General features: G+C 37.3%; 3 protein-coding genes and 1 long non-coding RNA gene across 7 annotated transcripts in view; 3 read left to right on the top strand and 1 right to left on the bottom strand.

The window, feature by feature from the left end:
* Nucleotides 1-9,152, top strand: part of dazap1 (DAZ associated protein 1) — a 41,605-nt gene extending 32,453 nt beyond the window's left edge. For 2 of the 4 annotated variants that reach the window (XM_038285516.1, XM_038285511.1), the window contains exons 12-14: nt 2,525-2,617; nt 3,054-3,095; nt 8,884-9,152. In XM_038285516.1, the coding sequence (XP_038141444.1) occupies nt 2,525-2,617; nt 3,054-3,095; nt 8,884-9,056 (308 nt within the window). In that variant the 3' untranslated portion in view covers nt 9,057-9,152. The remainder of the gene's footprint in view (nt 1-2,524; nt 2,618-3,053; nt 3,096-8,883) is intronic. The other 2 variants (XM_038285523.1, XM_038285530.1) reach the window with 2 other exon arrangements.
* Nucleotides 9,153-12,642: 3,490 nt separating this feature from the next.
* LOC119783808 (dipeptidyl peptidase 9-like) lies at nt 12,643-31,160 on the top strand. Its single transcript, XM_038285500.1, has 21 exons — nt 12,643-12,808; nt 14,009-14,099; nt 14,208-14,452; nt 15,870-15,982; nt 16,917-17,090; nt 20,959-21,127; nt 21,243-21,353; nt 22,246-22,374; nt 22,703-22,764; nt 22,856-22,956; nt 23,093-23,270; nt 24,708-24,867; nt 25,031-25,110; nt 25,397-25,567; nt 25,882-26,011; nt 26,137-26,282; nt 27,225-27,371; nt 27,510-27,662; nt 27,818-27,960; nt 28,339-28,450; nt 29,958-31,160. The coding sequence occupies exons 2-21, from the start codon at nt 14,044-14,046 to the stop codon at nt 30,048-30,050; spliced, it is 2,673 nt and encodes an 890-aa protein (XP_038141428.1). The 5' UTR covers nt 12,643-12,808; nt 14,009-14,043; the 3' UTR covers nt 30,051-31,160.
* Nucleotides 31,161-31,610: 450 nt separating this feature from the next.
* On the bottom strand, nt 31,611-34,119 carry LOC119783794 (angiopoietin-related protein 4-like). Its single transcript, XM_038285481.1, has 7 exons — nt 33,602-34,119; nt 33,377-33,487; nt 33,195-33,282; nt 32,771-32,884; nt 32,579-32,674; nt 32,205-32,486; nt 31,611-32,113 (listed from the first exon to the last, which is right to left on the bottom strand). Exons 1-7 carry the CDS (start codon nt 34,064-34,066, stop codon nt 31,941-31,943), a joined length of 1,329 nt encoding a protein of 442 aa, XP_038141409.1. The 5' UTR covers nt 34,067-34,119; the 3' UTR covers nt 31,611-31,940.
* Nucleotides 34,120-34,672: 553 nt separating this feature from the next.
* LOC119783805 lies at nt 34,673-38,216 on the top strand. The gene is made up of 3 exons (XR_005280862.1): nt 34,673-35,041; nt 36,112-36,169; nt 37,812-38,216. It is a non-coding gene; the product is annotated as an uncharacterized LOC119783805 (long non-coding RNA).
* The last annotated feature ends 33,873 nt before the right edge of the window (nt 38,217-72,089 follow it).

Here is a 72,089-nt window from a genome sequence, read left to right as displayed (position 1 = left end):
AAAGGACTTAACAAAAATATGTCAGTGGGGAATAAATATTTTGATACTTTTGTTATTGATTTTTTGAAATGCCTTGAGTTAGAAAAATTTTTTTAAGTACACGTCAGAGCCAAAAATGCTACGGTTCTAATATTTGATCTACTTTTTTTGGTTTTCGTTTTTTCAGCCTTGGTTTTTCAGATTTTTGTTTTCGGTTTCAGCCAAGAGTTTTCATTTTGGTGCAGCTCTAATGATTTTGGCTTACAAATAACGAAAATCCAAAATTTTTCTACAAATGAGGATTTTCCGATGAGCATTATACATTTTTATTGCATACATTTTGTATGTTATGTAATATTCATGAGTTACACAGGTTATACACTCATACATGTTTGGATTTCCTTTTGCATAAACAACTTCATCAATGGAGCTTTTAGGAAAATTGGCCTGTAGTCCTGCTGAGATGTTCATGGAGATCATGGAGGCCACCGGCTCAGCTGCTTTGATTGCTCTGTCTGAACGATACTCCAGAGTCTTTAGGGATTTCGGTCAGGTCAGTTTGTTAGCAAATCTAGAACAGTAATACAGATATGAGTAAAGCAACTATCAGTACATTGGGAGTTTGGGAAGGTGTGCTTTCCTGAAGCCTGGCTGCAGAGGGAAGCATGGAGGTTCTCCGAGGTTCCTTGGTAGAGTCCTGTGCTAACCTTGATCTACATAAACCTCTTAAGACCAACAACAACAGATCATATGCCTCCCTAAAGTATCACTCACTATGAAAACCTTCCACTGAACACAATGGACCTTGGATTCTCTGCCTCTCCACTCATGCTAGAGTTTGGAACCTTGATTATTCAAATTATATTAGTTTAATATTGAAAAAAAAAAATCCTTTTGTTTGTTTAGATCAAGGGTGGGCAATTCCAGTTCCTTGGGGCCGGTATCCTTCAACTTTTAGATGTGCCTTTTGTATAACACACCTGAATCGAGTAATTAGTTGATTGAGAGGACTTGTGAGAAACTGACTCCATACTGAGGAGGTAACTCAGCCATTTGCTTCAGGTGTGTTTGATAAAGGAAGGATGTAAAACTTTCAGGATACCGGCCCTTTAGGAACTGGAATTGCCCACCCCTGGTTTAGATACTTTGTGTACCTTCTCTAGTTCAGGAGTAGCTTCACACAAAGAACTGTGACCCATTTCCTAGATGTTTTTGTTTAATGTTGCTCCTGAGGCATTGGTCCCAGCTCCATGCCTCACCAGTCCCCCCTAAACCCTTGAATAGGCTTTGGATGCACTCCCCTGTGTTGCATGCACATTATAGCACACATTTTCCTTCCTCTCAGCTGTCTGTTATTATGCTTTAATTCTACCTCACATATTTTACTCCATGACTGTTTTAGCCACAACAAAATCATTTAAAATCCCCTCTTATTGGTCTATATGTGAAGTAAAAACACAGAAAACAAGAATAACATTTTTTTTATTAGATGTGAGCCATAATCATACAAATTAGAGTTAAAGCTCGCTAAATACCCTCTGTGCTCTTTTTATATAATCTTTATAATGTGTGACTTTAAATTAACTTACTGAAATAAACAAGCTTTTAAATTAGATTACAATATACGGATTTACACTCTTCCATTTAGGCATTATAAAGCCTTTTTGGGAATTTGTTAAACATTAATCTGATTAAATGCTATAAAGGATTCATATTTTTATTTGTGTTTATGCATTTCCTTTTGAAAATATTAAAATTAGATATGACTGGACAAAGGTATCTATTTGCATTGAATGGTACCTTGGGAACCAATGCGTTTATCTAGTCTTTGCAAGATTTAATGGAGGAAATGGATGTTGATAGAAACCGAAAACTTATACAGCTGTAGTGGACAGTTAGATATTTTATCATTGAAATGTTATTTAAACTATACCCTAATCTTTTATTATCTTGGTTTTCTATAACAGGGGAAAACTGAAAAACAACAACAGCACCACAAAAAAGCTCACATATTTAAATAGTTTGATTTGCTTTAGCCTGCCTCCAAGTGGCGACGACGCATCCTTATATGCAGGAAGCATTTGCATTTTAGACTGCATTTCTTTCTAATAAGCAAAGCAGATAAAGCTCAATTTGAAAAAAAAAAAAAACAGAATGAAACCTAAGAAAGACTGGTTTACCTTCAACTCTCCTAAAACATTTAGAGAATAACATTAGCGTAAAAATGCTGCATTTATTACTGCTTTAGAAAATCACTCTCATTAGCTCTGCTAGCTCTGATTCTTGTTTATATTGGGAAAACATGTTTCTATCCCTTAGTTACTTTCTGGGCGGTAATGTACATTTCAGAGACCAGGCTGGCATGATTTTCACTTTCATTTCTAACCAGCAGACAATGCAGAAAAGAAGGGCCTAGTAGAGTAAGATGTGAACCCAATGATGACTTTAGATGTGCACATCTGTCAGTTAGTGTGGGGACTATAATAAAGTAGTCAGCCAGCACAATCTGGGTTCAGTCAACCTGGTCTCCTCATCTTCCTGATAGGCTTGGGTAACTACCCTCAGGACCCCTCTGCCTACGGACCAACGCGTCCTTCTCACAGTTATGGTCAGGATGAGCAGGGAGGATGTAGTGCAGGTAGGTGCCAGCATTGTCTTCTCCAACCACAAAAAGAAGCATTTGTTCACTAGAGTTTTTTTTTTTACAGAGCTGCAGCTTAATTGTTTGCCTCTTTCTCTCTCTGTAGTATTTTGCATGTACATTTTGCATGTACATACAAATTACTGTGTTTGCTCTTGTATAGTTAAGCACGGCTATCGTGCAGATCACAGCTGACTGAATTTGAAAGAAATTTACATTGAATTGGGCCGTCTAGCTCAAAGCAGTGGCTGGGGTTTGACTATACCAAGACTAACATGTCCTCCTTTTTGTTGACTGTCTGCATTGCTTTGCTGATTTCTAAAAGGATGATCTAATTGTCAGAGAATTTGTTCATGGTTCAGTTGTCTCTATGCGTCAGCAGTCCGTTCACCCATCGTTTTTTTCCCCCTCCATCTACTGTCTCTAATTATAGCTAAAGGGGTGAGAAAGGAAAGAAGATTTAAAGGAGACCACGGTACCAGTAAATTAGAGTTTCTGACAGATTCTTCTCTCTGGTCCTGTTGGGATCCCTCACTCTTACAAAAAAATGTTTTTTTTTTTTTTTCTAGCTGTGCATTTTTGATTCTCTTTTCTCTCTTGTCTTTCCACTCCAGTTGTGTAGCTCTCTTTAGGTGGCTTATTTTTGGAAATGTATTATTACCTTCAATCTTGTTTGTCACTGGATGCTGCCAGTACAGGAAAATATCCAACCATCAACTAAAGTCTTTCAGATCAGGCCACCAATTGGGGAACAAAACCTGACATTCATGCAGTGATCTGAATCGTCTCCTCAGGGAGATTGGTTTCCTTTCTTAGTTGTTCCTGTGTTTCCCTCATGTTTTTGCAGGGAAATGGTGCCATCCAGTGCCTAAATCAATTATAGTGTGTTATGCTTATAATGCAGGATCCGCAAAATATTTTAGATCCACTTTAAAGTTCAGAAGTTTTGACATTAATTAGTTTGTTAAATAATTACAGTTTTTGAAACTGGGGAAAAATCCACCTGAAACTCTACAAACGACTATCAAAAAAAAGTTTGAGATTTTTTTTGTTTTTTCAATAAAAAAATAAATGGCTTTTATATATTACACAAATAAAAAAAAGTATACAATAGAAAAACAAATGATTTTTAAATGACAAAGATAGAAAAAGTCCCAATAATGATAATACCTACAGCACTGGAAAAAAGGTATTAACTTCTTTTAGATTTCTTCTTTTTTTTTTTACAGGTTTTTTTTTGTATTTTACATTAAAAGGCTCCAAATCCTCAAACGTGTTTGCCATAAGTTAGACATAAATAATGTAAAGACCTTAAAACTGGCTGGACCATTCTAAGGAGCAACAACTGTTATTAAAGGGGAACGCCGTTTTTTTTTTTTTTTACTTTGGGCCCTTGATTTTATGTAATTACATCATGTTCTACTCACCTATATGAGTTTTGTGTTATTTGGAGCTGTTCTGATGATATTTGGTTAGGTTATATCCAAGTAACGTCTTCCTATGGGCAAACAACTTGAAGGCACAAACTAAACTGTTCATAATTTATCATTTATGGTACACCAGCATTTATAACATCACTGTACCCCAGACATCCGCGGTTATATTTTTTTATATTTCTATTTTTTTTCTATGTTATAAATTCTGGTGTACCATAAATGATAAATTATGAACAGTTTAGTTTGTGCCTTCAAGTCGTTTGCCCATAGGAAGACGTTACTTGGATATAACCTAACAGAATATCTTCAGAACAGCTCCAAATTACACAAAACTCATATGGGTGAGTAGAACACGATGTAATAACGTCAAATCAAGGGCCCAATGTAAAAAAAGAAAAAAAAAGAAATTCCCCTTAAAGCTTCAGAGGGTAACGTCTGTTTTTGTTTTTTTTCCCTTCAATCATTTTTGTTCTCTTTTCAGGCTTGTTTTCATTCATCTGAGTTCAATTATTTTGAGGGCAAACAACCTTGTTTAAGAAAACACCTGATGTGCAGACATTATTTGTTTGACTCCAGAATTATTTTCTTCTGCTTAATAAGCCACATATTAGTTCATTGATTAAGAAATTCTGTTAGATTCCCATCAGATACAACTTTTTTACCTCCTTCCACTTTTCTCCCGTTAACTTAATCTTTAGTTATTGGCATACTTTTTAACAAATGGCATTTGGGTTTGGAGAAAATGCTTGGGAAGGCATAGCTCCAAGTTTCTCTGGTTAACTTTTTCCTTCAAAAAGTGAAATTGTCATTTGAGGACTTTTTTGGCATCTCCTGACATAACAGTTGTCTAAATGGCCAGTATTTGTAAGGGGAGAGCCTAAACGTAAAACTTGCTGATATGTTTCATTTTGTGATTGAGTGGTCAACGGGTTTCTGTGGGTCAATAAAAGTCATTAAATTATTATTTTTTAAACTAAGGCCTTAATTGGCTAGCCTGGGTGCCAGTCAGAACTTAGTCCCGCCCACAAGGTTTGAGTTCGGGGAAGTTCGGTCTGGCTCTGCTCCATAGTAGCGCGAGTATTATCGCCCACTGTCAGGCGATCCAATCAAATTGTCAGGGCGGACTTTATACGAAGATGGACAGATGATCAAGAGTAGCGTAATCAACCACGTGACCAAAGCGCGCTAGGGTGACAACAATAATGGCTGCCGCTGGAGAGTTTGGGTGAGTAGATTCTGCTATTAGGTCTGTTCTAGAAGATATCGACAGCAAATTAATTTTAAAAGAGGAACAGAGAAACGCGATCAAGTCTCATCTTCTTATTCTAGGCGTGAAACTGCACGCTTTGATTTTTGTGGACAACAACTATGCCTCGCTTAACATACGTCACGCACTCCGTTGCTCTTATTGGTTGTAGATCTATCCAATTGAGTGCAGAGGCATTTTTTTACCTGGTTCGTTCGAAACACGCCCCATAATCACAGCTCTATGGAGCAGTATCAGACTCATATTCTGACTAGAATTGAGTCGGACTACGTCAGGCTATTAATTGGCATCAAAATCCATTAAATGTGATCCATTAAATAGTGGCATTTAAAATTCTTTATTAAAAAAAGAAAAGTTTATATAAACAATTTTATCAGATATATTGTAATATATTTGCGCGTAACTGCTTCCGGTTGATCGTAGAACCTTTTGTTGGGAAAAGAAGCTCGAGTCAGAGAAAAAGCTAGGGAATGGGAAAAATGCAAATTTCAACAAAAACGTTTGGGAAACGAGGAATTCGGGACATGGCTGCAGCCTTTCAACGTGTACTTGTTGATGGCATTAAAATTATTTCTAAGAGCATTAAAAAGCATTAAATTAGAGTTACTCATTCCTGTAATAAACCCTAGGTCAGAAAGTTAGTCAATCTCAGAAGCAGTGTGTGGGAAAACAATTATAACCACCTTTAGGTTCCATTTGTTACTTTTCTCCTCTGCAACATAAAGGTCATTGTCAACAAAACTAAAATATAGAAATAAAACCTTGTTGACCGTATGTCCTGGAGGGGTTATAGAGTATTTTTTAGATTTACTCTTACTCTGTGCTAAAGTGGGTTTATTTGACTTTAAGGCAGATGAAAAAGGTAAGGTAAAAATGACTCGTGGCATATCAACATTAAAGATGTATGGTAGCTGTCAAACAGGGTGGCAGAGGAGTGATACATTTGGCTAGATTTGCTGTCAGAAAATCCTCTGCATTTTCCAGTTGTTCTGTTGAACATAGGTTTCTCTGATGCAAGATCATTCTCTTCTATAGCTTGACCCAAATAGAGTTACACAGCAGAACCTTTATCACAAGCATTTCTGTAAATCTACAGCTTTGATAAACTCTTTGATAAAGACTAAGCAAAAGGCAATTGCTCAAAGTCCAGATCTCAACATGCTTGCGCTTCAGTAATTTTATTTAAATATTTCTTATTTAAAGCTGTAATCTGTAACTTTTTGTTATTTAGAGTAATAAAAAAATGCCAACAAATTACTTTCTGACCATATTCCATGATGTAAAGTAGGTAATCCATAATCTTTTACTGCATTCTGGTTTTACAGCGAAACAGTTCTGAGATAGCCTAAAACTTGGAGGTTGTAGCAGTGGCTGTCAATCAACCCATATGCACCGCAGCGTGCAAGCAGGGGGTCACCTGCCTCACTCAGCTGATTCCTTCGCTTTGAGCCAAACATGAAGAGTCTTTGTTATAAATGGATTGTAATATAATCTAGTTTGAAGCTTAATGCTAATGTCACTGCTGAGTCCAGTGTGGTGCTAGCTTAAATAGTGACTACAGTTACATTAGCTGTAATTGTAACATCTGTGAAAGATTAGGGACTGAATAAAGGGGGATTAATCACACAGTATATTTAATATAGGCTAATTTAGTAATATAGTGTTAAATCTAAATTGATCTTTGCATGAATGCTAGTATAGAATTCAAAGCTTTCAGCTCCCTCAGAAATAGGTTGGGGGGGCTAAAGTGGTTAGTGTTTAAAATCTTCTCTCTCTCTACTAAAAAAGTTTAATAATCACAGAACCATTCTGCAGTGGAGAGCTGGCTGCAATTTCCTTTCCTGTCCTTTAACTTCTGGAAGCACCTCTTATGAAATGTCAATTAGAGAAAATTGTCTAGGAAAGAATTTTATCGTAAGTGACTTTTTTATATAAACACATCTTATTTACACATTTCTGAATAAATGTGCACATATGTTTGTGTACAAATGTGGGAAAGAGCAGTTTATATTGGTGTAGAACAGATACTAATGGGTCAGGAACCATCCGTTGGTCATTCATCTCCTGTGATTTACAACAAGAGCTTAAAAGGAGCATTATTCCAATTTCCATTTATGTATAAAGAAAAACAAGACTTTTGTGATTAAATCCCAATTAGAGGGCCAGTTTTTATGTAGTGAATATCATGTTTATAAAACATTGTAATTAATTAAAAATTCTAAATATTTAAAAGATGAGATCCACTTATCATAAAGTGCCTTGAGATGACATGTGTTGTGTATTTGGCGCTATATAAATAAACTGAATTGAATTGAATTGAACTTAGACCATAAGGCATATAAAGAGATAGTTCATTAAGCTGATGTAGTGTTATTCGAAGTTGGCCACATTTCCTTAACACTAACAAACACCTTCTAGTTAGTGCTAAGGATGTAAATTCTCCTAAGTGTTGAGTTAGATGTTTTCTTCACACCATGTTTATGCATTTTGGCCCAATTCTGTTAAATTGGTTGTACTGTTAATAATATGGAATGTTCAACTAAAGTAATATTGAACTGCTAACCAATCGCCCAGACTAAGCTTGTAAAAAGTGCTTTTACAGGAGTTAAAATTGGATATAAACATGCAAAAATCAACAAACATCTGAAGGTGCAAAACCATTGTGTAGTTTGGTTAGAAATGGTATTTGCGTAATGTTAAAAACATATTTCCTAGAATTACGAAATTGAAACACTTAAAACCATAATTAGGATATATAATGAAATCCAAATGCTAAAATTGAGGTTAATAGTTATAAACATTTAAGGCATCCTGATTAGACCTTTCAGAATTAATAAAATAATGAATTACATGATAAAAAATCGATTACATTATAAATATAAATAATCGTAATAAATTATGTTTAGATGCTGGTTTATTTTCCTTTAGTTTGGATGACAAAATGTTTCAACGTAGTTCATTGGTCTCAACCCCTCATTGTTCGTTTCCTTAGCATAGCCAGTGTAGCATGAGACTCGTTGCTGAGGAGTAGCAAGACATAGAAAGGCTCGCTGAGATTCATAAAAATCAATGGAAACTGAATCTGACAGCTGTAGTTTGGCAGAACTTTGGATTCACACCAAATGAAAATATGATAATTTATCCAAATAATTAATGGGACAATTTATCGTCCAGCAAAAGTTTATAGTAACAGTCCTGATTATAATCTTAGAAAACTTTGCCAGGCCATAGATTTTAATTTTAAATCGGAGCAGTAGAAGGCCTGAGGCTTTAAAGGGTTTATAAAGGGACTCTGATAAAACTGGGACTAAAATCATTCATCTTTTAGAGGAGGCTGAAAAACATTATGTTCTAAATTAAACAGTGGAATTAAAACAGTTTTTGTTTCCTTTTTTAAACATATTTTTTTACTTCCAACAGAACCAGGGATCAAAATAACTGTAAGAGGGGAGTGGTGGATTTTTCCTTAATGTTTCTTTATTTCTATAAGAGTTTTAGAGGAGTTCTAACATCCTCCAGGATCTCACATGTTGACGTCCCTCTTCCTGCTGTGTCTTTAGGCTACGGTCAGGACCTGACGGCCTTTGGCCACAACTTTGCAGATCCTAGCCAGACGGCCGCCACGTATGGAGCTCCTACAGCACAGCCTGCTGCTGCCCCTCAACCCACGGCGAGCGCTTTCGGCAGAGGGCAGAACCACAACGTACAGGGCTTCCACCCCTATCGACGCTGACCACCGTCCAATTGTGGTCCATGGTGTAAAGTTCAGAAACTACAAAAAAAAAAAAAAAAAAAAGTCAGGGAAATAAGTGTTCTTGCTCAAATGAAATACTGGATTGTTTGTTAGGAATGTTGAATTACCACAGTTTGAAAAAGAAATCTTTTATGAAAACAGGGATTCCAGAAAATTTTAAAGGTAAAAAAAAGTTTTTCTTTTATGTTTTGCATAATTTAAAAAAATATTGAGCATAAAGAAACTTTTGCTTTTTTCTCCCTCACCTTCCCCCACACTCGTTTTATAGTAGACCTAAACTACGCAATAATTTTGATTGTCTGGTGAAACACTAGCACAGAGACTTATATGTAAAGAGACTCGCATTTGAATATGTATATTTATGGTGGACGCAAATGGAAAAAAAAAAAAAAAAAAACAGGGTTTAAATTTTTCTCAGCTTTAAATTTTAGGGGAAAAAATGTTTTTATTTTTCATTTGGTGAATTTTTTTGTTTACTTTCTGAGCCTTTAAAGTTTGTTTAAAGATGAGAGTATGAATATATATATAATATATATATATATATATATATTATACACAAACTGTGCAATTTTTAAAAAAAAAAGAGTTTTGTACTTTAAATGTACACTTTGCTTGTTTTTTTATTTAAAGATGTAGACTTCCCTCAGGTGGCTGTTTTGGGTGCATTTTTTGCACTTATGCAAAAAGGAGAAATTATTACAAAAATAAATGTTTTAAGATTATAGTGAGTGTTCTCATTTGTCTGGATGAAATAACTTCATGTTATTTGAGGACTAATGTAAATGATGATTGAAAACCGCGGCTTTGTGCTGCCCCTCGGGCTGCTGGGGGGGGGTGGTTGCGCCGGCTGCGGTCTGCTCCTCTTGCGGTTTTGCGCCGGGCGGCTTTTCTGCTCTCGGGCTGATTCTGTGCGCGGTGTGTTTCGTTGCGCGCTGTTGGCATCGGTCTTGGTGGGGTGGGGCTGCGCTTTTGGCCGGGGGGGCGTTTTGGGGGGGGTCCCGCGGCGCTCGTGGCCGGTTCGCGGCGGATGCGCATGGGCCCCGGCCGGGGGCGGGGCCGTCTTAGTGTTTTCCTGGGTGTTGCGGCCGGTCGCCGGGGCTTGGTGCTGGGGGGCGGGGCGTGTTTCGGTGCTCTGTGGGGCTGGGGCGTTTCGGTCGGCGCCGTGGGGGGGCTGGTGTTCGGCGCCCGGCCCTACTTCGGGGTGGCCGGCTGCCGGCGGGGCCCGCGGACTCGTCCCCGCGGCTCCCCGGGGCGCCGGCATGGCGGTGGCTGGGGGGCTTCCTCGTGGCTGTCTCTCCTCCTGCCTTGGTGGGGTCTGATTTCCGGGGCTGGCCCCGCCTTGGTGCCTTCGCTTCTGGGGTCCCCTTGGGCGCCTGGGGCTTTGGGTCTCCCGGCGCTGGACTCAGTGCTCTGGGGGGTGTGCCTCTCCGGCTCTCCACAACCACTATTGAGCATTTTTTTCTATGGTTAAAACTTTACATGCACAAGTTCACCCTCACAAACAACTACAGGTGCTAGGCTTCAGGTACTTAGAGATTCACTTCCAAACAGAAACCCCACATTCATATCTTCAGGTAACACAGAGTACATGTCAGACTTAATAATATTACTTTAGTGATAGTTTCAAGGTGTTTGCTTTATTGTATATCTCGTACCATGTTTTTTGGTTGTGCTGTTCTTTTTTCTTTTTTTTTTTTTTTTTTTTCTCCATCTCATTACAGGTGTTGAAGCAGACTGAAAATGTTTTGTCATTGTCTCCTTCCTATCTCCTCTTTCTTTCATCTTCTGTCCTGTTTTCTTTTTCCTTCTTCTGTTTTTCTGCTCTACTTACATTGCAGTGTCCATATGAACTGTAAAACTCCCTGCATAATTATAATAAAGCAATTTATATACATGAAACAAGTGGAGCGGTATGGCAATTGCGATACCGCTACACTTGTGAAAGTAAAATCTGTTGGGCTCCTTTTGGCATCAAGACAATTATTCTTATTGCCACCTTGCCAGACAGGACACTGTAAAAAAAAAAAGAAAAAAAAAAAGAAAAAAAAAAAAAAAAGAAAACCGCTTTTAATGATCAACTGACATTTAGCTGCAGTTTTTGTTTTTTAATTCAATTTTTAAATCGTTTTTGTAGTTACTTCCTTATTGGTGATTTATGAAACATAGCTCAGGGGTTCTGACATGGAAATGCCTCCAGCTGAGAATCTGCACACGTTTAGGGAAGGAAAATATGTAAAAAATACTTTGAATTTTAAACTTTTCAATATATATTTTAGCACAACTATTGGTACCCTTAATATCTTTACAGCAAAATTACCTGAAGATTCTGCATGTTGTGGAGCCGGCCGTAACAGTGGATGCCTTAACAAATATTGCGTGGTTGACTGAAAAGATATTGGTGCCGTGGAAAACCAGCAGTAACCCAAATGATTTGGAAGTGTGCTCGGACTGCTGAGGTATCATCGTTGAGACAAAAGTCAACAAATTAAATTTGATGACTTTTGCCTCCAAGTTTGGGAACTACATTTCTCTTGCAGCAAGTTACATCTAGTATTAATTGAAAATTTTAATTATTTCTATCATTGGATTAAAGTCTAACTCTGATTGCATAGAGTTTCTGGGATGTAATGGAAATGGTACAAGATCAGTGAAGGATGTTAAAAAAATATATATATTTATGTTAGTGAGTCCTCCATTATGGCATTGCAACAGGCAGCTCTTAAGTCGTCACAAATGTTCTTAAAAGTTCAGCCCCCAAAATGATGATGCGCTGTGCTTTCATTACAGAAGGTGTAAAAATGAGTTTTTCTCATGTTCCATAAAGTTATTTTTAAAGTGTTTTTTCTAACCATAAACCAAGATTAGTTATGTTTAATTTAGCATTCAAACCATTATTTTTTCTACAGTAGGTATTTATAACTTTTTTTCTTCATGCATTAAAGCAGGCATCCCCAACCTCGGTCCTCGAGGACCGCTGTCCTGCAGGTTTTAGAGGTTTCCTTACTCCAGCACAGCTGATTTTAAATGAAAGCTGATTAACAGGCTTTTGGTCTACTGCAATCATTATAATGAGCTGTGCTAAACTAGACTCTAGGGTCTGTTTAGGGCCATCATGCCTCATCCTGACGAGCTTTAAGGCCACGCTGCCTGCTTTCCCCTAACTTTAAGAAATCACTGTACTCAATTGGTCGCCATCTGCCCAAAAACTAAAAGATAAGGGCAGGATGAGAGATGCCAGAACAAACATTAGGACTCTCTGGATTGATGTCAGCTTAAAGGAGTGTTTGAGTTTATAAGTAAACAGCAAAAACTGAACTGAATTAGAATTACCTTTGATTTGGTCTTTGTCTGTTTTGATCATTTTCAGACTGATGTCCTAGTTTTAATTTGTGTTTAAATATGTGTACAGATCAACACCACGTAATAAAAAAAATATAGGTGTTAAAAAATAAGTATTTTTAACATAATTTAAGCAGGCCTGTGGTAGCTGTATTTTTTCTTTCTTTATGGAAAAAGTTTATGTATTTCTTAAAGGCTGGCATTGGGCAAACATTTCCGGGTTAAAGGTCACAGCGTCTCTTTCCGCGTTGCTCACATACTAGCATTAAATGCTACCTGCTCCTCGGAAAGTTCCCCACCTCATCGGTTTATTCAGATTCAGACCATCGATTGGACCGCAACACTCAAACCGAGAGGAGGAGGTAGACTTTCCTGGTCTCTAGGCTGAAAGTGTAAGCTGCAACAAACCTTTTAAATAATTTTTCTTTAGCTGCTGTTTAGTGTTGCGCTAGCTAGCTTGAAGTCAACGGCTGGCAACAGTGACTGGTCGAAACCGAAAATTACAGTAAAAACAGCGGGTTTAATCAAAGTTCATCGTGTTTTATTGACAGAAAACCTTCAAACAGATGTTATCTGTCAGACAATAAGTCGCTTCAACATTTATCAGCAGGTGGAACTGAGTTTGTGTTTCTGCTGAGACTTTTTTATGACATAACATTGACAGGCTAAAAACACCAACGTTCTCTAATGAAGAACTCTGATTTTATTTGTTCAAGTTATTCAGATTTAATACTCTTTATGACAAAGATGGGTTTACCTTAAATCAACCTTAAAATCACTCTAAGATTGTTTTTTGTTATGTTTTATGTGTACACAACCCTATAAGTAAATAAGAAAAAAATCAGTAACTCAAAACATTTACACACATTAATACGTTGTGATGATTAACATATTATTTCTGATTATGTAAAATACTAAGCAAATGTAGGTAAACTATAAAGGAGGTCATATAATCTTGTGAAATTTTGTTTTTCTGGAATCTGCCATTAAAATGAAGAAATTAAGTCATCCTAACCGACCTAAAAATCAAAAAGTGAATATATATTTAATATCTGAGTAAAGCAATGTAATGAAAGTCAGTTTTTATACACTAAATGCAAACCTGATTGTATATAAAATTTAAAACTATATATTGTTGGTCAGTGTCTTTTCTAGTGTAACCGATTATAAGTTTTTAGAATCCTTTTAAACTCATTTATCTGCAATTAAGCTTTTTTAAGGAAGTGATCTGATCATTTTTTGCTGATCTCTTTTCTTAAAGGGAAGCTGTATTAAAAAAAAAAGCCAGCCTCTGCATAATTTGCAATTCATGTAGGCCCCATGCTACACAAAAACATCCGACGAGACAAATCTTGCTCTACAATATAGAGTAACAGTGTAATATTTGCCACAGTTGTGACACAGACGTCAAACTTTAAGGTTTGAGAAGCTGACTCACACATGGTGAGAAATCAGAAGCAGCATTGGGAAGCATTTGACCTTAGTAACACAACAACATCACCTTTAACTGCTGTAAACATTCGGAAATGTTTGTTATCTTGGAGAAAATCTATGTTTACAGTTTTCCTGTCTTTTATCTTATTGATTTGCAGGTGATTAGATCCGGCTGAAGGTTGTTAAACAGTTAATGCACAAGGTAAAGAGGCTTAAAACTGACAACAATAAAGAGGACGGCCAGGAAAAGTAAGAGATCTCCATTAAAAATCATTTGTTTTTAGTATAGCAATGCCGATCAATTCAATATCATAAGGTTTGTTTTTAGTCTCCTGTATAACGTTTTCATTCCCACAGCATCAGAGAGGCACTGGCAGGCATGACAGGAGTGGATGAGCTCTCAGACAGCACAGAAGTCGTGGAGATGGAGGACGTGAACCCCACCCAGTTCCAGGTGGAGAAACACTCATGGGACGGCCTGCGGAAGATCATCCACAGCAGCCGCAAGAACACAGGAGTGGTCATTAACAAGGCGCCGCACGACTTCCAGTTCATTCAGAAAGATGAGGCCAGTCCACACTCGCACCGCATCTACTACCTTGGTAGGTAGTGACACCTAAGAGCGACCTTTTTAAATATGATGCACACACACACACACACACACAAAAAAGTTTATGCATAGTCTTGCATGTTTTTTCTTACAGGTTATCCTTGATCTTTGCTTCATTTAGATACTATAGACCCAAGAAACCTTTTTAACATTCATTAAAATCTTATTGGAAGCCAAAATGGGCTGGATTTGTAGGAAAACAGAGTATCCAGTCTGTATCTCTTTACAAGCTCGTCCCAAGGGTTGCAGAGTCTGTATTCTGTATAGTGCTCGAGAAAATGGGGAACATAATCAGAGACACAGGCTTTGTTGGCATTTTTCTGTAAGAAACAGGAAATTCTAAGGTTTATTAGAGTGCATTCAGATTGTTTGTGCCAGTCTGTCATGAATGCTTGAAAAAGTAAGTATTTCATTTTCACCTCCTAAAACACACGCATGCTCTTCATGGATTAAGTCAAACTTTATGGATAAAGCTTTTTAACCTAAAACAAGTGCTGTACATGTGATAAAAAATCTGAGATACAAATAAAAGCAGTAAGTCATAATAAACACAAAAACTGTAAAATAAAGGAAAAAAAGTCTGTGAAAGAACTGGCCTGTTAATGATCCTGTTTGGAACAGAAGTCAGAGTAAAATGAGGAGTTTTAAAAAGAGATTTAAATTACTAAAGGATTCTGGCCTCACAGGAAGAAGGAGATGGAGAGTTCGGGAACTGCAGCTGAAAATAGCTATTTGTTAAAGGTCGTCTACTAGTAAATATGCTTTTATGGGTCCAATAAAAAGGTCTTTCAGCAATTTGTGTTAATTTTCATTAGATTAGAGGTTTTCCATTTGAGTTAACTGGTCCAGAAATAGATCAGAACCATAGTATTAGAAATTATTTTGACAAATAATCTCAGGTTCAGAATAAATATTAGATTATAGCATCAGTAATTTGAGTATTGAAATGTAAAATATCAAGAAAAAAGTAATATGAGTTTATTAAGTAGTAAAGGATGGGAGGAGCTTAGGATTATACATTGGTATGAAATGTATAATCCTAAACTCTTTTTTTGTTTTTGTTTTTTGACGCTTAAAAAGCCTCCTGAAACATTTTATTTTAAATTAAAAACATTCTTTAAATTCCTGATGGTGAGCTTGATCTGTATTTTTTTGTTGTATTTGTATGTGTTTTTGTTTTTCATTATTGTTTTCACATTTTTGTCTTGCCAGGCCACTATGCTGTAATTAATTGTAAAAGGCTGTAAAAACCTACACAGAAGTTGTTTTTTTCCAGCAACAAAAACTTTTAACTGTTGTTCTTCACCATACTTTGCACTAGAGGCTTTCTAAAACAACTTTAGTGGAGTCACCTTTAGCTGAAGCTCATCTCATGCTAAATGACGGGTCTTCTGTGTCTTTTGTCACAGGCATGCCTTACGCCAGCAGAGAAAATGCTTTACTCTACTCAGATATTCCCAAGAAGATCCGCAAAGGTGCGCTGCTTGTTTTGTCCTGGAAACCAATGCTGGATCATTTTCAGGTGAGTGGAGGGTTTGGTTCTTCCTGGTTCTGATATTTTCTTTTTTCTGATCAACATTGATATCAAAAGACTTAAATGTATCAGATAATAAAACTAAATTTAAATCCGATAACCAGATTGAAAACTAAAGAAAATTTCCAAAAGATAAAAAAAAAAAAAGAATGTATCCAAACCTTTTCTCCCTTGGTTTAAAAAAACAACAAAAAACTGCCAATGCATCACTCTTTGACACAATAATGAAAGGCAGACACACTGGAGCACCTTAAGTGAAAATTAAGGCCAAGCTTTAACTAGGCCATTTTAAACCCTTTTTGTGTTTTGTAGTCATTCATTGGTTTACTTGCGGATGTCCTTTGGGCGATTCTGCAGCCTTATACCTTAACTAAGTTCAGCTTTCAGGTCATAACCCGGTGGACCAGCATTCTCAGGATTTCCTGGTAGAGAGCAGAATATGTGATCATGTAGAGGGAGTGGCGGCTTAGTGGTTGGGGCATTGCGCTTGGATCCAAGAGGTTCTGAGTTCAAGCTCCACTCCCACTGGCAGCCACTCTGGGTCCCTGAGTAAGACCCTTAACCCCCATTCTGCTCCCCAGGCACCTCACAGTGGCAGCCCACTGCTCCCCAAAGGGATGAATTAAATGCAGAGTGTGAATTTCATTGCTTTGTACTTGTGACAATGTAATGACATACAGTTGAATGCTGTTCTATTTATTCTATAGTTATGGTTTAATTCTACAGTTGAGATAAAAGAAAGCACACTCTTTTTAAATAGAGAAAAATGACAGCATCTGGTTGTTTTATTTCTATTTTGAGCCTGCTTCCGTGTTTCTGTGGTCATATTGACCCTTCCATTTGTTTTTCTTTCCCTTGGCAAAAACTTTTTGATCGGTCTTGTTCATCACGCTTTGTGTCCCGCTGTCACCTCTGACCCCAGGCCAGCCCTCACCACGGAGGCTTCTCCAGGGAGGAGGAACTGCTGCGAGAGAGGAAGCGTCTGGGTGTGTCCGGCATCACGGCTTATGATCACCACCAACCCAGCGGCCTCTTCCTGTTCCAGGCCAACAGCAGCCTGTACTACTGTCGGGACGGGGCCAACAACAGCTTTATTGTGAGTAAAGGACCACTGCGAAAGAATTTCATTATTCATGGGAATAATTTTGCTCTGCAAGAGTGGAGCATCCTTTATCCCAAGGTTAGGATTTAGAAATTGATTTTAGTTTTTTGGTCATAGAAAACAGGGTAGTAAAGAAAATGTGGGTTAATTATACCTGATCTCATCATTTCATTGATCAACAAAGAAATTAAGCATGTTGTTTTCATGAAATCATGCTTCCCTAGTCTTAGTTTGGTCATTTCTACTCGGCCCTCTGTATCAGCTAAACAGACAGGCACATTTTCCCATTTGTTAAGGTTATTCAACTTATTGAAACACCCGATAATGGATACAAACAGCATAAACAGCCACCTGGAGCAGCTTAACACATCAGAAAGAATACGTCACGCTCTCCTGCAACCTAAACCCAAACTCTAAATATGTTTTTTTAAAGCTAGTCCTTAGGATTTTTTTTTTTTTTCTGGTGACATTTTGGTGTATGTGCAACTGGAAAACCAAAAAAATTTATTTCTAATATTGTTCCTTTGATGTAGCCCTACATGCCAAACACTCACATGAGCCTTTTCTTTAACTGGTATCACCAAATCTAGGTTTATTATTAGATAGACACTGTTTTTTACAAGCTTGGCTTGAATTGTTTGGAAGATCTGCCAGGTTAATAGGACACTTGTTTGAAATTGCAAACACAAGCTGCTTAAAGCGCAGTTAATATAAGTTTTTTTTTATTTTTATCTTTTCTTCAATATCTTTAAAGCTTTTAGCTCACAAAAGCAATAATAATTTACTTGCCCAAAGTTCTGATATGTATAAAAAAAAACTTCCTGTATAAAAGTATGAGGTCAGATAAAGAACAAACATAATGGACACCCAAGCTAGGGCAAACACTGCAGTTTCTATGTTGGTTTATAATTTATTGTTTCATCCCCTGCGATGGACTGGCGACCTGTCCAGGGTGTAGCCCACCTCTCGCCCGTAGACAGCTGGAGATAGGCACCAGCACCCCTCGTGACCCCACTTGGGATGAAGCGTGTCAGAAAATGGATGGGTGGATGAATGTTTTATCCCGTTTGTCCAATGTATAGTAGATAGTAAAGGCAGAGTTATACTCAGAAACCAGGTCGTCTGCGCGTGTGTTGCAGTGAATGCATATGTGCCTCCGCCCCTTTAGCAGACACTCTGCTGGACCTCTCCAACATTTTAAAGTGACTGCAGACAGGAGGCCTCTGGTTGGTCAAATCTACATCCGCGCTACACTATGCGCATTTCCTTTTTGGTACCTTACCGGCTTGTTTTGTTTGTATGACCGCCATTGTGGAAAACGACTCATGGAGATGGACCAGCTAAAAGAGTGAGGTGTGCGAGATTGCTGGGACCCTTTTTCCACCTGGATCCCCACTATATTTTGCCCTCATGTCCCTCCATTATCGCACAAACATGTTCCTACTTCCTCACCACCTCGGCTTATCTAGCCCCACAGCTAGTTTGTGATTGTCCCTCTTGCGTTGTTGTGTGGGATAACATAGCACAGGCCACGCTTAAATACTGGGCATAAATCAAAAATATCTGTGACAAGCTCACTGAGACACACTGCTGCAGGAGAATAACCAGCCCCTAAGGATAATAGATGTTGTTAGAGCAGATTCTTGATAGAATAAGTTGCTCTCTATCCAGGAATTAAAAAGTCCTCTAAAATAAGCCTAATTATTCTCTAATGCCTCCTGGACGCCTCCCTGGTGAGGTGTTCCGGGCACGTCCCACCGAGGAGAGGCCCCGGGGAAGACCCAGGACACGCTGGAGAGACTATGTTTCTCGGCTGGCCTGGGAACGCCTTGGGGTTCCTCCTGAAGAGCTGGAAGAAGTGGCTGGGGAGAGGGAAGTCTGGGCCTCCCTTCTTAAGCTGCTGCCCCTGCGACCCGACCCCGGATAAGCGGAGGAAGATGGATGGATGGATGGATGGATATTCTCTGATTCACCACAGTAGGAATAACCTGCAGTGAAAGACTAAACAACAATTAATGTAACAAAATACTTTCTATTACCGAGTCAAATATTGTAACAGTCCAGGGAATCAGATAAGTCACACTGCCATGTTTTTACAGTGTAGTAGAGTAGCCGTCAATACTTTAATCAGATCCTGTTTGTAGCGTCACTAACATTCAGGTTGTCTACACTTGGTGATGTATTTTTTGCCTGAAAAGGCTCTTGAGGCTGATGCTACACAGTTGATATTAAAAACATGGTTAAAATGCAAATGTGTAATTCATTTAGCTCAGACACCATAGAAGAAAAATAAGTTGCATATAAATAACAGGGTAAAAAACACAGAAAGGGATGTTTAGAAGAGAGTAGAATAACTTTATTTTGATTAAGTCTGTAAAGGTCAGCTGATCATTTGTATTAACAATCAGTATATGTAAAAGGAAATATTACTAGTTAACAGAACAAGTTGATGAAAAAAATACAAGAGAAAAAAAATGCAGTGGCAGGTGGCTCATCCTTTTACCCTGAAGGTTTCCCTTTTATTTGCATATATGAGTCGAACAAAAAGGTCATTTCAGTCACCAGGGATAACTTCTGTTCTGGTTCTTTGTTCGCTGAAGCTGAAGCTTCTCCCACTGGAGGAATATCCTCACTACATCAGCAAATTGAGCAATTTGTCCTTGGATTTTTCCCCCCCCACATACTCCTTACAGTACATATTTGATCATAAACACTATAAATAGATTTTTAAGAGAACTATCAAAATAGACTTAGAAAACCTTTATTGTCAAATTGTCAAAAATATTTAAATTATTACAAAACACTAATTAATAATGATGGATATTTAATGATACGAATTGGATATATTGAGTTTTTTTACGCTGTATTGACTTTTTTTTACATTCTGTTTTATTATAACAATAATTGTTTGGTGGAAGAAAAGGTTCTGTGGTTTTAAATTATTTTTACTAATAAGAGTGGAATTAATACTTTAAAGAGCCACTCTCCTTTTTCTACTATTACAGCTGCAGGTTTTTTATTTCCACTTTCTTTTTTTTAAGGCCTTAAAAGCTTAAGGTTGATAAATTCTTTCCAAAATACCAACAAATATTAACGGCATGCACAGTTTATACATCTATGGTAGTGAAAAAGAAGTATTGCATCAAGGTTTTCCTCTGCAGTTGGATTATTGCCACAGTGGAATTAAGATGACAGTTGTTCTCTAGTATCTGCCTGCTATGTATAAATAGAGACAGAAATGTTTGAACCATAAAGACTGATTCTTTGTCCAATAATTGCCCTGTTGACAGTTTCTCCTACCTAAGCTGTGAATCTATAAAGCTCCTCCAGAGTCACTATGGTTCTCTGCTGCTTCTCTGCTTAGTAATGTTCTCCTAATAATCAGGGTCTGTCTTTTATTTGGTTGTAAAGATTGAGACTCTTTTTTTTTTTTTTTTTTTTTTTTTTAAGGCTATCGCTGATTGGTGGGATTCTTTAGGTCAATATTACATTCTCTTCTATTTACATGATAAAAGGAAACAATGATTAGAAATGTTGTTCAAGTCTCGATTTAAACAAAAGGAAAACCTTTAAGAAATTAAAAGACATTAGAACAGGGAAAAAATGCACGTGTAAATTGTTCAACACGTGCACCAAAACATGAAATAAAGATTAATATAAGCTGTTGATGTATTGTTCTGTCTGTGGTTAGGTGAACAGCTAATCCTGATAGATTAGCAGATATGTTTTGCTGTTATACATTATAAATATAGAGAAGTCCAAGGGAAAAGGCTTAATGAGGAGGATTCAGACTCGTTCTATTTTTTTATTGGTATTTGTTTAGATCAAGTTTAAATGTTTGATACTTTGATTATTTTTCCAGACTTCACCTATGAATCCAACAGAGATCAAGAGCCAGAATTCAGGAACACGCATGGACCCCAAAATCTGCCCTGGGGACCCGAACTTCATTGGTTTTATCAACAACAACGATATTTGGGTGACAAATATAGAGACCGGAGAGGAGCAGAGACTCACATTCTGCCATAAAGGTCTTGACTGGATCAGGTGTACATTTGGTGCTTAAACACCATTTTTTTTTTTTTTTTTTTTTTGCTTTTTACTGTTTGAGTAAAAAAGAAAAATGTTTCAATGTTTTTATGGCAGGCAGTGAAAACCCTAAAGATGACCCTAAATCAGCTGGTGTCGCCACGTTCGTCACTCAGGAGGAGTTTGATCGCTTCACTGGATACTGGTGGTCTCCTGCTGCTCGTAAAGGTAAATGTCATCCTTATTTGGTTTGGTTTTATTTTATGTATTTACTCATTAAAGTGTTTTAATGTTTTGACAATGGTGATTATATTCATGTTCTCGATTAATTCTTTTGATTTTTGGCATTTTGACATTTTTGGGTAGAAGGAGTTTTCCATTTTTAGTCAAAACTGCTTCTCAGTGGGAAAACAATATATTAGAAAAGTGAAATTATATCAGTTAATCATAAAAAAAGGCAGTAAAGATGTATCAAACACACCAAGCTATAATTCAAGCATTCATTCCTGTTAAGTTTTCTAGTCAGAGGCACTTTATCCTGGAGCCATTTTCAACAATATGCAGATCAGTGGGTTATTTGGGTCAAGTTTGCTTTGTCCAGGAGCAAGAAGCTAGGAATGAACTGCCTACTTACAGTTAGCAAGATGGCTATCAAGTCAGCAGTCTCTACTTCACTGTTGGCCGTAACAACACATCCATGTATGAAAAGCCTTTTTTTTTTCATTATTGTAATATTATTATCATCATTGGCCTTGTGTAAAATTCAAATTCAGAAGTAACTGTAAGTAATAATAATTGAAATAGCCTTTAGTAAATACAGTCATGGAAAAAACTTATTAGGCAACCTTTTTTTTTCCAAATGCAGTACTTAAATATTATCTCCTGTGAACATTATGTAATTAAAACATACAGAAAAGGAAGTAAAGTCTAAGATTTATTGATTTAAAAAAAAAAGACCATTTGATTTTGCTGAGCAAGCAAGGATTCAAAGAAAACGTGGGTGGTCTAATAAGCAATATATGTAGTAGTTTAAATTTTTGCGTTTAAATTCTGTAATAATTTGCTTGGTTATTGATACTCTAATTTACTATGATGTACTATTCAAAATGTTATATTTCAGAACCAGATGGTGGTAAGACTCTGCAGATCCTGTATGAAGAGGTGGACGAGTCTCAGGTGGAGATCATCCATGTCCCGTCTCCGGCTCTGGAGGAGCGGAAAACAGACGTCTACAGATACCCACATGCAGGTATGAAGACAAGAAAGACTCCATTTGTCTAAAGAACAAGCGTTCGCTATTCTTTGAACAAGATAGACCATGAATGCTCATGTTTTATTTGCAGTAGAGAAATACCAGCAGGTCAAATCCTCAGTAACCAAACATGCAATTAACACCATTTCACATTTCCTTATTTGTTGCTCCTGTTTGTGCATCTAAGATGACATTTGTTAAAAATATTTGTACTAAATGGCTGGACTTTAGCAGGGCTTTTAGTCATACTGGTGTTATAATGCTTTTTGTTTTAACTATCTGTAAGCTGTAACAGTAAATTTTATCCTGTTTGATTTATTTTCAGGCAGTAAAAATCCAGAAATCACTTTGAAGATTGTAGAAATTCGTGCAGACAGTCTTGGAAAGGTGAGTCTTCATTATGTTTTTAATTTAACCCTTTAAATCTAGTCTCTGTGGACTGATGTGTTCATCGACTTTTGGTTGTTCTCCCTCTCAGATTGTCAGCACACAGGAGAAAGTGTTGCCTGTTCCTTTTTCCTGCCTGTTTCCCAACATCGAGTACATCACTGGAGCTGGATGGACTAAAGATGGCCGATAGTAAGTTTGGACTTCAGGAATGAACAATAACATAAAAGTGCTGTAGTCTCATTTTGCCAGGATTTTAAACGTATCTCCTTCTACGTTATAAATAAAATTCCTTTGAGTCACAGGTCTTCTTCTCTGTTTTTGTCAGTGCGTGGGCGGTCATGATGGACCGACGGCAGCAGAATCTGCAGTTAGTCCTGCTCCCTCCTGCACTTTTCATCCCTGCTCAAGAGGACAAAGCTAAAGAACTAGAGAGCCTGCAGGCCCTAGGAGACTCAGTCCATCCCTTCATTATCTACAGAGAAACCAGCGATATCTGGATCAATGTGAGGTCTTAATACCAGCTTTGTTTCATTATCTTTAAGATGAGATTATAATGATGATGTTGAAAAATTGAATGTTGCCGAGAGCAATTCAAAGCAATCCTTAAAGCTATTTTACCCCTTACAGACTCATTTTTTTTAGTAACATTTTTTTGTCAAACTTAAAAGCATTTAGATCATTAAATGAAGTGTTTGAAAACTGAATATAGAATTCAGTTTGTGGTTATTTATTTTCCCCACTTTAAAACCAAAAAAAAACCAACTGCATTTTATATTCAGTTTTGTAATGCACGTATTTGGAAAAAAAAAAAAGAAAACATCCTAATTATTCTGAGCTATTGTGTAAATAATAATTGCTCCTTTAGGCAATCACAAATTAATTAATATTAAAAATACTTTAAAAGTTTTTAAATTTTATTTCATTAGCCAGGTACAAGTGTCTGTCAGTATAAAGTAGGCTAAAAAATCCTTAGATCATGCTCCAGTCAGAACAGATGTGAAACAAATTGACCTTTTTATTGGTTTGAAAAATAATTCCCCAACTATTTCTAGGGCTGTGGGACTCCAGTGACCCACAGTGGGTCATTGTCCACTAATTGAGAAGACATGGAACAGTTATGAGGACTTCCTGTAGCATCTAGTGGACCAAAATCACTCCAACACATACTCCAGCAGGGCATAGTCAAAGTCTGTAAAGAATCTGGTTTACATGCTATTAGGGTTGTCACGATACAAAACTTTTCAAATCAATACCGATACTAAGGAAAATATTCGATACCATTTTCGATACCACAAGGATAAAAACACAAGACTCCAAAATTCTACAGAAATATTTTCATTAATAAATAAAATACAATAAATAAATACAATAAAGGTTGTATGCTGTGCACAATATTAAGCAAGCTTGATAAAAAAACTTATAAAATTAAAATTAAGTGTTCCTTCCTTGGCTATGCTTTGCACACATAACAATGACACTAGCCAAACCGGTTAAGAAACAAAAATAATTCTCAGCAGCTGCACCTGTTACAAAAAAAAAAAAGTCTGAAACTGAAAAGTGCACAGAATTATTCAATCACACACTGTTCTGAAAGTGCATTGTCCTCTATTCTGCACTTAAGATGAATGACTGCTTAGGTGCCACTGGTGGTAGCACTGTATTGATACTTTTAAAAACGAGAATTGTATCTGGATACAACATTTCAGTATCAATACTTTTTTGAGTATTGATACTTTTGACAACCCTACATGCTATTGGTTGACCTTAAATAGGCTGTTCATGTTTGAAAATCCTGTAGTCTGGCTGAATCAAATGAGTTAAGCAAAGATTTATTTTAATAAGTAAGTTTGAACTGAAGTGTTTAAGGATAACAGTAAAAGTGAGGGTGTGAATACTTTCTGCCAGCTCTGTACAAATGTCAGTGTTCTTTTGTGATGCAGGTACACGACATCTTCCATCCTTTCCTCCAAACCTCCGATGACGAGTTCACCTTCATCACAGTAAATGAGTCTAAAACAGGCTTCTGCCACCTGTATAAGATCACATCAGTGTTAAAGCGGGGCAGCAATAACTGGGCTAAAGGATACACTCACTCTGAAGGTAACTCCCTCTAATGTTATAGGCTGCAAAAACTTCCATTTTCATCATGAAATGATGTAAAACCTGTTAAAAACTGGAAGTTTTGTTCATGTTGGATACATATTTTAACTTCTTTAGTAGTTTGAGCCCAATATCATTGGTCATTTTCCCCCTCTGCCCTCAGCTGATTTTAAATGTCCAGTCAAAGAAGAGGTGACGCTAACCAGTGGGGAGTGGGAGGTGCTGGCCAATCATGGAGCAAAGGTGACACCCCACCTGTATACACATAAAACATGGACAATTAATCAAGGCAATATCTTCACTTAGCTGATTAACTGTAATGGATATTGCAGAGATATTTGTACGAACTGTTACTCCTGTCTCACCTGTGAAATATAAACAAGAGTCTTTACCTTTTACTATCTGGTCATTTTCTGATCTAATATCTTTTCTAATACCTCTTTGCTAAATTGTGCTTAGATTAAAGGGAAAATAAGCTGTTAATAGCAGAATTGATCGTCAGGTATTTTGTTCTCTGGTTTTGGTGCAGCGTTCTTGCAGCCCTCAGATTTGGGTGGACGAGCGGGCGAAGCTGGTTTACTTCCAGGGAACCAAAGACTCTCCACTGGAGCACCACCTGTATGTGGTGAGCTATCAGAATCCGGGTGAAATCGTCAGACTCACCAAACCCGGATTCTCCCACAGCTGCTCTGTGAGCCAGGTACGCCCACACCTCCGGGTCACCTCAGTTACATTCAAGTGATATGGGTTTGCATTAGCTAACATTTTAACTGGTGCTTTACTTTTTTATGTTTCATTTGATGGAAATTAAAGGGTTATCTCTATTTAACTCAGTTTCAGAACTTCATTCTATTTCTACAGCACATAAAGGCTAATGAGCGGAAACTGTTCTAAGCTACATAAAATAAACATTCTTCTGTTTACATTCTGTTATACTGTTGGATATTCTACCTTTTTTGTTTCAGTAAACATCTGAGATGTGCTTGATAAACCCTCTCTTGTTTCTCCTTACAGACCTTTGATATGTTTATTAGCCATTATAGCAGTTTAAACACTGCTCCCTCTGTTCACATCTACAAGCTGGTCGGATCCGACCCGCTGCACAAAGAACCAGAGTTCTGGGCCAGCATGATGGAGTCTTCTGGTACTGGACTCTGTTCAGCTTTAATTATTTACCTCAAAGATCCTGTAGTACCATATTTGGAAATGTTTTTTTTAAGCCACATGAGTTTAATTATCTGCTTCTGTGTGTATTTTTTTTTTTTTTAGGTTTCCTCTTTGACACTTCCCCACCAGAAATCTTTAGCTTCACCGGGAAATCAGGCTTCGAGCTCTACGGCATGTTGTACAAACCTCACAACCTGGTCCCCGGAAGGAAGCATCCAACTGTTGTTTTTGTCTATGGAGGTCCTCAGGTTTGAGCCCTTCCACTCTAAAATAAACACCAGAATCAATAGAACAAAGAGGCCTTCTTTGTTCTAGAGTCATCTACAAATTCCCAAAGACTTCTATCCGTACAGCAAATAGTCCTTTTTAATAAAGTGGTTGCCTATGGATATATTTTTGGGCACAGGGGAAAAATAAGTTAGATCCAACCAAATCTGCTTTTATTCCACAACTTTTTATCTTGTTTTGTTTCTGCTTGTTTTTCGGCTCTTTAGAATCAACTTTTAGAAGACTAGGTGAAATAATCTGGAACGCTTTTATTCTGTCTTTGCTTCCTGAGCCCTCCCTATATTTATAACAGTATTTCAGTATTTTTAGAACTTTGTATGAGCTTATGCCCCCTCATCCAAGTCTCAACTCTTTTGGCCCAAACCTATTTCAATTCCTTCACTGAAATCTATGTAACGATATACTAACAGTTAAATCTATTAAACCCTAAGTTCATATTGTCCCTTTCATCACCACATGTTGCTCTAAATGTGGTTCAAACGGTTTTATTCTTCTCAAACTGAGCTGGAGGATATCTAAGATTAAACCTTAAGTGTAAACAGAATTCCTATTCTAAGTTACACTTGAATTAAAACATGATGAAATGATTTTAAAAAACAGATTTCTCGGTAAAAAAAAAAAAAAAAGCAAGAAGTGCGTCTATAAACAGAAATGGACTTTGTTTAGATGACATAGCTGTCTAAAATCAGGAAAATAAGATGCCTAAAATAAATCATATCAATTTTCCTCATAAATTAACGAAAGGTGCTTTTACAGTGTTCGACTGAAGCTAAAGCACACCTGAACAGATGGTTATGAACCAACACTTTAATGGGTCTGTGGTCGACGGAGGTTGCAGGCCAATAATGGAAGCACATGAGTTGTAGTATTCTGTGAAAGCTAACCCTTCTTTGTTTTTATAGGTGCAGTTAGTGAATAACTCCTACAAAGGAGTGAAGTACCTGCGGCTAAGCACGCTAGCTTCTCTGGGTTACGTAGTGCTGGTTATCGATGGAAGGGGCTCCTGCCAGCGAGGACTCAAGTTTGAAGGAGCTGTAAAGGACAAGATGGTAGGAGATCATTTAAAAAACAGAACTCTTTCCAGTTTTTTTATGTAGCTCATTGTTCAATATGTATGCAGACTTAATGTACAATAACTAAAAGATTTCATTGAAAATAGTGAGTAAAGGCTGTTGTTTTCCATCCAGGGTCAGGTGGAAATTGAAGACCAGGTGGAGGGATTGCACTACATAGCTGACAAGTATAAGTTTGTGGACCTGAGCCGCGTTGCCATCCACGGCTGGTCGTATGGAGGCTTTCTGTCCCTCATGGGCCTCATCCACAGACCAGACATATTTAAGGTTAAAAAATAAATAAATATTTCAGTTTTTACTGGGAATAACTACAGAAAAAGAATAATATTTTAGTGAATTTTCACTTAAGTTCTTTGCTATCAAATATGTTTAAGGCTTCTATTTTTGACATGATGTTTAGGTTTATTTTATGTGTTTATTAGGTTGCCATTGCGGGAGCTCCAGTGACGCTGTGGATGGCCTACGACACTGGCTACACAGAGCGATATCTGGACACGCCGGACAAAAACCTGAAGGGATATGAAGCCTGCTCTGTCGCCCTGCATGTCGACAAGCTTCCAAATGAGTGAGAGCTCCTAATATAAATAACAGCTTTTTATGTTTTATGCCTCAATGAGCCAACATCTTACACTCATGATTATCATGAATTACTTGTTTCTGCCATCTGAAAATAAACATGACCAAACCTCACTGACCTAGATTAAGCCTTTATGAGTACATTAGCTTCTCACCTTCAACAGAGAAATATTTTAACACAGACTTCTAATAATTTATTTGTTTTTATTAAAAATGTTTCATTTGACATTTTTTTGACAATTGGTTTATATGATAAAGTTGGTGTTTATTTTACCTGAGCTCAACCACTATTGGTAACCACTGCTGCCAACAAGTCTGAATGTGAGTAAAACACCAGGTGATGACTGGCTTTCTCTGTATAATTCAGGCCAAACCGACTGCTGATCCTGCATGGATTCCTAGATGAGAATGTGCACTTTTTCCACACTAATTTCCTGGTGTCGCAGCTCATCAGAGCAGGAAAGCCGTACAGCCTTCAGGTAGGTTGATGGGTTGAAGTAAGTTGATGTTTGTTAGAACTCTGAAAAATGCTTTCAGAAGACAAAGTCTGGAAATTGCCAGCTTTAAAAAGAAACATATTGGAAAGATCTACGTATGCTGATGAAGATTCTAAGTCATCCAGATCATAGTCATTCCGTAAAAGTTCAAAAAATATCCACTGGACTTGGTTTCCGAGATTTGAAGACGTTTCGCCACCTCTCCAGGAAGCTTTCTCAATTCAAATTTCTCAATTCATATTAGAAAGCTTCCTGGAGAGGTGGCGAAACGTCTTCAAATCTCGGAAACCAAGTCCAGTGGATATTTTTTGAACTTTTACGGAATGAAAGATCTACATGTTCACTCTTGACATAGATGGATACATACGTACATGCATACACAAACACACGTTTGTTCTGCTATATGTAGTGACGACCATGTGTTGACACCTTAGCCCTAAATCTAACCATTAGAAAAATACCTCGTGAGGACCATCAAAATGTCCTCACTTTACAACAACTGGTCCTCATCGTGATGGTGGAATTGGAAAAATGGCCCGATAACAAAGATAAAAAAACATATAAAATAGGGATAAAAAAAAAAACTCCCCTCAAAATTAGATTAAAAATATAATAATAATAACAAAACTCAGTCTTTCAAGAGGCATTAAATTGTCTAATGTCGGTCGGGACAAAAGATCTTCTGGATCTCTTCGTACTTCTTCTCACAGAGATCACTGTGGAACTGTGGCTGCTTTCCTGAGCCACCATAGTGCTGTTCAATGGATGGCTCCCATCGGCCCTTATGGACTTAATCATTGACCTAGTCCTTTTCTCCACCAGTTCTTCCATAGGGACCACCTCCCTCCCATCACTGCCACACACTCCCTAATGAACTTGTCTATTCTGCTCCTGTCCCTGCTAGTAATGCTGTTTCCCAAGCTGACAACAGCAAACAAAACTGCACTGGCATTTACTTAATCCATTCTACTATTTCTAAATCTTGGTTCTTCTATCCATCCAGATCAATTTAGACAGGTTTTGTATTGAAAGCTTGATGTCGAATGCTTTACATTTGTTGCACACTTGCAAATTTATACTTATAAATGTTTTTAAAAAATGAGCAGACTCTTTGCTGATTTTAGTTTAGTTGATCTGTCAGTTTGGGAACAATATACCTCTTGGCACTAGGCCTGTTTTCAAGAAATATGCTTGAAAATAACATGCCCAAAATGAATTGAATATATCTCAAGAACTACAGAGTTTATTTTCATTGTTTTGGTATCAAAATAAAGGCAAGACCCCAGAGAATATGTTACAGGTCTAAAAACCATCTTGGGGCGAGTGCTCTTGTTATGAAAAGGTTAAAAGTTTGTTGTCCAAGTAGGATTATACATTTCCGATTCTTCTTAATAACGTTAATCTTTTTTTTAAAATGGTGTCGTTGAAGTACATTTCTGTTGAATAAAATAAGACGAACAAAAGCATCCATTTTTCCCTGTTTCTCCAGATTTATCCCAACGAACGGCACAGCATCCGGTGTCCAGAGTCCGGGGAGCATTATGAGATTAGTCTGCTGCACTTCCTCCAGCAGAACCTCTGATAAGTCTTTCCAACACCGGCTGACCTTCACCTCCTATCCTCTTCTCACTCCTCACTTTTTATCCAAACCTGCTTCACCTCTTTACTTGATTTTATGATCAGCTGAATGAAATCTACACCGAACCTCATCACACCTCAAGAATCATTCACCGTTATTAAAGTCGCAGCAGCATTTTTATCATCGAAATTCTGCTGCAGAATCGGCTGTTTAGGATGAATACGAGACTCTGTTCATACCTTCGGTTGCCTTTCATGTTGGATTTAGAACAAACTAGATGTTGAACAGTTGTATTAAGCTCTGACACCAGCAGAGGTCGCTGTTCACCCCGAAAATTGCACAAAGCTTTTGCTTAGGGCAGAAATTTAAGAACAGGAGTACATTTTGATGTTTAAAATGCTGCTTTGTGTACCATACAAAAAAAAAAAAAAAAGATATAAACATATATAGATGGACCAGTTTTACACTGTTTTGAAATAGATTTGTGTTTTTTGTTTGGTGCCATTTATTTTAGCAGCTGGTTTCTGTAATTCAACATGGAACTTGCTGTTCTGTCTTTGAATATAAAGTGATGTAAATTCACCAAACATGAAGCTCTTTTAAAGCAGGCAAACAGCTCTTAAACCCCCTCCCCTCCCCTGGTTGCTGACTTTGCTGTGTTTTGCCTTGATATTTGTCTCTCATGTGCTACCTGTCACAGGATATTTTTTATGCAGTTATTCCAGAAAATAAATTAGTTCCACCTTTTAATGGGTCCTATTATTTAAAGAAATCTTTTAGAAATGGTGGAAGTTATCTGGGACCTGATCACTGGCTTTAACTTCTTGAAGAGTTTTTTTTTTTTCCTTTCTGCTGCTGAGGACTTTTTGCACAGTACATTATATTTACCTTTGTGCCAAGAAACTGACCTAAAAGATGATGTTTGAGACGAATGTGGTGCCTTGTAAGAGTTTGAGCACCTGCTCACATTTCAATAAATCAGGGAATCAGTCAGAAGACTCGACATCAGTTTGAGTCTTACGCCTTGTTATCATCTACTGAACTACATGGTTATAAATGTACTCTCAGTTATTGAAGAAATAAACTGAAGTGAACAATTTTTTTCCCCCCAAACTCTTGTAATTTTTTTTTTTATTTCATGTTAAAGAGCTTTCATATTGCACCTTCGGCACAATGTTACTGCACACATCTATTCACTGTCTTTTGCAATGGGTTCTCCATTCTTATGCATAATAATTCATAAAATCCAAACCTTAGGGTCAAATAAAGCAAGTTTCTTCCAGACAGTGTAAGACATGTGAAAGTTTTTTGAGAATCAGAAGCGTCTTTTTTTTCTTCGTTTTTTTTTATTTGGGAGCATCTTTCTATTTTCTTGTTTTGTTAGAAAATTTAACTAGAACCAGTTTTATATTTAAATAGTTTAAACCTTCCAATATCCTTTGAATAAAAAAAAAAGCTATGAAAAGTTGCTTAATGCTGTTTCAAAAAAGTTGAAATATAGCTTAATGCTATATTTTTACTTTCAGTCGTGGAAATAGAAAATAAAATAATAAATAATTTTATTTTCAATTTAACAGGTTCAGTTTTATTTATTCAAATAAAAAAACAACATAGTTCAATCAAATATTTAAGATAAAAAAATATATTAAATAAGTGAGTAATTAAAGGAAATATAAAACATGGTAAGAAAGCCCTCACAAAGGGGAATAAGGTCCCAGCCAACATGACCAAACATTTCCGCTGAGACTTCATTTTCTTGTATGCATTGCATAGAAATATCAGATGACCCGTGCGTGCATCGGGAGACATCAGTTGTGCGTTTTGCAGCTTATTTCCAGTCTGTCAGTAGTTAAACTCCCAGAAGTTATCTGGGTTTCAGTGCTGCTCCAGCTCTTATTGTGTCATTGAAAGTGGAGCAATCTTCAGAAGAGTGGTCCTGAGGGGGCCGCTGTGTCCCTGCGTGAGCGTCCCAAACATGGCCTGTCTCCTTGGCTCCTGCTTCCAGTGGCGTCTGGGATACTTTCCATTCAGATTCGATTCTCCGCAGCTGCTAAACCACCAACCGCCTGCAAAAACACAAACCCAAAACAGTTTAGTTCCAGTTTGTGAATAGATTTGGTGAATGTTTGTCAGGGCTTTCCAGACATGTTTCTGTACCTGAAAGCTTCTCGGCGCAGTTGATCTCTGCAGCCAGGTCGTTATCTCTGTCAGCTGTAGAGAAGGGAAGGCCTGATTCCCCAGTGGACACGATTCTCTGCTGAGTCTCAGGCGAAGGGTCCTGCACAAGGTGCAAGGCAAACATCTTCTCCTCTCCGTCAAGCTGGAATTGGTAACGAGCAACCTGCTGCTGTCCCGCCTCGTTGGAGAGCTCCACCTGCAGGACGTAGCGGCCTTGCTTCGAAAGAGAATGGATATTGGACAAACCGAGCCAGAACTCTCCTGAAAGATAAAAGAGGAAAAATTAGTTTTGAATGTTGGGAAAATTCAATAAAGTAACTTTTTACTTTTTTTAAAGGAAGCTTCAAACTCACCATTCAAGTTGCCAAAGCCTTTTCTGTAGCTCTCCCAAAGCTGATTGAAGTTTTGTGATCCATCCTGGCGTTTCTGGATGACAGTCCATCCGCCAGCTGCAGAGAGCAGGAAAACCCTTCAGTTTGACTTGTTCCCATGTGTGAATGTCTTCTTAGACAAATTGGATTCAGAAATGAAGTAAGCCAGCTCACCTGGAGTCATTTCACAGAGAACACTGAAGGGTTTTGAGTTCTCAGGCTGGATTGTGTAGATGCCAGTTGTTCGTTGTCCTCGGGCAAATAGATCCTGACAATCTCTGGCCAACCCTGCAAATAATAAAAACATAAGATGAGTCATATTGTTTTGTTTAAAATGCTGCTGCCCTGGTTTTCTCTGATCTTTGCACTGTAAGTTATGATGGCTGGCATAGTTGATGACAAAGTGCAAAGGTGGACACTTCTAGACTCTGCAGTCTGTTAATAGCTTTTGTGCTTGTTCTAACAACTGACTTACGAAATGTCTACAGATAAATGCATTTTAAATCTTTGTGGATGTTTTTTCCAGTTAATATTGTAGAACAAGTGAGGTTTACCTAAATTGTTTTTTGAAATGGGCTAAAAACAGTAGAAATGTTACCTGCTTCAGCTTGGTTGTTCTCTGCCTCGCCTCTTAGTGCCATCTCTTCATCTCTGCGTCTGTGGGATTTCATTCTCTTATTGGCAACCTTTAAAAAAAAATGTGACAACAGATTAAAAACCTTACATTTGTCTAAGGTTACAAAGTTGTAATTTCTTTAGTTATTTTTTTAGATGTCTCACCTTGTTCTGCAGGACTTGCAGGTGGAGACTCTGTTTCTCCAGTTTGTCTTGCTGTTGTGAGATTTTCTCCACCAGCTGATCGATACGCCTGTTCTGAGCAATCATCAGCCTCTGGAGATGAGGGTAAGGGGATGTTTAGATCGTGTTCAGACCCAGCTACAGATGCTCATCCACAGATGATTTGTAGTAAAAGCTCATATTCTTTGCATTTAGACATGAACTCACCTGGATGAATGAAACCCTCTCATGGTCGCTGTCATTGCTGTCCACCATTGGCTTTGTCAGCACCTCCTCCAGTCTGTCTATCCTGGATGTTAAGTCCTCTGTCTGCCTCTTCACCTCCCCCACCTCCACCTTCACCCCCTCTCCCAGTTCGACCAGCAGCCTTTGCATCCCCTGTCCCTCTTTGCTCTGGGTAATCAAAGCTTCTCCCTGCTCTTCCTGCTTTCTCTCCAGTTCGGCCACGGTGCCATTGAAGGCCTTCAGCCTGCTGTTCATGTCTCTCATCTGAGCCTTGGTCTTGTCCACGTGCTCCTTCAGGCCCTGGCCGAGCTGCAGGAGGCCATGGGCCACCACGTTTACGTCGTCCCAGGATGCATGCTTCTCCCGGCGGTTCCTGTCTGTAGGGAAGCCGGATCCTGCTTGCACCAGGATGGTCAGCAGAAGGACGATAAGTTTGGGCATCTTCATCTTTGTTCTCTTTGTATTGTTTTAAATTCAGCGCTTCTTTTTTTTTTTTTTTATCCTCTTCAGTTGTGTGCTGCTGAATGGCATACACACGCTTTTATAGCTCTGAGCTGAAGTCGAGGGTTTGCTTGATTGGTTGCTCCAAGATGGAGGAGGAGGAGGAGGAGGAGGAGGGAGGCCCAGAGGCGGGGAAAGCCCTTCATAGTGAGGAGCTCAGCTATGATGCAATGAAACAACTGAGTTACTGGTTGATCAGATCTATGATAAGCTCTAATCTTCAAATATTTATTTTTATTACGTTATTTATTTTATGCTAATTTAACTTTTTCAAAGTTCAGAGAGAGGCAGAAATGAGAAACCTCATTACATTAATATCCTACATAAAAAAAAGAGACAAATTCCAGATAAGTCTCTTGTAGTTTAAGAACACGAGCAGCCTATGAGAAATTACAGCAATTCCTCCTTAACTCAAATCCAAGAGATTTCATTTATCTGTCTCAGCCTAATCGCCGTATGCAGTCATCAGCAACATGCACTCTTTCCGCCCCCCCCCCCCCCCCCCCCCCCCCCCCGCCCCCCTCAGATAAACTCACTTTAACATCCATAAAAGACTGCAGACAGATAGCATCCATTGATTAATGACCCCTTGAGTCAAAACACTTTACAGCTGAGGATTGCAGTTTATCTCGTAGGGAGAAAGCAGACTGAACGATTGAACGAAGGAAGAAGCGTGCATTTGGAGTCGGTGTGAGAAGTAGGGGATAGTTCAACCCTCAGGCCTTTTTACTCACTGGTTCCTGACAGCCAAATCCTACAATTATACACCCACACTCCCAGCCATGCCTTCTGCATGTGTTTTTCCTGACTAACAGAATCACAAAGGCATGCAGACTTCGTGTTTTTGACAAGTTGTTACTGGAATATTCCTATGTGATTGAATGTTCACTTTACAAAGGTTATCCAACATAACCTGATCAGGTAAATAGTTTTAGTTGCCAATCATCTTTAAAACACTTCATTGAATTTCACTCACTGGTTTGTGTAAAAGCTGATATTAATGTAAAAATGTATCATTTAGGCTTATGTCCCAACAACATTTTTAATACTTATATTTTCCACTTGTAAATTTTTCTTTAGAAATTGATCTGGGTACAGAGGAAGTAGCTTTGTCCAAGTAAAATGTAGAAAAATCCAAGAACCCCAACAGAGGTGACATTTTACTGGATATGATAACTAAAACTCCATCCTGGAGATGAGATATTTTAGAGAAAAATAGTCTGTGGAACCAAATTATGGAGTCACCATAGATGAGTTCATTGAGGTCAAAGTTGAAATAACACAAAAACAGCGTGTTGTTATGACGAGAAACAAGTTTTTCTGCTATTGTTTTCGATTTGTGACCAAACACACACTTTACAGATAGCAACAGTCACACGATCACTTTACTTTTAATAAGAAAGCTGAAAATATTCCCTTCCCCCTTTCTTCCTTAAACAATCCTGGAGTTTCTTTTATTCTCCAGTCATTTTAGTCAATACTTTTTCAACCTTGATTTTTTTTTTTCAAATATCCGACAGTTTTTCTGGCTTTTTATTTGCCAGATTTCAGTTTAATGCGCTATTTCTAACATAACTTATTTGACTTTCTTTTTTTTCCCCCCTTTGCTCAGGGATCAAGGTGGTTATTTTTATTGCTAAGACAATAATCCAGACATGCAAAACAAAAACTTCATTACATGGCTTCCAAAATAAAAGCCCTAACTTGTGGAAGAGTGGTAATTAGGTCTACTGTAGAATCACAAACGTATTCTTGTGTGGATGTTGTGTTAATGACTGATGCCAAAAAGTGTAAGAGAAGTCTCCAGTTTATTGATTTATGTGGCAATTGGAAGGAAAAAAGTTAGAAAAAATGCTGATTGAGGTTGTTGTCTTGGAGATCAAACCAACCGGAACCTTAATGGATTTAAAAGTATTCTGTGTTGGGGCCAGTCTGTCTGAATTTAACCAAAATAGGGGGAGAAACCCCTTATGTTTTTTTTGTTTCTACAGGTTCTGTCCAACAGCTTTGTCTCCAGCCTAAACCTCGTTTTCTGAGCAAGCCGTACAGGTAATGTCCAAGTCTCATTTGACTCCATCCAATCAGCTTCTTTCTATTGATCATGTGGTCTAAATACCCTACAGCTCCCCCAATATAGCTGGCAAAAAGTTATACACAGGTGTTTTATTTGTCATGACTAAAACAGACTTTTCCCCATGGCTGTGATAAAAACTGGTGTAAGAACACAAATACCAGCAGCAAATTACTACTATATTGAGAATAAAATTTTAGCTCTTTTTCTTAAAATGGTTTTATTCATTTTATTCATCGGGCTAAGGCATGTAAACACGCATTGGGAACCAAACTGATTATTTTAACTGACAGAATGAATTTACAGCAAGAACAGTGGTATAAGCAATCTTCTTACCTGTTAAACTTCATGCTTGAAAACAACAAATGCGGTGATCTGATCGTCTGGCTGTTTACTGCCTGCTTAAGGTGTTTTTTTCTAATAATGTCATAAACTGCATTACTAAGTTTTAGGATGGTCTCCCCCTTAAATTCAAGAGTCTAATCATTTCAGAATCATTTAGCAAAATGTGGTTCCAATAGTGTTTTTGTTTGTAAGAAGATTTTTTCTGTTTCTTGCACAGCTGATCTTTGTTACAAGATTGTTATCTCCTTTCATTTTCTTTGTGTTTAATAAGCAACCACTCCTCCATTCTCACAAAAGGTTTGGCTACAAAACCCCTTTTTTTTTCCTCCTAAAGAACATTTTAGATTTCCTACTTGCGTTAAAAGATATGATTTGCTTTATCTATGCATCATATTTTACATTTCTGGCCTTTGAGGCTGGGTATTAAGTTAGCTTTTTAAAACTAAGAAAAGTGGAGAAGCTTAAAGCCTAAAAAGCTTCCTTTAGAAAATAAATACCAAGGGTCACATCGGTTACCAAACCCCATAGACAAAAACACATTCAGTATTAAGTTACTGAACAGAAAGTCAGTGAAGTTCAGCTGGAGTTGAAGGAAAGCCTTCCTGAACAACTACTGATGAGGCAGAAGTAGAAAAAGAATCCTGAGTTTGACACAGGACAGTAGTAAAAAGAGGTAATCAGATAAAAGCAATTGCAACGTGAAGGGTAGACACCTCTTTACTTGTTTCGACATGTTAACACCTAATGTCAGTTACCAGTTTGCAGGGGGTAAAAAGTTTTTGTTTTCACTTTTGGAACATTGCAGCTCCTGCTGTTGTTTCAGTGCACGTACTGCTGCGTGCTGACTGCTGCAGCTCTGCACGTACCTCCTCGAACCTGCTGCCCTCAGCCAATGCTAGGCAGGGCTCCAAATGTGTTCAACAGAATTTCTGCGTCAGGAGTCACTTTTCCAATCCCAGCTGTGTCAGAACACAATGTTCGTCTGCAATTATGAGGAACCTGAGCTTAGTTACAGAACAGCTGCTTCCTTCTAGAGCTGCAGAGCCTGAAAATCATTAAATCAAACCTGGACATTGTTTTTTTTTTCTTTTTTAACCATGAGCTAAATCACAGGATATTTAACCTCTTCTCTTGTTTTCATCAATATTGTGATGAAGCATTTCTCAAAATAGTGTGATTTTTATTGTAAAATATACAGATTTATTTTTTCATTGTTTTCCAGCTCTATGAATACTTCACTCCAAAACATTTTATATTTCATTGACGCCCCTTCAGGTACAGAAGCAGCAAAGAAGCCCTGCACAGTGGAGCAGTGGGTACCACTGTTGCCTTGCAGTAAGAAGGTTCTCTGTTCTATTCCTGGGTTGGGGTCTTTCTGCATGGAGTATGCTTCTACTCCCCGTTCATGCCTGGGTTCTCTCTGGGTACTCTAGCTTCCTCCCACAGTCCAAAACTACTGGCTAACTGTTCTTAGGAGTCAGTGTGTGTTTTTGCATGGTTTTGTATCTTTGTGTGTCTGTGTTGCCATGCGATGGACTGGCGACCTGTCCAGGGTGTACTCCACCTCTTGTCCATAAACAGCCCCACCGAAACCCTGACAAGGACTAAGCAGGAAAAAATGGATGGAGTATCTTTTACCCTACTTTAGCCAATGGCTTTATTTCTGTGATGTCTGGGTTCTGCATGGCTGTTGATTAAACTTCGGTTGACCACAGCTTGTTTTAATAGCATAAGAACAGGAATCGTGATTTCTTTTTTTCTATTCACAGGTAGCCACAGTGGTTCCGGTTTTTCCCAGATAGATTAAAGTATAGAAACTTCCCTGCATATTTACTCTTCTTTCCCTTAAATTGCATGTTTCTGAATTATCTAAAATCTTTAATTTCAGTGAAGAAAAGCCTAGAGTAGCATTATTATGGTAAAGAACATTTCAGATCCGTTCATTGGTGCTTCCCTTTTCTCAGTGACAGCAGCATTGTGTTTTGTAGACTGGATCTGACTCAGAGAGCTAATCTCAGGGCCAGGACAGGCACATGCTGGACGTGCGCTGCTCCTTGTAAACAATGGACCACATCTCTGTTAAAACACTGAGTTACTCATTTCCTCACGATGACAGGATTCTGTTTTTAAAGATTTCCTGCTCACCATATGGACTTTTCAGGGTTTGTTAGGTTGTTTTAATTCCAACTTTTTTCACTTATAAAATCCAAAAGCAACACAGTCAAAAAAAATAAAGACAAAAAAATAAATAAATAAAAAAAATGTAGGAAGAAGCATGTCACGGAGGGATTTCAGTTTTCTCCTGGGGATATTACTGCAAACATTGATCAAAAATTGAACACATATTCCTACTAATTATTATTGGACTGTATATCAGTTTACACCTACGTGAATAGAGGAAAACGTGTGTAAATGTAAAACATTAGAGAAACAGTTTGTTGTGTTTAGGAGTCACACAAAAATCATGCATCCTCTCTAAATGTTTATAACGCTATTAACTGCCAGAGTTCAGGTTCTGGAATGGATCACTCCCAGATGCTGAAAGGGACCACAGGACCAAATCCTGGCACAGCAGGATGTGACAAAGAGAAGAGCGTTTGGGTAGAAGAAGGAGGAGGCTGCAAAGATGAAAGAGTTTGATAATGTCACATTGGGAAACCTGGAGTAGTAAAACACCAAAGTAGCGACAAAAACCTCAGAACCTTTGGAGTTTTGTGTGGTAAATGGGATGGCGGAAGAAGTGGATGATCTGCTTTTGGTTCAGACCGATCGATAAGGCAGACTTTACTCATGTTTTTTTTGTCTCAATCAGGGCAAATTTGAACCATTAGGGGAGGGTGGGGAAGGTTGCAGTAGTTTTTTTTTTTTCCTCAATTTCTCACATGCTACTTGGGTTTTAATGCCAATATTTTAACAACAGTAATTTCACGTCTGTCCCCTTCACACCCATTTATAAGCCTGATGTAAAGCAAGTACTGTGGTTAAACAGAGATCACCAGATGTCAAATTATTAGCTTATACAACTATTTCACAACAATTTGACTTGAACATTTGACCTTTTCATGTCTCGTAGTGTAGTTCTGGAAAAAAAAAAAACTGAAGAAATTATAAAGAATATCCCCTAACTTAACCTGACTCTGCCAGATGGATTTGCTCCGCATATCCATCTGGAAACCTTCTGTTGAAGTAATTTTGGGAAGGGGCGAAAATACTGGTTAGCTGATTGGCCTATGTTGGTGATAGATGGGCCAAATAAACCAATCAGATCAACGAAGCATATGATGTACTAACAGAGCAACGACGAAAACACAACAACGAGCCGGGCTACTCTTGCTGATACCAGTCGGGAGAAGAGCAAAAACATCTTTTCCTCTGAGAAAAGCCTCCAGAGCAGTGTTTTGCTCTTCTTTCAGTGAAGAAATACTCTGTAATTCCGATAAAACTTGCTTGATAGCCACGCTAACGCTAGTTTCATCGGTTGAAGCCGCCATGTTCTTTAGACTGAACTGTCGCGCTTCTCATTGCGTCACACCTCAACCCGCCTCAAAGCCAACGCTGATTGGACGTTCGTTTGGTGAACGGCTCCACATTTTGTTTTAACGGAGAGTCTCCAGACTGATCTGTGAGTGAAACCTTGAAAGCTCGCAAGATCAGGATGGTCTCCCGAGGCTACCCCTAACTCTGATTGAGAGATCAATTTGATTAATTTGCAATCCTTGTGTTCCAACTAACCCTTACCCCTATTACCAACTTTAAATTAGCTTTGCTTGATTAAAAAGTTTGTTTTAGCATGTAACCCTGACAATAACATCAACAAAATATTCTAAAATTTGGTTTTGCAAGCAATATCCTAACTTCCCATCCTGCTCAGTTTCTGTGTCAAAGTTCAAATGTAGATGCTACGTTATTTAGGTCTGAATTTTAAAGATTATGTTTATAGTATGGAGATAAACTGCTACATTATCAGCTCCTAGTGACACTGGCTGTCTGATAAAATATAATAATCTTTTTATTCAAAAACCAAACACCTCACTACAGTCAGTTTGATGTTATTTTAAACATCCTGAAACTTTCCTGGAATGTCTGTGATTTATGACGGGAGACCTGTACGGATTACAACAACACAGCCTGTTCTCGCATGCACATGGGCCTGCATGTATTTCCACAACGAGAGAGTAAGCCCTGTGGAGGTTTGGAGTTTAACAGAAACCCTATGGTTAGTGTGTGAAAGGTCGGGCTGCTGTTACGTGGCTGGTATGTTGCATCAGCCCCTCCAGCAGAAAATACCCTTGGACCGTGTTTGGAATCTGGCGTGCACAGCTGTGGGGCCGGAATGGCACAAAGAGACCCCCTAACCAGAGAAATGCAAGCACAGAGGGGCTGCTGATGGGTCAGAGTATTTTTAACTGCTGTCGAGATTCTGAACCTCTGATGGTTCTGTAGGAATGATCCTCATAGAGAAAACACCAAACAGCTTAAAGAGGAAACCATGAGAGGAAAACCCCAAACCGGCAGGATTTTATGATATATTTGGAAAGAAAAGAAAATGGTGGAGGGGCTGCTAAAAATTGGTTAGTAATGTGATGGAAACCTGTTTTATATTTAAAGTATAAATGCATAAATATCAGCATCCTATAGAAATTAGATTGAGTAGAAATTATCTGTTTTATAGTTAAATTACACCCAGTTTGATTCACAGCTTTCATTTAAACCATTTTCAGTAGACTTTTTTTTAAATGAAATTTTATGGCTCCTTTAATAAAATAGAATATTACAGAAATATTTGAATATATAAACGCTATCTTGAAGTGATATTATAGGTAAAACTGCAGAGTCTACTAATGTCCAGCAGAGAGTCATGGATGAAAAAACATGCTTGGAGAAAAAAAGTGCAGAAGGGTTGAATAAAGTTACTGGATTTAGATGTTTGTAAAGAAATACACAATATTATGGGGGAGAATCCTAATGGTTGGATGTGGTGGAGTCAACAGCTCAGTTAAGCCGCCTCCAAATGAAAAACCCAGAGGAGTCTTACCTTAGCAAAGAAGAGAAAGAGCTAGACATGGTTAAAGTAATTAGAAAAAAAAGCTTTTCTTTAATCCCTTTTGGAGGGATATCATGGTCTCAGATTCTGGACAAAGAGTGAAGAGGCAAAGAATGCACATTACTGGAAGTCCTGGGTTATATGATGATTTTGGAAGCATATCATCTGCTTTAGACATTTAGGATCCAGTGTGTGTTATGAAGATTAAAGTCAGAAAAGATGTCTACCAGAAAAGATTCTACAAAGCTCCCCTCTCCACCAAAAATCAACAACCTGCTTTAATGACCATTGTATCACTATTTGATTGGCCAGCAAACCACCCTGACCTGAAACATACAAAACATTCATGGGACTATCATGAAGAGGGAGATTAGAGACACCAGAGAAGCTAAAGGCCACTACTAAAAAAAACAAAGAAACTCCCACTTCCTGGCTTCCTGAACACATGCAGATGATTTCCTGCACTACAACCTATAATTTAGACATCCTTAAAAACAGAGGACTCAGTCCCTCCTGACTTTATTTCAGAGTAATTGCATTTTTTAGACAACTTTAGATCCAATAACTGCATGATGAGAATTTATGTGTAAACTAGTTACATTTAAATAAAACCTTAGATTACTGCATGAAATCTCAACCTCACAATCCTTATTTTTTATTTTGTTTTGTTTTGTTTTAGGGGTTTAAACATGGCTTCCTATACAGTACATGACCTTTTTCAATGAAACACTAGCCGTATTACCCTTTAAGCCAAACTCTTTTACTGATGGGAATCAGGGAGATTGGAGACCTTTTTGGGAAGATGTGACATTTATGTCATTTTTATATAAACATCTACAATATCATGTTGTATTCATTCATGTCGTCCATTGTATACTTTTAGCATTGAATTAGTAAAAAAAAAAAAGTAAAAATGAAGTACAAAAGTGACCTTACTAATAAGAATAACAGGATAAAATGATCTCAAAGACATTGAATACTGTTGCTTTAGTTCTGGTTATCAACTAAAAGCAAAGGGTCAGAATCTGATCTTTTCTGTTCATCAAATCTGGTTTTTAATCCTTCATTAGAAAGTCATAAGACATCTTTATCACTTTATCACACCGTTGGAAAGATGTGAGGAATCCTTATCTTCACCTCAAGCAATAAAATGAGGCAAATCTTCAGCAGAATTTGTGTATTTTTTTGTCCTGTTCTCCCCTCCAACAATGGAGGTTTGTTTTCTAAATCAGTCTTTATTTTAAACTGTACTTCAGGTTTTTTCCCCAACATCTTATTTTCACGTCACAGTTCTTGGCCGTGCAGCAAAGTGGGTGAAAGGTTGTGCTCGTGCACGGCTCATGTGTGCTACACTGATGTCACGAGGAACTCAATAGCAGCTGGTATTTACAATCCAGAGGCTGATACGCCATCCTTTCTCTTCCATCATGCTGACCTTTTACCCAGTTTCCTCCACTCCTAAAGCATCTGCATCTCCATGTTTCTCCTCCTCCTCCTCCTGTCGTCCTACTTTTCGTTACAGTCTGCCGTTGAACTTTCACCTAGAGAGAAAAGATGTTTCCCTGAGGCATCTTCTAATAGCTGCGGAATTTGTAAGCTAAAGGTTGTTGATGTGTTTATGGCTCAAACTACTGGTCTTTCTTGTTATTTAATTAACTGTTTGCTGACTCTTTTTTGTTTTTTTTAATGAGTGCTGTAAACAGTCATAGTACACGTTAAATGGGCCCTGTGACGCACTATGACTATGAATTTCTACGCCAGCAGGTCTTTTTTAACTAAAAGACTTCAAATAAATGATTCTGCCATGTTGGCTTGTTATATATTTTGGTTTTGCATTGTTTGATAGTAAACTTAGGTGTTTTTCAGTTTTACCATAAGAAAACCACTGGATGAGAGGTGTGATATTGTACATGTTTGCAATGAGTAAATAGGAAATATATTTCCTTAGCTGAGGTGTGGAAAAAAAAAGAGGAAAAATCTAAGATCAAGTCCGAGAAACCACAAAAAATATCAAATGTTAAGAGCGATGGCGTAACTATCGGTAATCAGAGACTGCAGTTGCTTAGGAGCCCCATCTCTGACATCTGGTTGGCCCACTACGCAATTGTGGACTAGAACGTCTCTTTGCAGAAAGTAATGGTGCAAAAAATTCGTCTTAAACCCACCTGATACTGAGTAGACTGAACGAGCCGTATTTATACCCCAACACATGGCAGATTTCAACATGATGGTGAGCCGTTTAAACACCACCAACAGCAAAGCAGACAGTGGTACTTTAAATTAATATGTTAATAACTGTGTAGAGTTCATTAGACGGTTGGTAAAAAAAAACTACACTCATATATTTTCAAATTGCAATGAAGATCTTAAAAGAACAAGGTATTTGAGTATTTTATTTTTTACAATACGACTTGGAATTATGGGTAATCCAGAGAATAGATCAAAAACATAACTGTTACGTACAGTGTGTTAGCGACGATGGATACCAAAATTATGTACGTAGTAGGGGATGGGATGTTGTACTTCATATGGGACCCACCCAGATAATGTTGCTTACGGGTCTATTGTTGTGTCGTCACGCCATTGTTTAAGAGGTTTAAGATATGAGTTGACTAGCCCCTGAAATGTGATCAAGAGTTGTTGAACCAAATTGAAGGTTTACGTCTGCTGTAATGCCCTGTGCAACTATTCTTTTCAAGCTCCTAAAGGACTAAGTAAACAGTATCAGGACAGATGTTACCATATATTGTTTTATTTCAACAGGGAGGTATTTAAGTGATTTTTTTATTGATTTAGTTTGTGGCTGGGCTCCCTTTGAAATCAGCTTAAACAGCTATGTGGTAATTTTTCCCCCCACAAATGCTGTGTCAGCAGGAAGAACTTGACATGTGCGTCATTGTTCTGCTTGATTTTCTGGGTGATAAGTTCCCGTTTTGCTGATTCAAAACGAAAATGTCTCGACAACTATCAGAAGTTCCCCTCAGGGTCAAATTCTGGTCAAAGGATAGATCGTTTTATCCTCTGACCTACTTTTAGATCTACTCAGTAGATTCAAAATAAAACTTCAGGTTTGTTTCCTTTTTTGTTCTTGTTTGTTCTTCAGATGGGATTTTTGGGTCCAATGATTAATTTCCAAATCATGAAGTTCTGTTTTTTTAAAGTCACATTTTAATTAGTATTAGATTACATTTTTGAAGGTAAAGGTGCCAAAACTGGGGCCTGTTTATACTCTAAAAACAGATAAATGTGTTTCTTTACAAAAGCAGAGGTGGATAATCCAGGTCCAGAAAGTAAAACCTTGCCTAGTTTGTATTTTTCCTGTTGCCTCTACCAGGTGATTAGCCCCAAATCTATGATGTGAAGCTAAAAATAGACATTGTTGGAAATAATCTCTGTATAGACTTTTTACTTTCTGGATCTGGATTAGCCCTGTAAAGACTGGCGATCTGTCCAGGGTCCACCTGGCCATGCGCCCATAGACCGTGGGAGATGGGCAAATCAAGGTCCTAGTCTGGAGAAGGAGTGCAGAGTCACAGAATCAGTGTTGCTTGATGAGGTTTCCACAGTCATTGAGGAGTTGGGCTGACATGTTATCTGTTACATTATTGAATTCAAAGTCAGCGTAGCCGCATGCCAGGACATATTAGAACCCTTCTCGCTTCCCTCGGCTCACAAGCTTTATTGAGATACTGCATTTTCCAGTAAGACTTGGCACTGGCCCACTCTGCCAAGGGTACCAAAAGTTGGTTCAATGACCATGGTGTTACTGTGCTTGACTAACCAGCAACCTGGCCGGACCCAAACTCAATAGAGGATTCAGAATGATCTCAAGGTACAGCAACCTGGGTTTCCTTAGGCTGATCATCTCCATAACATGGGGCATTGATGCAGTAGTTCATGCAAAAGAAGGTCTTTATTTTTTCTTCATATATGCATTATTATTATTATTTTTTTGTATTGTAATGTTCTGAGTCAATTAATTTTGGGATTCGGTTTTGTGAAATTGACTGTCATCAAGGTACAAAATGTTATTGCACATTTAATAGAATATGAGTTTTTTCTTAAAATGTTTGACAAATGTTAGCTTTTTTATGATGACCTAATCATTTTAGAAATGCAGGTGGATAGGTGTTGGCCTTTATAAATTAGCTAATGGCTTCAAGTAAATAACACAATGAGTGGTTCTTTGATCGGAGTGGTGGCCTAGTGGTTAGGGCATAGAGCTTGGAATCCAGAGGTTCTGAGCTCGAGCCCCACTCCCACAGACTGCCACTCTGGGTCGCTGAGCAGACCCACACTGCTGCTTAACCCCCACTGCTCCCCAGAAGCTCCACAATGACAGCCCACTGCTCCCCAGGGGATGAGTGAATTGCAGAGACTTCATTAGGTTACTCTGTACTTGTGACAGTGTAATGACAATAAAAAAGCTGGAACAAAAAAAAAAAGGAAGAAAAAATGTCACCTTTTTTATATACTCTTAAAGCAATAAAAAATAATTTTATTTGGGGGATTTTTGCACATGTTTGAAACATTGGAACTGAAAATATGGCTGAATGTTCTTTTATTAATGTCTGACACAAATGCCATTAAAGGTAGAAAATAAAATCTTCATAAAACTTGCCAAACATATATTAGAAACAGAACACTTAATAAAAATGATACTTTTTCCATTAGTTTGAACAGTTAAATTATTAAGTAATACATTTGTACTATATATATGTGTATATATGTGTACATATATGTATATATGTGTATATATATATATATATATATATATATATATATGTGTATATATGTATATGTATATATATATGTGTATATATGTATATGTATATATATATGTGTATATATGTATATGTATATATATATGTGTATATATGTATATGTATATATATATGTGTATATATGTATATGTATATATATATGTGTATATATGTATATGTATATATATGTGTATATATATATATATATATATGTATGTATATATGTATGTATATATGTATATATATATGTGCACATATATGTATATATATATATGTATACGTATATATATATATGTATATATACATATATGTATATATAAACTCTCTGGACGTCACCAGTCTTGGTTTGAAAAAATTAACAAGATCCTAAAAAAAGAGGTTTACTTGGAAGAGGAAATAGTCCTTAGACGTGGTAAACCACAGTAATGGGGTAATGAGGTGAAGGTTTTATTTTTTGTTCTATCATCCTTCACAGTTTTTGTCTTTGCTAAGTAATACTGTATGTGATATGCACTTTTTGTATGTAGTTTATCAGAGCCTGATGATAGGAAGAGTAGCAGTGGACCAAATGAAGTCAGGGGAGCCTGATGGAAGCATCCCATCTCAAACTGGTTCAATGTAAGAACTTCGCCTTGTTTCTACCAAAGCCTTTACAAATGAGCAATAATAATTTTTAATTTTCAGCTGGTAATTTTAAGCTAAAAAAAAAAAAAAAAAAACTTTGTTGTGTCTGCTTCTGTTAGAGCCTTTTTTTTTTAAGTGTGGGTGCAAAAGTTGAAGGATAGCTCATCTTTAGGCCATGAGAGCCACTCATGCTCACAGTTAGGACTTTCACCTCTGACTTTTGACCAACACGTTGCAAAACTCACATTTTGCCCTTAAAAGTCAGATAATGCTGGTTAGTTTCAACACCAGCTAATGCAAACTTCACCTGGACTTTGGTGCATCCATGCAACCTGCCTAAAATACCTCACCAACCTCTGCTCTATTTTTAAAGATAAAATCCACCTGACCTTTCTCCCTCTGGTAGTGTTGGATTAATCAGGCACTGCGTCTAGCCGACTGTTTGCCCGCACGCTTCACTGGTCCTCTCAGCCTGTCCATCAGCCCAGCCTCGCCAGAGGTCATCCTGCTCTATTATTTAGTTCCTCTTTCACCCAGAAACCAGGAGGAGAGTGTGGTGTGTGTGAGACATGACAGAAAAAAACACGTGCAGAGCCTGGATTCATGTGTTCCCAACATTGCATTGAGTTCAGAGTCCTCAGGTAGCCTGCTGAAAATGTATTAAAAGAAAAAAAAAAACTTTTCTATCTCAAATTCTGAAAGCAACATGATACACCCAAAACCAGGACTGAGGAACACTGGAAATGATCAAGTTAAGTAAACAGATTAACAAAAGATTTTACAGTAAGCGCAAGACGGTTATGGCTGAATACAAACTATTGAAAAGCAGCACATAAAGAATGAATCTTAACAGCTAAAGCTCCCTTTTCCACAGTTTTATATATATATATCTACGTATTCCACATGTTCCAGGTTTCTAAAAAGCCATTTAAGAAACCCTGCAGACAGATTTGCAGGCAGAGGTTCCTCTGCGTAAATAAACAAGCTGTAGATTGGTTTCACGGTTCAGTGAAGCAGGAAATTTCGATCAATTCTCCCTTGTTGGATCAATACCTGATAAACAAAACTTTTGTAAATGTACAAGCAGAAACACAACAACTCAGATATATGATTGAGGAGAGCTGAGGACTAAAACAACACAAGCCATCCATAGTTACACATACACACAGTTTCTACTTCTGAGCAACATCAGTAGGAGTGCTAATTGTTACACAAACATTTAACTGGAAAATATTTAATGCATCAAATATTGGTTATGACAGTACAGTCATATCGAATGATTGATACAAAATGTAGACTGTCCCAAAGCCCTTTGACTTCCATTGTTGTGTCCTTGTTTAGTTAGAATACTTGATTTTATATATATAAAAAAACAGTTCTAATTTATCCTCCGAGTGCAAAAAGGTCATCATGGCCAAACACATTAGTCAGACCAGTGAACATGTCTGTTAAATATAAGATATTTGTCTCAACATGATGCCTTATCCCCAAACCTGACAATCAGGATGGTTTTCTCAGGCCAACAAGCTTTTCTTTTGTGTTTTAGCTTTGGTAGGATTACCAAGAGAGAACCCTGTTATCCATGATCTAACCCAGATTATATCTGCAGCGCTGCAAGGAGTCTAGAGCGTATCTGCAGATATTGAACAACCTCAACAGGTCCATCCTAGGTCAACATAGAGGCAGGGGGGAGTTACCATTAGACAATACTAGGTAGTTGCCTAGGGCCCCAAGTTCCTGGGGGCCCCATAAAACTCTGTTTACATGTATGTTTAATACAGCTATTCCTTATTTGTGCACATTAATTATGTTTTTGATAAAAATCCTTTTGCTAAAATGCCATCAGGACACTTATAATACTAAGGGTGTCTCAGCCCCCCCCTTCAGTGTCCACCACATTGGATCAGTCCATTTGCTGCACATGTTCAGAAAGGTCCAAACAAACAGCAGCAAACCATTTGAAAACAAATGATGCGAAGAGCAGTGTTTCCAACTCAGCGCTTTTGTCTCTATATTTAGTGACTTTTCAGACGCCTCTAGTACTTTTATTTTAAAAAAGTGGCTAGTGCCAAATCTTGTGACCTTTTTCTGCTACTGGAGACTTTGGAGACAACATATAAAAGCAGTGAACTCTGCTCTCCAGAGCAAGTAGACTGGTAATCCCGACTCCTGCTTTGCTCTATCTTCTCTGCTGTCATGATTCATGCAGCTGTTATTTCATCCAAATGAAAAATGGAGAACAGATAAGCAGATCATGGCTTGTCTACAGTGAAAAGAAGGACTGTGTTATTTACTTTTGCCTTTTTGGAAACACAGGAAGGAGCAATCAGCTAAGTGAGCTTAGTACCTGGAAAAAATTATTTCATTCCTTTTGAGACAGCATGAAAAGTCAGCTGAGTACAAAACATAGAGAGAAACATAGAGAGAAATAATGTGTTCTATTAACATTTCTCCATCTGTATAATGGGTCTGTTTTATGTGTTGTCTTCAAAGTTCAGAGGGACCCCTGCCTGTGTTTGCCTAGGGCCCCAAATTTCCTAAATCCGCCTCTGCATAGAAACACTTGGGACCAGAAACCATGCAGAACACACATGCCAAATATCATAAGGAAAATTAAGAGAGCAATTATGAAAGAGAGACTAACTTGGATTATATTGTTTCTTCAAGTTTCCACACACCAAGGTTATGATTCAATAAGATTTTGGGTGTGACTGTTTTCGAAGTGTCTAAGGACTGGCTTGTTTATGATTCCTTCCTGACTGACCTTGTTCAGACTCCTTTGAAGAAAAAAAAACATGTTGTTTTGCCACAAACTTTGGACTTTGACGCCTGTTGGACACTTCTGCTAGAAACACTCAGAGTTCAGCAGAGAAATGACTTTATGGGTTTTTGTTCTGATAAAGAGCTGCAAAGGTTCTGGTGTCTAAGCTTGTTTTTTTTCTCTCTCTTCAGTCAAAGCGTACAAAGGTTTGAAGAAAATAGTCAAAAAAATGCTGTTTAAGTATGAAAACAATCAAGGTTAACACTTCTCCAATGTACCTGCGATATATGCACAGCATGAACAAATCAGAATTAAGGCTCGAAGCAGCCTTTAAAGATCAAACTGATAGAGGTGCATTGTAGCTAGGTTCAGTTTATTTTTTTAGGGGTGCATATTAATACTAATAAAAAGCAAAAACAGCAGCATAAGTTACAATACGCCACACAGCTGTACTGTACATCCCTGTGTCACCAGGTGTCTAAAAATCCTCTCAAGCACTATAAACACAGAGTATAAATCAATGCATGGATGTGCCAAACTTATCTTTAGCTGAATCAAAACAAAATTGAAGTACCGTAATAGTCTTTGGACTGAAAGAAAAAGTTAGTTCATAGCTTCAGTTAATCCAGCTGGAAACCACCAACCAGGCACCATATCTGGGTGTGGTGATGGGCTCAGACCTGGAGCTTCAGAGGGACAGAAATACAGTAACAAAGTCAATCTTCTATTACCTAAAGAACATTTCCAGGTTTCAAGGACTAATGACTCTGCAGGACCTAGTAAAACTAATAAATATTTAATAGATGAATTAGAACTGCAACATGTCTTCACAGGTCTGATTAAAAGTTCATCAGAAAGCTGCAGCTGATCCAGAATTCTGCTGCCTGCGTCCTCACTAAAACTAAGAAGGTGGAGAACATCATTCAAGTTATAAAGTTCTTACACTGCCTCCCCTTCTATCATGTAATAAATCAAAATACTTTTGTTAGTCTACGAATCCCTGAATGGCAAAGCACCAAAATACATAACACACTTGTTGTCCTTTATATCAACCCCCCAGAGCTCTCAGGTCTGCTCTGCAAACCCAGAACCAGAACGAAACACAAATAGACACTTTAAATTCTTCTAATGAACTAAACTTGAATAAAGTCCCAGAAAACTGAAAATTGAAACCCTAAGATCATTTAAACCAAGATTAAAAACCTGTTTAGATTGACATTTTTTTTACTATAATTGTTCCTTTAATTATTATTTTTTAACCTTTAATGTGTAATAAATAATCTAATGCTTTGTTTTCCCCCTCCCCAACTAAGCCACTGCAATATCCTAAATATATAACACAATAAAGAACATTTCTCTGTTTTCTAATGCATGTTTGTTATGTGCAACACTTTAAACTGTCTTGCCACTGAAATGTTTTTATAGTAAACTTCCATCGCCTAACTTACTTGTTGATGTGGACCCATACGTCTGACTCCAGTCATATAGTTTAAAAATAACCCTTCCTAAAACCTCTAAACAAATTAAAAAATAAATTACTTTTAAAAATCAATCTCATAATTCTGTCATTTATTAAATAATAAATAACTCCTGACCTAAAGCTGAAAAAAAAGACTGTTTTAAGCCTATACAGGGATGTAAACATCTGGTTTCAATGGTACATGATGTTTTGTCATTTGGAGAAGGATGTTTAAAGATATTTGTTGTTTTCTAATAAACAAAATAAAAGCAGAGCTTTTCAATAAAGCTTACATTTAAAAAAATATCAGTCATTTATATAGCTTTATAGCTCATTTTGATAAATTGTCATTCTCTTTATATTTATGTGTTTCCTAATTTCCTCACATTATTAGAACAATCCAAAACTCTTCACTGCAATATGCATGTAAATATAAAAGAGCCTTCCAATCAGAAATATATATTTTTCACGACTTGCAACAAATACATGACAAAACATTCATCTTTAATCCACTACATTACTCAACTAAATTATAACCAATTGTTGTTGCTAATATGTCACGTTTCTAGTGTTTTTGCTACCCCCTAGTGGGCATATATGTTCACTAACACCACTGCTGTTCATTAGTAATTCCTAATCTATTATTTGAGTGAGTTTTTAAATAAAATCATCCATGGATGATCATAAACATGTAATCTTTAGGCTAAAGGTGTAAGATGATAAACTTGTAATGTTCCCATGATCGTCCATTTGCTATGTGCAGGGTACCGGGCAGGTAGAGGCACAAATGACCCTGATTACTTCCTGTTTTAGTTTAGATGTAGGCATTATGTTTTAAATGAAAGGCCTTTTGTACTTATTTTACACCTAGGACATATTTTTGTATGAAAGGTTTTTGTTGTTAATATCAGTCTGTAGTTGTTATAAAAAAAATCACCACAAACCCCTCTAACGTTTTGGTATTTCTGCTGCAAATAAGAAAGTTTTTCTTTAGACTACATCTGATTTTTCTGTTATTTTATCATGATATTAAGAATTTGAATTCTGTGCTAGTTTGAGTTTATTTCAAATATCAGCAGTCTCATTTTCTAATGTGCTGGCAAGTTTCAAACTGCTCCATTTTCATAGTCTCCATGGAATTAATTTCCCCCCTTTTTGCTGCATAATAAAGCCATTAATCTCTCACTTTGTTTAGCTTCCTGCTCTCCATCAGCTGTTTCTCATCTGGTCATCAGTTCATCTGTTTTACATTCTGATCAACTTTTCTGATTGATCAGAATGTTTGTCTGATCCTCATACTCCTGCTTTCCTCCTCTTGTCATTTTGGGCCTGTAGTTTTTGTAAGTTCTCTGTTCTTTGAATAAGTACTCTTATGTGCAATGACTCTGTCTCCTCCTGATTATTGATAAAAACACTTAAACCAAAGTGTCGCTATGATAAGTGCTGTCCAAATAGTGCTGTGCAATAATGAAGGATCTAGGACGTGGAAGCCAGATTCTTCCTACTGCGAGTTCAAAGAGAGATTAGATTAGATTCTAATAGGTGCTATCCACAATAGCACCTATTGTGGATAGCACCTATTAGAATCTAATCTAATCTATTTGGTTGCCCACAATCCTTTGCATGGAGGACGTACAGTATAGGGACAGCCCACCTCATGCAGTCTAGAAAAATAAACTATTTTGTGACATGTACTCTAGTATTTTGAACAGCTAGTTCACCGGAGGGACAGAAAAAACGTACATTTCAGTTCTGCTCTTTTTAATGTCATTTCATGGACCAAGGTTTTACTTCCAAAATGATTATATTTGTTGAATGAGGCTAATATAGGTGGTGTAATTTAGTTGCTAAAGGTTAGTTCAGCTGTTGAAGATTTTCTTTGGTGTAAAATGGAATTAGGATTCAAGCGTAAAGTTGTCCTGGCAGGGTTTAGCAGGATGAGGGTGTGCACACGTCTCTCGGGTGGGACTGTGTCCTGCTGGGCCGGAGGTCAGGCAATCTCGCAGGAAAGAGGAGCCATAAAATGCTTCCATGCTTCTAAAGAGCAACAGCCTCCTACGTCTGCAAAAATGCCTTAATAGTAGTGCAGGAGACAGTTTGTCCAGAGTGATTTTTTTTTTGAGGGGGGCTCAGCTTTCTGACAGCTTGGTGGATGAAGCTTTCTGTGAATCTGGTGGAGCGGGCAAGAGCCTGAATAGACAGTCTATGAAAAGACACACATGCACAAAGACTGTCTGTCTCTCTCTTTCATGCACGCACATGTGCTGCTTTAATCCAGTTTCTGACGAATGGAAATGGGTCGAATTTGTCCAGAGGAGGTCCGTTGAGGTCCACAAACAGGAGTGAAGACCTGCTGTCTTCACGAAATCTGTTCTGCGTTGCCCATGTTATTAACTGCGAAAAGCACATGGCTAATTTGCATACGCAAACAGGATTGGCTGGCTCCACTTTGCAAACAACAGAGCATTTGTGAATAAAGGTTTTGAATTTTAATACTGGACAAGTTGAGCTTAAAAACATTTTAGTGACCATTAGTGACAAAAAAATAATTTATGTCCTGCCCTCACTCTTAGCTTAGCAGGTAGATAACCATCATTTCCAATAACCACACCATAAGCCTTTTCTTTGGTTTTATTGGCTGGTATGGATGGATGAATGAATGGTAAAACTGCAACAAAGAAATAATGTGCATAAGTCTTTGTGTAAACAGGCACAATTCTCCTAAATAATAAACTCAACATATTCCCTGAATATGTACAGAAACACATAATGACAAAGACAACATGTTAACATTAGCCACTAGCTAGCGGCATCACTAACGGCTAGTTAGCGCGTATGCTAAAGGCTAGTTAGCGCGTATGCTAAAGGCTAGTTAGCTCGTATGCTAGCGTCTTTTTAAACTTCTCTTCTCAGTGAACTTTCTTGCAATAAACCTCCAAACACAACATGAAACATAGTACTATATGTACATAAACGAAATACACCCTTCACATCAAATTACATGCTGTACTGGCCATATATATATATATATATATATATATATATATATATATATATATATATATATATATATATATATATATATATATAAAATATTATACATAAGAAAGCTTATAGTATATAACTTAGAAACAATACGCAAATATGAGCAATGGTTTCCTAAGGAACCAGAACATTTTATTTAAATTTTTTTTGACACAATTTAAGACCCCCTTTAAATTTTGCTTTTGAGGCTTTCGGGGGTCTCATGGTTTAATCGGGGGGGTCGAGCCACCCCGGACCCCCCCGTATTTCGAACTCTGGTCTCTGACCCTGCCAAATAAAAGCATCCCCACACAATGGTGTTGCCACCACCACATCTTACTGTAGCCAAAAGGTTGGATTTTATCATCATCTGACCAGAGCATATTCTGCCAAATGTTTGATCAAAGTTGCAGTAATTTCTTACATTTTATTTTTCCTTTCTTTATTTTTGTCATTTCCATAAAGGCCTTAAACGTCAGTGAGTAAATCTCTCCCCCTACCTGAAACTTTCAAGGCTGGATTTAAATGGATATTCACTTATTGGTCAACTGTAAATACTGATGAAATTTCCAGAGTCAATTTGTTTGGACTGCATTTTATTTAGGGGTATCATGGTAAAAGGGACTTGATGGCAACACTTTAATATTTCTGTCTATAAAACCTATTGAAAACTATTTCCATGATAAAACTTCAACCGTACCTAAAACCATTTACAAGTTAAACATTACAAAATGTATAAACACTCAAGGGTATATGAAAATTTACAGTATTTGACAGCTGTATCTTTTTCATCTGTTCTATTATAAGTGATATGTTTCACTTAGACTATAGTGTTAATTTTTTTCCTGCAGTACTGCCTGTAGCATCTTTTAGGGCTTTCTAAAATGACAGCAGTTTCATTCTAAATATTGGCTCAGCTGAATAAGGACATTGAGTCCATCCTCACATCCTCCATCACCGTGTGGTACACTGGCGCCACCGCCAGGGACAGATACCAACTGCAGCGCATTGTGCGCTCCGCTGAGAAGGTGATCGGCTGTAAGCTGCCATCACTCCAGGACCTGTATGTCTCCAGGACCAGGAGACGTGCAGGTCGCATCACAGCCGACCCTTCTCACCCTGGACACAGACTGTTTGAACCTCTCCCCTCAGGGAGGAGGCTACGGTCCATACGGACCAGAACCTCCCGCCATAAAAACAGCTTCTTCCCCTCTGCCATAAGACTCATGAACACTATATGTCAGACTCCATAACCTGCCCATGCCATTCACACTGCTGTATTGCACACTGCTCTATTTGCACTATCTTGTACATTTTACTTTTTATATTTATCCATATTTTTATCTTAAGTGTATATATTAGTATATTTTTTGCATGCCTTATACCCTAGTGTTTTTAGAGATTTTTATAATTTTATTTACTATTTCATATATGTTTCATGTTGCACGACTGTACCACAGAAATTTCCTAGTTGTGAACCTCTTCACTAACAATGGCAATAAACCCGATTCTGATTCTGATTCTGAACTAACATGCTGGAGTATTGATTTTGTACATTTCATCATTCTGGAGATTTGCATTTGTTTTTGCCTTCCTCTTTTTTTGTGTGTGTCAACTGACTTTCAATTCTATATTGTAATGCAATGTGGCTGCAAGAGCTCCACATATGGACAAAATTGTTTGTACTTTACTTTAAAACCCACAATGTTCATAGAATTAACTTGAATCTGAAAAAAAAAAAAAAATAAAGAACAACAATTCTGTGAAATGGAACAAATCAAATTCATACTACGGAGAATTAGGGCCAAGTTAGAGATTTCTTGAGAATAAAGTCATAACATGACGAGAAAAAAGTTATAATATTACGAGAATAAAGTAGTAACATTACCAGAATAAAGTTCTAATATTAGCAGAATAAAGTCGTAACATTAAGAGCATAAAGTTATATTATGATAGTCATCATAAAACAACCTGTTTCAAAAAGAACGCTTCGATCTCCAAACAGCATGTAATGGCCAACCAGCGCCACCAAACAGCAACCTGAGTCCACTTTGCCATACTGCCCAATTTGATGCTGGTGTGCTAAAAGATTTTCATAATTTCACATGATGCTCGACATTCCTCATTTTAGGGAAGACAGTGCTTCTTGTAAGAGTTGTCATAAAATACAACTTGTTTCTCGTAATTTTTCGGACTTTATTGTTATAATTTTACTACTTTATTCTCCTAATTTTTACGACTTCGTTTCTTTTATGACATGCTCAAATATTGCGTTTGTGGAGACTGCGAAAACACGCTTAATGATATCGAAATTATTAAAGCGTGTTCCCTCAGAGGGACTGAGATACCGCCGGCCTTTCAGTTTCGATGCAGATGGCTCAGTAAACAGAAGCTTACACCTGCACTTGATAGTGGATGGTTGATTGGGAACTGTGATTTGGATCAGTATAACTGCTGGGGAAACTTAAATGTATAGAGGAGGGTTTTTACAAATTTTGCAAAGACCTGCCCTCTCCGCTTAAATAAAAATGCACATGCACAACCCTGTACCAGCGAAAGGGAATGGCTATTAAACGCATGCGAGAGCATGCACGAGCCCATTTATCCTCGTGCATGCTCTGTTTTAAAGTTGCCATTTGCATCACTCATACAAACTTACTTTCCAAAAGAAAATTTTCTATTTTCCCGCTATGTCAGACTGATCACCAGTAAGTGAAAATGGGATTAGCACGTAGGACGGCCTTAGGTAAACATATCACCAGAATGATTGACAATTAGAAGCACCACTCATTTTGATGATCCACCAGGGAGAAGAACATCCTCTACTATACCTTTAAGATAAAGGAAAGAAAACCAGATCCCTTCTCTATGGTCGGGGCAGTACGGCACGCACCAAAAAGTAGCGGACACCATCAACTGGTGTTTCTCACTCCTTCCCACTTGAGTTTTTCCACTGTGATCTGTTTTCAAGTTATAAAAACAGATCAATACGCAAAATCTCTCAGAATCAAGCCTGTGGTCCAGAAAAATAACAAACTATCATGAAATGCCTGCTCTGACTCCCCTGATTGCTCTTACACGACAACTCCATCTGTCTCCTTTGGCCGTTAATTCTCCCCCTGGTCTCTTTCTGCTATCTTGGGCGTGCAACAGGCTCATATTGTGGGACATCAAATGTATAGTTGTACACATGTAAAGTCTCTTCGTTGTCTGAATTAGCATTGATATCCGTGGTTTAATGCTGCGAAACTAAGTTGACACACCGGTGTTGTCACCTGCAGGGATTAACTTTTCTCACAAAACAATCCCAAAAGCCTTAATAGTGCATTAAAAAAGTTCATTTTGACTCAAAACCTCATTTTTTATCTAAACACTAATGTTTTGTGAAAATCATGCATGAAAAATGTGATAATGCCAACCTTTCAAAAAACTCCCAAACAATATTTTAAGCTTTAGTAAGCTCATAGGTAATTTTGAGATTCTTAAAAGTTTTTAAAGTCCAATGTGTGGGCCTAATCTGGGCAAGAAGTGCAGTCTTTAGGACGTTAGGCATTAAGTGAAAGGGATCAAAATAGTTCCATGGGATTTTGCTGTTCCATTTCTTCTTAGATGTGTGATGTGATTCTTGGAGATCTTAAGCCATTGTGGTAAAAGAAATGTATACTCGAGGAAGAAGGTAAAACTAGTTATGTTGACAGAGCAATCCATCTTCTATGACCTAGAAAACTCAAGGGAGTTATGGCCCATCTGAGCTAATGCCATTAAGAGAATTTTATCTTCTTGTGGTGGACTCCAGGGTGAGGTACACACTTAAATCAATGGGCTGATAGTAACGGCAGAGTTTGCTGATTGGCAAGTGGGGCTTTGGAATATACAGGTTTCTTTGAAAGGTTTTAAGAAAACATAATAGCTATGAATTTAATTTCAAGAATAAAATGACTAGTGTGATAAGCTTTACAGAGCCCAGAGATGTCTACAGATGTAATGCAAAGGGGATTGATTTGTAAAGAAACAGAGATAGATTCTGTAGGGCCCAATGGTCTGCTGAGGCCTGCAGTACCTATACTTTACTGAGAAGTAGCTGAGGTTTTTGTCTTACATCAGGACGCATGAGTTTCCATGGGAGTGATGAAGATGTCTGGCCAAATCCACTTTTCCCCCTTATTAAAACTTATATTTCTGAGCTGTCATTTGGCATAGCCTGGGGTTTGCAAAAACTCTTGTTTCCTTCCATCATGCGTTCACTATCTCCTAAAGCTGACCCTACATCTGTCACAGCATAGCAAGTTTCTTAGGAGTGTTAGGTGGCGAGAGGAGGGGAGGGGGGTCCAAGCAATGCACAGCGCTGGCAAACGGCTCCCTTTGCGGCACACACTAATTTACTGAGACTCAACACAGTTTTCGGTCCGCGGTACAATTCCCACGTTCCAGCTGAGAAAATATATCATTAGTCCTTCATCGTGTAATGCTTGCCACGTTACGTTATAAAAGCCGGGTGTAAAACGACATGGATAAAACAGAAGCAATTTCCAGGGTACCTCATTTTGAGTGGCTGTATGGAATAAGTAGTGGGCGTTTTGAATCTGAAAAAGGGGACAAGATGCGGTGCTGAAAAGGCCATTTTGCTTACAAAATGCTCCTGGGTGGCTGGAAAACTAAGCATTTCCACTGCAAATGCCTCCAATAATGTATTACAGCCATATGAGCAGAGCTTTATGAGCCTTCCTTGAAAGTTATATGGATTAATTAACTTTCCTGGGAAATTAAGGTTCCTTGCTGATTACAGTCTTGGTAATTTTACAGAGATCTGCATAAAAGTTGGGTTGCTCACAAGTACATTTAGAATCCAGTTGGTGTTTACTTTCTTCAACAAGCCTAATTTAAAGAGAAAAAGCAGTTTAATTCTCGGGACCCAAGCAACTTCACAGAGGGCTGATATTCATGACTCCCTGAGAGCGACATCTGTTGCTCTGTCATTAGGCACAGCGAAGCCTCTTTTGGCACAGGACCACAATTTTCTAGGTTTTTCACTTCACAAGTTAAACCATATTTGGAACTCCCCATAGCCTTTATAAAATAACCTAATTTCTTTAGGAATAGGGTTAAAATTCCTTTATTCAGTGAATTGGGCTTAGAGGAGCATGATAAAATCATATTTGCTGCAAATCTGTTGATAGTCATCCCATAGTGCAAAATTCCCATTCCATATCTCTAAGCTGCTCCATTGCTCTAAGAACTGGCGGCTTAAACAGTTTTGGGAGTTCAGTTTAATAAGATAGATCCTCATGTTCAAAATAGGTAAATTGTGGTCATACAAGGATAGCACTGGTCGACAACAAGTTATACATTTAAAAGTGTTTTCTCAGCACATATTATTTATTTCTATCTACAATGAGCAGTTTGTATAGATGCTTCTTCTTTTTGCTCACAAGTGAAACTGTCTGTTGCAGAAAACCACAAACATACCGCTCCCCAGTGGTGTCAAAAGTACACATATTTGTTACTTAAGTAGAAGTATAGTTACTGCAGTTTAAAAAAACACTCTGGTAAAAGTTGAAGTATCAACTTGACCTCTTTACTCAAATAAAAGTGAAAAAGTATGTGCTCCAAAAACGACTTAAAGTATAAAAGTATAAAGTAACCTTTAAAAAAAAGTGCCAGATGCCACTATATGAATTGAAAGCTCAATTTTATTTCGAAAAATTCTTTGAGATAGGGCCAAGGATAAGGGAGGTGTTGTTGGTCTCCGTCTCCATCTCCCGATACGCTCTTGCCTGTGTCCAACCTTTCATTTCAACATCTTTTTCTGAATACGATATTGTAGCATGGCATAGACAATTCACGTTTGCAGTTTGAAGAACACCTGCTTGCTTCTGATGATTTCCTTTGGCTAACCAATGAGTGTTTGCGTTATATGACTCATCTAATTACACTAGTTTTCATTAGATGTGGATGGCGCCAATGATCTGCATTGGATGGCGCACATGACCAGAAATAAATATTTATAAACAAACTGAAGCCAAGAGTAACGAGTAACGTTTGTTTTAAAAATGTAAGGAATAGAAAGTACAGATACTTGTTTGAAAATGTAATGAGTAGAAGTCAAAAATAGGAGGAAAAATAAGTAATGGAGTAAAGTATACCTAAAAAGTGTACTTGGTGCACTTAGGCTCCCATGGTAAAAAAAGTTGATGGCAGTATCATGCTTTGGGAGCGTTGGAATCTGGAGGTCTGTCTACTTTTCTCCACCAGAGGGCGTACTAGATCTCCTGGAGCCGGAGCTGATTGCTACCACCTGTCACTCATCTGCTCATCAGGAGATCTGTATTTAAGGAGGCAGAGGACGTCTCTCCAGTGCCAGAGTGTTTGCCAGTTACGGTTAGCGAGCCTGAGCCAACCTGCCTGTCTGAATCTCTGTCTCCCTGAAAACCTGAACCTGATCTGATTTCTCCTTTCTGCTTTCCAGGTTGAACCTGCCTGAAACCAGAAACCCTGAATAGTTTCTCTGTTGGAAATCTGCCTGTCCGCTCTCTGAAGAATCTGGAAGGGAGAGTCAAATCTATGATCTGGCAAACACTCAAACCAAGCTCTGCCTCCGCCAAGCCCTCAGCCTGCCGACAGCCTCTGGACCCTCAAGGTTCCCCCCCTCAGCCGCTCAGCTCAAACTCCTGAACAGGTACTGTCCTGCTCACTCACATCCTGCAAATTACCTGGACTTCCTCTAACTCCTCTGCAGTGAACCCACTCGTGACCAGTCCTGGATCTGATTAAGCCCTGGATCTGTTTATTCATTGTACTGAATTATTTCAATAAACCTTTGAACTTTTCTCAAGCTTCAGTGTGTTCTGCATGTGGGTTAGGAACCTTAAGCCAAACATGACAGGGAGTTGTTTGAAAGATGGGTGAAGCAAAATATTTGGTAAATAATGGAATAGATTTGTAACTGAGATATATTTTCCTCTCAACTAAAACAAATTTAACATATGTCCAAAATTACAAAGGAATATTTGAGATAACAAGAAATGCATTTTTTAGAATAGACCATCTAAAGTCCAACCTTAAATATAATTGACATTTTGGGTCAATATTTGAAAATATGTGGATTTTACATCCCTTTCAACTCAGCTCAAGTTATTTGCAAAGAAGTATGGTCAAAAGTCTGTAAATGAGCAAAGCTCATAGAAATATACTCCCAAAAATCTTAAACTGTGATTCAGATGAAAGAAAGAGGGTCTAAAAAAATGCGAAGGAAGCTTCATATTTTTTTTTTGGTAATTTATGAGAAAAAATATTTATAATCTTCCATAACTTCTCAGTTTAGCACTTCATTGTGCTTATCAAATATGTTCTCAGTAAAATGCATTATAATTTTCAGTTGCCCACCTGATAAAAGGTTAAAAAAAAAATAAAAAAAAAAAACTTCAGGGGGTATAAATGCTTTCTCAACCCAATGTGTATCCTCCAATAAGGAAACCAGAGACTAAGGCAATTTGTTCTTGAAGATAAAAGCAAAACCAAGTTTTGTTCGCTCTTGTTAAATTATTTAATTGCCACAGAAAAGCAGTGCCCCCTGACTCCATGCAGAGGACATGATCCGCTCTTAATAAAACCCCTGCACGTCATAATAAGCCCCGCTTTGTTTCTAATACATCCAAGTGAAAACATTTATTGGACTAATTACATTGCTCCTGCAATGGATTTTCTTCCTGTGTTACACATTCTTTGGCAGAGTTCCCAGCATTGTGTCAAAGTGTCTCCCTGCTTATGACTTTGGTATTAAGTGCTAGGCAAGAAAAGAAGGAAAAACCAATAATACAAAATAAACCAATTTTAAGTTGGTGAAACATGTCGTTATAAAATTTTCCCACGTGTAGAAGGAAACTGGAGGTCCAAGATGGATTAACAATGTTCTGAAGAAAAGCTATTATTTTGTTTTCCTAGTACCAGAAAGTCCAATCGCAGGTAGCTGCAAGGGATACACAGAAGGAGAAGTACAGTATTCAAAATCTATCGAAATTCTGATGTTACAAAACTGTCAGGGTATTTGTGAACATGTTTAAAATTTGCATGGTTAAATTAATGTTGATATGTTTCTGCAGCAAACAATTAGAGAGAAAAGATTAATTCTGTAGAAATCCCCAGTTCATCACAAGGCAAAAAAAAAATAAATAAATCATCCAAACAGTACAGATCCTAAAAGGTCAGAGTAATTTACAGAGGCCACTCTGTTTTTGGAGAAAGAACAAACATGAAGAACATACAAACTTCACACAGAATTGTACCAGTCAGGATTCAAACCCAGGACCTGCGAGACCACAGTGTTAATAATAGCTAAAAAAAATATTGGAAAAATTAATATAATTTGGATGGTGAAACTAGAAATCAGGCAAGAGATTAAAATTTTGACCAATTCTATTAATAAGCAGGATCTTACTTCCAGCAATATATGAATCAATAAGTAAGGTATGCATACTGAGGTATGCAATGTTATACCTCAGCCCATACAGTACCTGAGTATACCTCAGTTTAGGATAATTGTTATGATTAGGGCATTGAAAGGGTTGAAAATACTGAAAAATCAATGGAGGTCAATGGGAGTCAATACAGAGCCCTCACTATAGAAAGACCAGAGTGGGTGTGTTTGATTGTGTAAATGTGTGTATGCTCCGGATTCTTAAAAAATAATGATGACCAGTTTCACTTTTTAGCCTTTAGAGTGAGGACATTTTTATAAAAAGGAGGACATTTTGGCTGGTCGTCATGAGGTTGTGTGTGTGTATGCGTGCATGCATTTATCACCTGGTGAGGAAAATATCCAGCCAATGGTCACCATGAGGAAAGGTTTTCTACTTGGAGTGGGTATTAGATTTAGGACTAAGGTATGAATTGAGTCTAAGTTAGATTTAGGCAGGGCTGTAGAGTTTGAGCACTTTCTGATTGAATTGAAAAGGAAAAAACCTAAGCGCAAACATGCAAGAACATTTCTCCCCTCTTATTAGCTTTTGGCTACTAAAACAAGTCAGGCTTTATTTAAGTAAGATATCCCTTGGACTTTTACTGAAACATAAGAAAGGGAGGAAATTTCTGAGAAGCAAATGGTAAATTTTTATGTGGACAATAGCCTAATTAAGAAACCAGTTACGTTGCTGCGGCGATACTTAACACATCACAATACTGCTTCCAACTTAGTTGTGCTGTATTTAGCATCTTTTAAGACCTCATTGTACTGGAGGCATTTTTTTTTTTGTTAATGGAGACTATGGTGACAACACATAAAAGCACCAAACTATGTCCTCCTTATTGAGGAGGGAGTGGATCCCTAGCCCGTCTCCTGCTCTCTCACTGTGGTCATGAAAGGCAGGCTGTCTGCATGCAGCAGAGAGAGAGAGAGAACCTAACCTGGAGTATGCAGATACCCTCACTTTAAATGAGTGTAAAAAAACTATATACCCCACCTTTCATCAAACTCGAAACCACGCCCACATTCCAAAGTGACAGCCGGAAGTCCCGCCTTAATTAAACCGGAAGTCCCGCCTTAATTAAACCGGAAGTCCCGCCTTAATTAATATAAAATTAATATAAAATTAATATAAAATTAATATAAAATTAATATAAAATTGATATAAAATTAATATAAAATTGATATAAAATTGATATAAAATTGACATAAAATTAATATAAAATTAATATAAAATTAATAATTAAAAAATATTAAAAAATTTATAAAAATGCATATAAAAAATTAACTATGTTATTTTAATAACGGTTATGATGATTAAATGATTATTTTTAATTATTTGTATTGATTTCTTATATAATCACTCCGTTTCAGCCTCTGCCTGCCTGCAGCTTGAGCAGCTGTGTGATGAGTGCAGTCACTCACACTCACACAGTGCAGCCACCCCCCAACCCCCCCTCGCTGCAGCTGCTGTAGCCCCCTCACTCTGCCCTGTGCCTATGTGGCCCTTTGCCTATGTGGCCCTCTGCCTCATAGGATTCTGCAAGACTATATATCTTTATACACGATAAATAATGATGTACATGTATATGTATCGGTCTATTAAAAGAAAAAAAAAAAAAAAAAAAAAAAAAAAAACTAATGTCTAATTTTGTCCATTCATACGGTTTAAGCGTCCCACATGCGCAGTAGAGACTTCAATAACGTCACAAGCCGTCTTGCTCCTTGTTTACTTCCGTAAAAATGGAGGGAAGGTTTAGATCGCATCTAGCTGTCTTTCCCAAACTTAAATACACAATCATTTTTAAGATGGTTAGAAAAAACAATAAATAAAATGCTCCCCCACCATGGTTGTTGTCTTTCTAGCCGCTTCTGTGCTCGCTCAGACACAGGTTGCAGTGGAAAAGATCTGGGTCACTTTAGGCTGCTGTGTGAATCCAAAGGTTTAGATCGCATCTAGCTGTCTTTCCCAAACTTAAATACACAATCGTTTTTAAGATGGTTAGAAAAAAAAATAAATAAAATGCTCTCCCACCTTTATCATCCAACATGGATGTGGTGTTTCTAGCCGCTTCTGTGCTCGCTCAGACGCAGGTTGCAGTGGAAAAGATCTGGATCACTTTAGGTTGCTGTGTGAACCCGTCCATGCTGGAGAAAGGTTGGGTGACTTACTGAGGCTGACTGAAGCATTCTATACAAAGACGATACTGTCCGTCCTAAGGGTCTCCTCATGTGAAAGGTCGCATCATGAGGAGCTCACACCATGCCACACGGTTTACGCGTCAACTGATGAAAAAATAATTAAAAAATGTATAAAAATGCATATAAAAATTAACTATGTTATTTTAATAACGGTTATGATGATTAAATGATTATTTTTAATTACTTGTATTGATTTCTTATATAATCACTGTTAGCACCCCGTTTCAATCTCTGCCTGCAGCAGCTTGAGCATATTGGTTATTAATTCTCCAGTTTTATATTTTTAAAACACTTTACAGAATTTTATTTTTTATATTTTAACTCTTCCCTATTATGTTATTCTTATACATTTTTCTAAGGTCCACATTTGTGTGACCATTTTCAATAATCTTTCTGCTGCTGTAAATTTGCCCATTGTGGGACAATAAAGGGATTTTCTATTCTATTCTATAAAAGGGGTAGAGAGATATAAGTAAATCTAAACAATGTATCTACAAAATGTATCTGCAAAATCTCTAATATTCAACAACAAAAAAAAATACTTATTTAAGCATATTGTGCAAAACAACAATAAAAAAATTTAACTCCTATCAGATTTATAGTCCCCACCCTGCAGATTTCTTAGAATCTGACATTACCGCCACATATCTGACTCTATAACCATTAAAACAACTAGTAACAAGTAACATTTCCTCTCATCACGGAGCAAATCCCGATGATGAGACATTTGTTCTTTCTATCAACCCCTCCCCATACTGTCCTTCCTCAGGGTCACATGATGTGATAGGTCTCACTATGAGGAGCTCACACCACGTCACACGGTTTAAGCGTCACCTGATGTGAACGGTTAGAAAAAAGAGGAGAGACTCTTTGTGGATCTCCTGACCGTGGTCTGAATCAGAGTTCTTTTCCCACGGAAGAGGATTTGGGAACAATGTGGCGTAGCATTATATAAATTCAAAAGTCGCGGTATCTGTCTTTGGTAACTCCTGATTCGATCAGCTGATAAGGTGGAGCCACAGCGTCACGATCTGAGCCACAAAGCGTCTGAAACACAATATGTTTAAAGTTAGTTTTTGTTCACTCATTTCACTGCCTGGGTTTTTTAAATAGACAGAATCCTTTTTTTTCTCTTCACTATTCAGTCATTGACGGAAATATCTATCGTACAAACCTGATAGATGACAGTCTATGGATTGCAAATGTTTTGTAGCGTTCTGCTGCCTGAGGAAAGATTTTCTGCTTTTCTCTGCTGTTCACAGAGAGCAACTTTGACACAGCGGTTTTTCAGCTCTACTAAAATTGTATCAATAACTGGATAGTGATATTCGTATCTAAAGGCTTATCTATCCATATGTTTGATTATATTCTTAATTTGAAACCAGCCATTTGGGAAAACTATAGCTTGTTAAAACAAACTGTCCTCTTTTTTTATAATTTTTTGTATTAATCTCTTAATTTTTTCAAACATTTATTTCTCTACTGAATCATTAATCTTTTTTATCCTTAGATTTTTGATTTTTTTTTTTTTTTGTAATTCTAATAATAGATTTGATGTAGTGGCAAACTGATAAATTGTTAACCCTTTCCTGAGCAGAAATCAGAGAAACGCTTTAGGTAATAGCACCTGCACCCTGTTAACGTAGATTTAACAGATATATCAGCTATATGGTAATTTCACTTTTATTACTGAAAGGTTTTCAAATAGCATAGATTAAGAAAAAGTAATTGCATACAGTATTCAGCCTATAATTTTTAGTCTGCCAAGACCAAGCAGTTTTTAACACATCTCAACCTCCAAATGTAGCTACTGTCTTCTTAGTAATTATGTGAAAAGAGCCTAGAAAAAATCAGAAAATTTCTATTCCTGTTTATTTTTATTTATTTATTTTTTTTAAGAAGCACCCTTGTCAGATGGCCAATTCTGTAAAATGGGAGGACATTTTAAGTGCAAATTTGATGGAGCCATCTAGCAATTAGAACTTTTGCTCTATCTAGCGTCATTGTTCTGAAGCAGGGGTTTGAGCTTCATGATACGTTTGTAAGTAAACCCTTTAAGTTTTTGCAAATACTCCTTGTGCAATTACTTGTTGGCCTCAGCCTTCTGGGACTTGTAGCAGTCATCTTTTTAGCAGACCGTCTGAGGAGCAGAACTTAAACTATTGAATATTTTCAACCCAGTTATCTGTTTTCTATACCCTACCAGCTTCTCCGTCAGTTTTGTTGTAGAGTGAGTTCCTGTCTTTATGTGTCATTACAAGAAATGCAGGCAGCAGAAAGTGCTAGTTGCTACTTCATTGCATTTTTTAAAAAACAAATCTGCAGTTTACAACCCTCAGTTTGCAGTAAGGTAATCTGTCTAAAACCTTTGCTTTATTTTGGAAAAAATATATTTATATTTCAGTCTTTACTAAAATCCCATTTAAGTAGAAATTTTTGGTTATTCACAGTACAAAAGTCAATAATATTGCCTCCTTATCCTCAAATATCCTTGTCCTATGTCTCCACCATACTCCTGTAACCAAACACAAGAACAATCAAATAAACGTTCTGGTATTAGTATCACACTTGGAGGAAAGTTTTTGCTTTGAAAAAAAAGTGAATTATAAACAAGCAAAAACTCACATTACAGACCGTTTCTCCTAGAACTTGTTTACAAATGCTTATGTAGGCAAAACCACATTATACGCTCATAACTGTAGCCGTATGACATGATGAATCAAGCATTTTGCAAGATCTTTCTATATACGAAATGACGGACTGTATTTAGCATTTTAGATAATCAGTATCTCTGTTTTCATCATTTGACCATGAAAAAAAATTATTATCTTTTTTTTTTTTTATCTTTTCCGGAGAACCTATTTTTCTACCACTTTTTATAAACAGCTACTTTTTTATTTCCCTAACTTTTCTCAATACAAACAAGCATAAAATAAAATTTTTAGATAAAGGCATTACTCTGTTGACTCATTCTATGGGAGACCTACTAGTATAACATGGAAATAAGAGTTACACAAGGGAAGGTAATAGGTTTTTCTTTTTTTTTAAACTGATGCAAATCTAAAGGAGAAGCAATCGATTACAGAATTATCCAATGGTGTCAAACATCTGTTGACTGAACATGTAACAAAAACAAAGCATTACCCACTATTATTTAAGCTGTAAAAACTTACAAAAACATTTTAAGGAGCAGATTAGGGTGACATTCGTTGTATGGTTAAAATGTAAACTGCTCAGCTTATACTGCTGTTATTTTTTTCCTCATCAAAATTAGTTGTTTTAGATCTGCTACTTTATGTTTTTGCTTGTCTATCTTTTTTTTCTTTTTGTCATGAATGCAACAAGATTCAAACCAACCTCTAAGTAGTCTTAAACATCTACGCTTTCAGTGATCATACCATCATTTCTTTGTATAACTAACTAGTATAGTCATGTGAATATAATGTTTTTGATTGAATTAGTTGGGCTATTTATTATTTACAATGAAACCATCATGTCTGTACTCTTTAATGCAAGTCTGTTTTCAACCCTGTAGGCATTTAACCCTTAAACATGACATAACCACTCTGCCTAACTCTTTAGTCAGAACTATATCGGTCTGCAGAAGATAAAACCATGTCAAAAAACCTACAGGATCAGAATTTCAGCTGTGTCGGATCAGTAAACATTCTAGATGATAAATTTTACAGTATTTTACAAAGAATGATATTACGCCCTTTAGGTAAAATTACATCTCACAATCAATAGTACTTTACTTTTTCTTTTTACTGAAAGGTAGTATAGAAATAATTTGGGCTCACCTTAAACCTACCGGTCCTGAATCTGGGCTATTCAGCCATGGGCAGGAAAATCAGCTGTTCCACAAAGCCCTTTAGGTTGGACCAGCAACACAGAGCTATAAGATGAACAGTTAGTTTCCTGGTAATGTTGTTGTTTTTTTCATGCTTAGAAGTGAACGAGCCTACGGTCATCTTGAGTTACTCAATCATAAAACCATATGCAAGTGTTTAGTCAAATACCTCTCTACTGCTTTAGTCTAAAAAAAAACCTCATCCTTTTCATTTCTCCTATTACCCAAAAATGTTTGTCTAAAACCTAAGAAAATGTTTTGTGCTAACATTAGGCAAACCATAGTTATTACAACTAGAACTATAGATGAATCGGGACCAGTTTCAAATTCTAATTTTAGTCAAACTTTGTTGTCTTGTAAGACAAAAGATAGGAATAATTTAGAATTTGTTAAAGTGTATAACCAATGAAACACTTTATTTGTTCTTTTGTTTAAATCTAACCGTTATTCCTTATCTCCCAAAAACATATTCTTACTATTTCTACCGTAAAATCTTTACTGATGACTCAGAATTTAGGCACTGACTATTGATTTATTCTCAGTCATCGATCAACAACTAATTATTTTGTTTTGGTGGTCTATAAAATGTTTCACTAGTTGGTAGGATCTTTGCTTCAGAGCTTCGTTAAATTCTAATTAATAAAAACTAGGAAGGACCAATGCTATGATACAAACATGGGGGAAAGTCATGTTATCTCCTGACTTGTCTCCTGACTTGTCTCTCTCTCTCAATAAGATTCAGCTCTATCCTCCCTGCCAAGCGGTCATAGGATAAATGTTTGTTTTATTAAGTTGTTGAAATAAAAAAGTTTACGCAAGCTAATAGGAACATGTTTTCAGTCCATACAATCTGAATGAGAGAGCAACAATTTGTTTTAGAAGCATTTTTTAACATATTAAGAAAATGAACAAATTAATAAACAAGATGTTTGTCTTGCATTCTGATCTTTTTCTTTCTAAACAGAATCAACTCAGAAATCTCCCCCCCTATCACACCACCTTTGTAAGAAGCACTTTTAGCAATGAGAAGTTTGGAATTAACCTTTGACTTTCATTTTTGGACACAGAAAGATTTTCACACCAATCTTACAGAAAGTAGGGCTGGACTCTAAATCAATCTTTGGATTTCATACATGTATTCAAAAAAAAAAAAAGTATTCTGCTTTCCTAACAGTGTAGGGTTTCTTGTAAACTTTACCACAATAATCATTTTTAAAATCATTACCAATCATGAAACAATAAAAGTTGCTTTCATTGCTTTACCAAAATTGTGTAAATAATGATCATATGTGTAATGACACTCTTTGTTGTTGTATCTAATTTCCCGGAGGATACTTTGGGAATGAGAAGTTTGGTATTATGCTCAGATTTCAGTGTTGCTCTTCTCACTGATTCTGCAGTTTAAAGATTCATACATCTTGCAAAGTTATAATCTTTTATATTCTCCGTATTGGTTCAGATTGAAGTACAAACAAAACAACTGAACCATTTATTTACCTACAAAGCTGAATTAAGATCAGTTCCTTATGGAAATGTGAATCATTATAAAAAAAAAAGAAAGGACCTATTTAGAAAAAGGGGATGAAGATATATATATATATGTTTAAGCATCAGAGTTGCTGTTCGCAGATGCGTGCTGCTGATGCTCCTCTCCTTTTGAAAATGCGAATCAAAGCTTGGTTGTCCAGAATTTTTTTTTTATAACACTCCATCTCAGTTAAGTTACCTGCACTCGAATTAACGGACCCGGGGAAAAACCACTGACGCTGTTTTTCAACAGGGAGCAGCAGAAGAAGCATTCATCCAATATTTTGAGTGTTTTTCAACATTTCATTTTTCCAACCAGTGAATACTACAGGTTTACTAACTTGAACAAGTAGATAGAATTACTATTTTAAAAATGTAATATATTTAAATCTGCAATTGATCCTCATAATTTTAAATCTCACCACATTTTTAAAATTGTAAACTGCAGATTTGTTTTTTAAAAAATGCAATGAAGTAGCAACTAGCACTTTCTGCTGCCTGCATTTCTTGTAATGACACATAAAGACAGGAACTCACTCTACAACAAAACTGACGGAGAAGCTGGTAGGGTATAGAAAACAGATAACTGGGTTGAAAATATTCAATAGTTTAAGTTCTGCTCCTCAGACGGTCTGCTAAAAAGATGACTGCTACAAGTCCCAGAAGGCTGAGGCCAACAAGTAATTGCACAAGGAGTATTTGCAAAAACTTAAAGGGTTTACTTACAAACGTATCATGAAGCTCAAACCCCTGCTTCAGAACAATGACGCTAGATAGAGCAAAAGTTCTAATTGCTAGATGGCTCCATCAAATTTGCACTTAAAATGTCCTCCCATTTTACAGAATTGGCCATCTGACAAGGGTGCTTCTTAAAAAAAATAAATAAATAAAAATAAACAGGAATAGAAATTTTCTGATTTTTTCTAGGCTCTTTTCACATAATTACTAAGAAGACAGTAGCTACATTTGGAGGTTGAGATGTGTTAAAAACTGCTTGGTCTTGGCAGACTAAAAATTATAGGCTGAATACTGTATGCAATTACTTTTTCTTAATCTATGCTATTTGAAAACCTTTCAGTAATAAAAGTGAAATTACCATATAGCTGATATATCTGTTAAATCTACGTTAACAGGGTGCAGGTGCTATTACCTAAAGCGTTTCTCTGATTTCTGCTCAGGAAAGGGTTAACAATTTATCAGTTTGCCACTACATCAAATCTATTATTAGAATTACAAAAAAAAAAAAAATCAAAAATCTAAGGATAAAAAAGATTAATGATTCAGTAGAGAAATAAATGTTTGAAAAAATTAAGAGATTAATACAAAAAATTATAAAAAAAGAGGACAGTTTGTTTTAACAAGCTATAGTTTTCCCAAATGGCTGGTTTCAAATTAAGAATATAATCAAACATATGGATAGATAAGCCTTTAGATACGAATATCACTATCCAGTTATTGATACAATTTTAGTAGAGCTGAAAAACCGCTGTGTCAAAGTTGCTCTCTGTGAACAGCAGAGAAAAGCAGAAAATCTTTCCTCAGGCAGCAGAACGCTACAAAACATTTGCAATCCATAGACTGTCATCTATCAGGTTTGTACGATAGATATTTCCGTCAATGACTGAATAGTGAAGAGAAAAAAAGGATTCTGTCTATTTAAAAAACCCAGGCAGTGAAATGAGTGAACAAAAACTAACTTTAAACATATTGTGTTTCAGACGCTTTGTGGCTCAGATCGTGACGCTGTGGCTCCACCTTATCAGCTGATCGAATCAGGAGTTACCAAAGACAGATACCGCGACTTTTGAATTTATATAATGCTACGCCACATTGTTCCCAAA

This window comes from Cyprinodon tularosa, unplaced genomic scaffold, assembly GCF_016077235.1.
Source record: "Cyprinodon tularosa strain WSP-4 unplaced genomic scaffold, ASM1607723v1 ctg1053, whole genome shotgun sequence".
Lineage (NCBI taxonomy): Eukaryota > Metazoa > Chordata > Actinopteri > Cyprinodontiformes > Cyprinodontidae > Cyprinodon > Cyprinodon tularosa.
This window is presented reverse-complemented; position numbering and strand designations above follow the sequence as displayed.

Excerpts from the sequence above, each read along its gene's own strand:
- LOC119783794 (XM_038285481.1), bottom strand. The coding sequence starts at position 34,066 with ATGAAGATGCCCAAACTTATCGTCCTTCTGCTGACCATCCTGGTGCAA. Across the intron at positions 32,675-32,770 it reads TCTCTGTGAAATGACTCCAG|CTGGCGGATGGACTGTCATC; the intron begins GTGAGCTGGCTT and ends TGCTCTCTGCAG. Across the intron at positions 32,114-32,204 it reads CTGCGCCGAGAAGCTTTCAG|GCGGTTGGTGGTTTAGCAGC; the intron begins GTACAGAAACAT and ends GTGTTTTTGCAG.
- LOC119783808 (XM_038285500.1), top strand. The coding sequence starts at position 14,044 with ATGCACAAGGTAAAGAGGCTTAAAACTGACAACAATAAAGAGGACGGC. Across the intron at positions 26,283-27,224 it reads TTGTCTATGGAGGTCCTCAG|GTGCAGTTAGTGAATAACTC; the intron begins GTTTGAGCCCTT and ends TTGTTTTTATAG. Across the intron at positions 27,961-28,338 it reads GTCGACAAGCTTCCAAATGA|GCCAAACCGACTGCTGATCC; the intron begins GTGAGAGCTCCT and ends TGTATAATTCAG.